Source organism: Macadamia integrifolia, chromosome 11, assembly GCF_013358625.1.
Source record: "Macadamia integrifolia cultivar HAES 741 chromosome 11, SCU_Mint_v3, whole genome shotgun sequence".
In the NCBI taxonomy this organism is placed as follows: Eukaryota; Viridiplantae; Streptophyta; class Magnoliopsida; order Proteales; family Proteaceae; genus Macadamia; species Macadamia integrifolia.
This window is the reverse complement of record NC_056567.1, coordinates 6329327-6401415: the sequence shown is the minus strand read 5'-3', so window position 1 is coordinate 6401415 and position 72089 is coordinate 6329327. Positions and strand designations below refer to the sequence as shown.

Genomic DNA, 72089 nt, shown 5'->3' with positions numbered 1-72089 from the left:
ATGGTGATGACAACTGATTAAGGTGGCCCTACCTTGACACAGTCCCTTTACACTCGAAAATCCTAGAAACCCTAGAAACCCTATGCGGGAGAAAAGAAAGGTCCGATTATGACCTCACATATACGATGGAATCTGGTCCAAAGTGAACATACAGATGGAAACTACTCGGGATTATGATTCCAACGATATGTGGTACGTCAAAATTGTATTGACGGATCTCCCGCAATCATCCCCGAAAGACAAAACCCATCAAAGCCCCATAGCCTCGCGTGCACCACTCGCAGCCCGACGCCCACACCCCGTGGCTGCACCAGTTCATGCACCCATACACCCCTCCCCCACGTGTGCGTAGCCCCGTATAGCCCCACACACCCATGCACCCCAAGCCTCACACACCTATGCACTCCATGCCTTGCACGCCCTTGCCCAACCTACCCGCGGACCTACCCCACCAGCCCACGGCCCCATGTGCACGCCCAGTGGCCCCTCGCCTTGTGCACCCTTGCCTCACCTACCAGTGGCCCCGCATGAAGGCCCAGTGGCCCCTCCCCTTGCAGGCCCCCACCTTACCTGCCCGTGGCCCCACGTGCACACCCCACGGCCTCAAGCCATGTGCAACCCCTGCCTATGTGCCTTGCCCACCAGCCTGTGTACCCTGCACCCCACCAGTTTACCCTGTGCCCCCACACCCCATTGGCTGAAAAATCCCCTTTTTCACCCCATTGGTCACAAAAACCTATAAATACCCCCCTTTCACTTCAAAGACACATGAGAAAGACATCGGAGAGACATTGGAGAGACACTTGAGAGCTCGCTTCTTCCCTCCCTTGGTGGCTCCCCTCTTGCCTTGGTGAGCACACCTTTCCCCTCCTTGCCTAGCATAGGTCCCCACTAGCCCCCTACTAGCCCAACTTAGCACCCCTCTAGCTGCTTCCCTTGGCTTGCCTAGTCCTTCCTTAGCCTTTCCCTAGCCGAAGCTCTGTCAAAGTGCCGCCCAAACCTTAGCCTTCCAGTAGCCTTTCCCTAGCTGAAGCTCTGCCGAAGTGCCACCCAAGCCTTAGCCTTTTAGTGGCCTTTACCTAGCCAAAGCTCTACTGAAGTACCGCCCAAGCCTTAACCTTCCCAATAGCCTTCCCTAGCCGAAGCTCTTCCAACATACTGATTCTAGAACCGGCCTTCCCTAGCTGAATCCCTACCAAAGTTTTGCCAGACTACCAGCTTGGGAATCATACTTCCCTAGCCGAACCCCTATCAAAGTATCTAAAGATTACCAAAGTCAGCATCTCTAAAGAAAGGAAGTTAGAGGTCAAGACCACCTTCCCTTGAGCCGGGAGAATTCACAGGAAAGTTTGTATCCGCACCAATTGGGGGCCCACTCCTTTTGACCTGAAACAGGGTTTAAGCTCAGGTATAATCTCTTACCCGAATTAGCATAATCTAAACTCTTTATTTTCCTTGTGTTAGTGTACATATGTAATTAGTTTTTATTAGTGTGTATATATGTCAAAATTTAGCCATGCATGCAGTATAGAGATATTTATGGAAAATATTCGTTTTTTAAGCATCTAGTCGGAAGACCGATTGAACCGAGTTGATTGAGTGCCGAACACCTTCCCAATTATACAACCTAACACATACCTTATTCTCTAAACTAGACCAACTTCTGGGCCCTTTTCTTAGGAATCAAGCCCACCCCCGGGTCTTAGGGTCATAGTCCTACGTGGCGACTCCAAACCTCTTTTGTATAATCCCAATCTCCCATATTGGACCATCATCAACCTAAGGAATATGTACCTCTAACCTACACTCCTACTTCGAGAGCGAGAGAGAGAGAGAGAGAGAGAGAGAGAGCGAAGCCCTACGAAATAGGCCCCCACATATCTTCGAGCGACGATACGATGGTGCGAGGCCCACGGAGGCACACACAGGAAGATATATACAGAGAGAGATGAGAGAGGGCCAAAAAGGGGAAATCCTCTAGCCGCTACCCTCACAAATTCCCCTACATCCTTATGCGGAACATGGTGAATAAGGTGGAGGATAGGCAAGCAGGTAAATTATGCTATGGGAAGTTGTTGACCATTGTATTTGACACTTCAAGGTGAATTTTAAAAAGAGGAAGATTCTGTTGGGTAGAGTATGGAGAAATATGGCGTTTTCCTCCCTTGAGAAAATGAATGTGAACCCGAAGGATGCTTATGCTGATGATGAGGGGGATGAAGAGGGACAACATCATCAGGAGCTCAGTCGGGATGATATTCCTCCACCACCACCAATGGGTGAGTTTGGGGCTTCCTATTCACAGGAACATGGAGTACATGTGGGGTGATGTGTTGGGTTAGGTAGAGATTATGATCACTTTGCTTTACCAGATGGATGGATGGTCGGCTTCAAAATGTAGATGGACAGGTTGGGTCCAGTGAGAAGATAATGAAGGAGTGGTCTCATTTCTTCAAAACACATACGACACCTTATCAGGAGTAGTGACATCGGATTTCTCTTTATCCCTTAGGACTTTTGCTTTCCTATACAACATGATTTACTTTCTAGTGATTGATATTTTTAGGCTTCTGGATAGTATATTTTTAGTTTATACTTTTCCTTTATTTTTGTTTATTGCTTTTCCCTTTTATTATTTTCATTTAAGAATCAATGTAAAAGCTTATGTGATGACTGTGATAATCAATGGAATGGATTTATACCTATGATAGTCTCCTGATTGTACATTATTTAATTGTTGGCTGTTAAAGCTTTCAAATTTTGTTCCTATCCTAAGAAATCATAAGGTTAAGTCAGATTGTGAGTTAGGCCAGAGCCTCACGTTCTGATACCAAGTTGTCACACCCCAATTCTACTTGGATTCCTATGGTGTAACTAGGGTTCTTACCATCATCCTAGAACAGTGTTAAGACTCTAAAATAGTACCTTTACCATCATAACTCCACAACCAAACCATTCTAAAATTATTGCAGCAGAATGAGGGTATATAATAGCAGATATCAATTGATGGGAATACACAAAATAATAATACTATATTTATAAATTTTTTTTTATCTCAAACTCTATCAAGACATACATAAAATTATCCATAGTATAACATTCAAAATGAACACCAAAATAGTTATGGGAAGCACAACCCTTAGTCATGGTGCATTGTAGGTACAGACATCGTAAGCAGAATCTATGTTGTGCTCCTCCACCTCTAGTATCCAGTAGTCTCTGTCGTAGTTATCCATAAAAGAGGATGTGTCGCTACTCATTAGTACCACAATACCTACATCATTATTTAGAAAGAAATGCGCACATAGTATGAGCTCCAACTAGCTAAGTGAGGGATGGTATTTATACAAACAATCACAAATAAGCCACAATGCGAGATGATGCAGTTCACTTTATTTATTAACCACCTAACATACAACTAAGTCAATTTTATGCTATTATGATATATTAGGTAATGTCCTTGGTCTTGGAATCGCCATTAATCACCCAATGATACAAACACTAATCACAAACAAGAGTCTGTCGATCTCAGAATGTGCTAGTTCACCCAGAAACCCCCTGATAACCCCTTCTTAGAAGCCATGACATTGGAATTACCAATGACCATGCCAGGATAGTTCCCTACCTCCGACAACTATCACATTTTATTGCAGGGGTAGCATACCAAAAAATCTCAATCAACCTACTACAATAGGTTATCCAACACCTCACCCTTGTTGGCAAGGGGTCATAGTATAGGGATATTATACCTAATCACAATCACATATATGCCTTTAATAATGATATCGTTAGTATGGAATATGATAACATAATTCCCATTAGCCATACCACATCCATATCTAAGCCTATCTAGCATATAAACAATTAGTATGCAATATACGATATCGAATTTCATCGGCCATACTGCTTATCCATATCCAATCCTTGCTCTAATGCACACCCAATATGATTCAATCATCCATATGGTGATCAAGGTACTAGAATTTTCCTAAGCCACACTAGATCCTATATATTCAAAACAATCAATCAATAGTATCCACAACTCAAATATAATAGTTTATACAATTCATATAGAGTATACATGATAAGGAATCTTAATAGCACTTTCTTGTAATGGCATACATCATTTCTAATATTAAAATACTCCACAATTAAGGATAGACTATCATTCACCTTTTCTATCGACCAGGTATTATAATTTCCTAAGAAAAGATGCCCATAGTATACTTCACTAGGCCTTACTGAAAGTGATCATCTTTATCCTAGTTACAACGGTAAATGAGGGTTAATATTTATCTAACAGGGTCCTCTAGAAGATCCCTCAATATCCCTACAATCTTCTAAAAGGATAGTACAGTAAGGTTTACTAATAGATGTCACCGGTAGATGTTTGCCCTAACGGTGGGTGCTACTGATGAGATGGACACAAGCCCATCAGGTCTAAGACACCACCTATGCTCCTAGCTATAGTATCAATCGATAACATAGACAATACTTGTTTGAGATCTCAGCCTTCACCAGTAGGTGTCACTTATTGGTAGTGGACCTCCCGGTGGAAAATCCAGGAACTGTTGAACACTTGGGGGCTTCACCACCTCGGGTTTGTTACCGAAATTTGTTCCATGGAGTTTGTAGTGGGTCTTTCCACCTATCATTGAAGCTCGACTAATCAAATTTTCACTGAGCTGTTTGGAGCTATGCCTATTCTTCAATCGAAACCCTATGCCCTCATTTTGGGTAAAATTCTTCCAGAGCTCTGGTAACCTACTTTAAACTGGGCAAATGCATAGGGAAGTGTAATGTACACATTATTGGCCATCTAAAGTTACTGGGGTCGAGGCATACACCTCCAACTCGAAAAAACCCTGATTCTCTAACTACCCAAACCCAAAATAGAAGAGGAAAGAGGTAGGGAAGGTATTTTCTTACCGTTAGAAGTAACTAGCGATGATGAAAACAGGTCGGAGGTCTTCTCCTTCTTCTCCCTTTTCGTTTTCTCTCCCATATATTTCTCAGGTGAAGTAATAAGCTTAAGGCTCATTTTCCACTTATATAGCCAAGACCCATTAGAGTTTGTTTTCTTATCTAGTAAGCCTTGGCCAAACTGGCTTAACCTAGGGGTCGGGCCACTTGGACCCACAATGTGTTTAAGTCAAGAGGGGTAGGTCCCATGTGGCGTGGGGAGAAGGGTAGAGTAGGCTAGTACTCATATAATGGGACCCACGAGCAAAGAATACAATTTAACATAATAAGACCCATCGGTTGATGGTCACTGATAGGTCATTGTCCAACCGGTAAGTGCTATCAATCCAACTATTATACTTAGTTAGTTTTCATCCCTCTTTTCCAACACCTAAGGACTTGTGCTGTCTCACCCCGTTCACACAGAACCAGACCGATGACCGAGTTAACTTCGGTTAACCCAAATCTGCCAGGATCATCTGATATAGTACCCCACCACAGTATACCCACATCTAAGATAAGTATTCAAAAGTTCAGCGGAAGACTTAAATTACCTGTAAATATCCCTAATATACTTGATACCCAAATTGTAGTATATAACTAAGTACATGTGGGCCCGCAGACACGATATTTACATCAAAGAATAACAATTTACGTATCAAGTACACAAAAGGGGAGGTTATCAAAAGAATCAAAAAACAAAATCCTGTACGATGTCATTACTACAGTCCTGCAGCACAACCCTCGCACATAAAATCAACACCGTGCTCATACTCCTCGGGGACCCACCAATCCTTAACAGGAAACTTGACTGTGGGGCCTGACACCTGATCTTTAGGCCAGTGACCTGTAAAATCATATAAAAGAGGTGTGCACGTGGGATGAGCTCATTAGCTCAGTAAGTGAAAAGAAGGACCACATAAACATTCACATCTATATGCACTATATGCCATACAATTCATTTTAATCTTATCCACCTAAATAACATTACTAAGTCTTAGGTTATGTGCTACTCACAACCATAGTGCACTTATACCTTGGGTACGAGTCACGAACTCCATCCCGCGATACGCCCATAGGGTTGTCGAAAAAGGCCCACTGTGAGTACTCAGAAAAGTAAAGCATGTCGACTATCGGCTCTCAACATAGAAGTAAATAACAGAAATGTAAAGGTGCCGACCCCGACAATTTAAAAGCAGTACAATTGGCCCTCTTGAATATACCACTGAGGTTACCGACTATCCTAACGACCAGCCAGGCGTATGTCTAGCCACCACAATGACCCAACAACCGTGACCACTGCTTCCCCCTAAGTGATAACCCAACACCTCAACCCCTGTTAGGAAGGGTCGTAGCATAGGGAATGATAATCCTAAATCGTATACTCTTATATGACAAAGTATGATTGTATAGTGCCACCGCGTCCTATACCACGGGCCACCAATGCACTCGTTTCAAAGCCAGCTACGGTGTCTAGTCTAATAAAGCATCATGCACAGTAATTCAACCATTCATCACATAAGCACATCAATCATTTAGCATTGAGAATGTAAAACACAACACACATATCATAAATCATTTGTTTAGAATGTACAAGCAATGCGTGCGAATGGCATAGGAGGATGACTAATCTACACATAATTTGCATGATGACATGGCTAGTCAAGATACAATTTAATGGTGCAAAAACAAGCCTTTAAAATAAAGTCAGATGTCCTCTCCCCACTTACTTATTGGGTACAAAATCTCATGTTCGGTACGGGTGAGATCCGGCGTGAGAAATATAAATTTTAGTGAAACCTATCATAAGCGAATGAGGTTAGCATTTTACCACCTTGGGGTCAAAACTAACGATGTTTGATGTTTAAATCATGTTTAAAATCATAAAAGAAGGTTGTCCGCCCGTTTTTGGCCCATTCGGGCTCAAAAATCCAATTGGTGGGCCAACAGGTGGGCCAGACAACCCACTTGTCATTGCTTGCCAATCCAACAGGGTAGCTAGATAGCCCGTCGGTTCAACCGATGGGCCCCCTCAGGTGGGCAGGTTCACCCGTCGGTCTTCGCCCTCCTGTTGGAGCTAAGGTGCTACCCCAATAGGCGGGCGGCTTCGCCTGCCAGTCTTCGCCCACCTGTGGGGGCAAAAATCAGTTTTCTCCTTTGAAATGCTCTTCGACCATGGGAAAATCAAATGGGGATATTTCAATCACATTTTCCACAAATCTAAGGTGTTATAAGATGATTCCAACCTAGATCTAAGTTAGATTTAAGGATTGAAAAGCAATCTTACCTTCTTTGCTCAAGAACTCTTCCTAAACCCCAAAATCACTTCTTAACTCAAGATATCACCAATGCTTCTCAAATCTTGTAAACACTTCTTTAAACCTTCAAAATCAACACATAGACCATCTATTAAATCTTAGATTCATCATCTCAAGTGGGATTAACAAGATCTCAAGGAACTCTACCCAAATCAAGGGTTTCACTTGGGGTTTTACGAAAGTTTAAGAAGTATAGCCTTCGCTCACCTCAAATCGTAGGTCTCAAGTTGGGGATCACTTTTCTAGTGATGGAATGAGAAGATCAAACCTCATCGTCGCTTAAAATCATTTCTTCCTCTTTTTCTTTTCCTTTCTTCTTCTTCATTCTCTTTTCTTCCTTTCTTTTCTCTCTCTTCTTTACTCTTCTCACCCACTCTTTAATGCATAAAATGAGAAAAAGAAAATACACAATAAGTACTATTTATACTAGAAAATATCTAGTAACCACATGGGTGGGTCACAGAGGTGGGTGGGTTCGCCTACCTGTGACCGCCCACCTGTTGGTCAAAACTTAGCCAAACAATTGAGATTTCAATGGAATTCGACTCTCGGCACAAGATATATAATACGTATACACTTTAGGATACGGCTACATACCAGCATTACCCGAACATGGCCTTATAATACGTGCATGTACACGGCTTGGGTACATCTATCTCCTTTGGCACTGGCTCGGACTTGTCTGACTAACCTGTGTTCAAAGTCACCCTTGCCATAGAGAACCCGCCTTAACCCTCTCTGGTTCGAGTCTTGCATGGTTAAACCGGGTTAACCATGTAAGTAAACTAGGTTTTAAAAGTAGGGTATCACATTTATCCCCCATTTTTGAAAATTTCATCCTCGAAATTGGCGTACCTGGTTGTTCGAAAAGATGAGGGTACTTGGCTTGGATTTTATCTTCTTTCTTCCAAGATGCTTCTTCAAGTGAATGATTAGCCCATCGCACCTTTACGAAGGAAATGGAGCAGTTGCGAAGGGTTTTCACTTTTCGGTCCAAGATTTCAGCTAGTTGTTCTCTATAGGTCATATCAGCTTCTAGATATTCTGGTTCCACGGGTAACACATGCGATGGATTGTGAACGTATTGCTTCAGCATTGATACATGAAATATATTATGAACATTTCCAAGCGAAGGTGGGAGAGCAAGCATGTAGGCTACTGAGCCAACCCGATTTAAAACCTCAAATGGGCCAATGTATCTCGGGCTCAACTTACCCTTTCTATGGAATCTATGCTACCCTTTAGTAGGAAAAATCTTGAGAAACACTTTTTCTCCTGCTTGAAACTCAATGTCTTTCCTGTGGGTGTCTGCATAACTCTTTTGACGTGACTGAGCTGCCTTAATCCTTTCTCGAATAACATCGACCTTGTCACATGTTATCTGTATCATTTTGGGTCCTAACATTTTGCGCTCGCCTACCTCATTCTAATACAAAGGAGTTCTACACTTTCTACCATATAATACCTTATATGGATCCATCCCAATTGTAGCTTGATAACTGTTATAGGTAAACTCCATAAGGGGCATATATTTTTCCCAACTACCACACATTTCCATTGCACATGCCCTGAGCATGTCTTCTAATCTCTATATGGTTCGCTCTGACTGACCATTAGTCTGTGAGTGGAAAGCAGTACTCAAGTTCACTTGTGACCCCAAAGTATGTTGGAAAATTTTCCAAAATCTAGAAGTGAACCTTGGGTCCCTATCTGACACAATGCTCACTGGCACTCCATGCAAGCACACTATGTTATCCATATAAAGTTGTGCTAACTTGGCTATAGACAATTTGGTCTTGATGGGAATGAAATGAGTAGTCTTAGTAAGTCGATCAACTATCACCCAAATTGCATCCATCCCCTTAGGTATGCATGATAGTCCGGTGACAAAGTCCATCATAATCCTATCCCACTTCTAGTCTGGTATTGGGAGCGGCTGAAGAGTACCATAAGGTCGATGCCTCTCAGCTTTTACTTTTTGGCATGTAAGGTAAGTTGTCACATATAGGGCTATTGTGGTTTTCATGCTTGGCCACCAATAGTTTTGTTTGAGGTCCTTATACATCTTTGTACTTCCTGGGTGGAGTGAGGATTCAAAGCTATGTGTTTCTTGCACTATCTTGTCTTGTATCTCTAAATCATCGGGCACACACAACCTGCCTCAAAACAATAATGCCCCGTCGCTGGCTAAAACGAAGTCAGGATTATTCATTGTTTACTCTTGAATCTTAATTCTGATCCGTTGTAACTCAGGATCCAAAGGTTGTTTCATTATCGCCTCTTGCCTAATAGACAGGTGCACCCGTAGAGTTGTCAGGGATACAGTTAAACATTTAATATTTTTTAGTTGATGTTCAAGCTCTAAGGTTACTCCTTCATATAAGAGGGTTTCATCCATTAGCATCGCTTCTTGTACGAGTTGTGGGCTGACTGCTAAGTGTGAGAGTGACACAATCTGTGTCTTCTGACTCAACGCATCTGCCACTACATTAGCCTTGCCAGTATGATACTGAATGTCACAGTCATAGTCCTTCATAAGCTCGAGTCATCTCCTCTGCCTCATATTCAAATCACTTTGGGTGAAAAAGTACTTAAGGCTTTTGTGATCACTATATATCTCGCACTTCTCCCCATACAAATAATGTTGCCAAATCTTTAGGTAAAAAATGACTGCGGCTAGTTCCAAGTCATGAGTGGGGTAGTTCTTCTTATATTCCTTTAGTTATCGGGATACTATCACCTCAACGCGTTGCATGAGAACACAACCCAACCCGACCTTAGAAGCATCAGTGTAGATTGTCATTCCACCTGTGCCTTCAGGGATGGTCAACACAGGGGCTGACACCAACCTTTTCTTTAATTCCTGAAAACTCTTCTCATATTCCTCTGTCCATTCAAAATTTACCCCCTTTTTGGTTAACTTAGTCATTGGTGCTGAGATCCGAGCAAAATTCTCAATGAAGCATCGGTAGTACCCAGCTATACCCAAGAAACTTTTAATTTCTGCAATATTCTTGGGTTTTCCCACTCTACTACTGCTTTCACCTTATCAGGATTCACCTTGATTCCATCCTTAGACACACTACGTGTCTAAGGAATCCAACTTGCTTAAGCCAAAATTCACACTTATTGTATTTGGAAAACAATTGTTGTTCTCTCAGCCTTTGTAATACCATCCTCAGGTGTTGAGTATGCTCCTCTTCCATCTTAGAGTAGATCAAGATGTCATCAATAAAAATAATTACCCATTTATCCAGGACATCATGAAATACTCAATTCATTAAATCCATAAATGCTACCGGTGCATTGGTTAATCCAAAAGATAACAATAGGAACTCATAGTGACCATACCGAGTCCTGAAAGCTGTCTTGGGTATGTCACCGCTCTTTATCTAGAGCTGATAATAGCCTGACCTAAGGTCTATCTTTGAAAATACATTTGCACCTTGTAGTTGGCTAAACAAATCATCAATGCGTGGCAATGGATATCAGTTCTTAATGGTTAACTTATTCAATTCCTGATAATCGATGCACATACGCAAACTGCCATCCTTCTTCTTGACAAACAATACAGGGGCACCCCAAGGTGAAACACTTGGGCAAATAAACCCCTTCTCCAATAATTCTTGCAACTGCATCTGTAACTCCCTCAATTCGGCTGGTGCCATCCTGTATGGAGCTTTTGACACTGGAGCTGCTCCAGGAATCAAGTCTGTAGTAAATTCTAACTCTCTATCAGGCGGTAGATGCATCAGATCATCTGGAAAGACGTCGAGAAATTCTTTAACCAACTCTACCTCTTCTAGAGGTGTAACCTTTGCATCAACATCAAGTACCGATGCTAAGTAGCCCTGACATCCACTTTCCAATAACTTTACCATTTGAAGAGCGGAGATGAGGACCTTTCTAGCCCGTTTTATTTTATCTGCTTGGTATACCGGTTCTTTCCCTACATCATTTGTCACCCTAATTAATTTTTTGGCACACATCACATTTGCTCGATGGGCCAACAACCAATCCATGCCCAGTATAACGTCAAAATTCTACATGTTGAATTTGATGAGTTGTGCATTCAATTTTCTTTCCATTGATTTCAACTGGGCATGACCCATACACCTCCTTCAACTGTGTAACTTTTCCTGTAGGCATACTAAAAAATCATCTCATGATCTAGTGTCTTGGGTGACATACCATGTTTCTCAGTAAATCTCTTAGATATGAACGAATGTGTAGCTCCTGAATCAAACAAGACATAGGCTGGTATACCCGATATAGGTAGAACACCTAGTGCAACAATGCATATAAGTATAGCAGGTCATCAAAATTCAGCATAAGAAAAATTTTAAATTAAAATGTACCTACTACCACTTCCGTGCTAGCCTCAGCTTCCTCAACTGATAAGGCATACATTCTTCCTTGCGGTTGATTCCTCCGAGTTAAGGGAGGTCTGTACATAGAGGGCTGACTGGATGGTAAGGCTGGTTTGACTCGACAGTATTTAGCAAAATGCTCATAAGAGTGACAATTAAAGCAATGGATCTGTGACTCTGAAACTGGGGCAAGGCCCCTTTGTACTTGACCTGATGTAGATGGGGGATGGGGTGGCCTTATGACTGTAGGCACCGTACTAGTGTTCGGGCGAAAAGATGTAGAGCTCGGACCACCAGCTGGTCGAGGAAGGTAGCCAGATTGCCTATAGGGCTGTCTATATGTAGACCCAGTACTATACAACCCACTGTATACCTTGGATGAGTTGCCCATGTCTGAAAATGGATTAGTCCTCTTCCACAATCCAGGTGTGAGGGATTCCTCTCCCTTCTGCTTATCTTCCATGGTTTTAGCTTTTTGCACAATCTGGCTATAATCTGTCAAATCTAAGACCTCGAGCACTGACCCAATAGATGCCTTTAATCCCTTCAGAAACCTTGTAGCCTTTTCTTCAACTGACCTCATATGCCTAGGGGAAAAAATGGAACAAACTTTCAAATTGCTGCTGATACTCAAGGATAGTCTTATTCCCTTAAGTCAAGGCCATGAATTCCGTCTCTTTACGGTCTCTAAAGCTACGAGGGTAATGGTTTACTAAAAACAACTCCTTAAACTGCTCCCATGTGGGCTCCGGATGTGTGGCAAACAATATAGGCTTAGAGGCTTACCACCAAGAGTTGGCTTCATTCTTGAGTTGCAACCATGCACAAATAAGCTTCTATGCCTCAGTGCACTCAGCTACCTCAAATATCTTTTTCTGCTCTTGGATCCATTGGTCCAGCTCTAGAGGATCACTCCCCACCTTAGAAAATACAGGTGGCAAGTTCCTCTTGAAATATTCCATTACCCTTGTCGTATTATTCGTCGACGGGCAATTGGGTGTATATGCCAAATAATAAGGGTATGGAGGGGGCACCGTATATAGAGGAGTGGTGAGTGGCAGAATTGGAGGTGTACCTCCAGCTTGTGGTCCCATACCAGACCCTACAGGTGGGTCTTGTGGAGTAATTATCCGAGGATGTTGACCGAGTTGAGGAAGGTCTAACTGTTGCTGTATAGCAGCCATAAATGCCTGCTACTGCTGGAGCATTTGTTGCTGGAAGGCTTGCTATGACTGCTGAACTATGGTCGCAACATCACTAGGAGTGATGACAGGTGGAGGATCCGGAAGTGTGGTCAAAGGTGGGTCCCTTTGTGCCACACCCTGGTCAAGGGTTTCTTGAGATTGTGGAAGTGGGGTTTGCCCCACAGAGCGGGACCTTCGAGGATTTGGTGGTCGACCGATAGGACGAGGACCACATAAGGTTCCTCGTACATTGCTACCGGATCTAGTGCGTACCATCGTGTCCTTGCACCTGGATCATACCGTACACAAAACATTGGTTAAGTACCTTAGAATTTACATAAGCACATAATTATTTCCCATTCTATGCCATAGCCCACGAAATCAATTTCACTCTATGGTTCACACACTCTTAGATTGACCTTAAACTTTCAACCTGGCCACATAATCATATGCCAAAACACGGGGTATTGTAGTGTATGATGTCTTGCATCCAGCCACAGCTTAGCCCTGAGAGTACTGTGCTAGCACTTCAACAAGTAGGATGGCGGTCCCACGTGATTTTTTTTTTGCCATCCGGTCCAACCCGAGGCGGACATTAAAGGGGCTTTTAAGCCTCTTTCGATCTTCATTTCTCCCATCTTCTACCTTAGGCTCAACTCAGGGCGATTTTGGAGGGTTACTTGGCGCATCCACTCACGATTTCACTCAACGATTCCACGGATTTTGGAAGATTCAAGCGCCTTTCACTCTTAAGTAAGTCTCTTCTCCATTTCTCTTCTTGGAACATATATTTTGGGTGTTGAATCCATTTATACTTCCCAAAACTTGATTTTTTCATGTTTCTTTCCATAGAATAATCATTCTATGAGAATATGATGCTTCCTTTGTGACTAATTCATAGTTTTGGGCTTTACTACCCAATCTATGAGAGAAAATCCCAAACCGTGCCCTAATTTCTCTAATTTGGGGTTTTCTTCTATTTCTTCCCTTTTCTCCCCAACTAACAACTCAAATGGGATTTCTCATCCTTGATTTGCACTTACATTGTTGGAAATATCATGAAAACTTGTATATGTTTGCAATTCCATCTATTTTCCATAAAAATCCATCTCTTTTGTGGTAGGTTTCTTGAAAAAAAAATTTCTAGGGTTTCTATGATTCTCTTCACTTCATTCCATACTTGTGAACAACTTTGAATCACTTACCATTAATTGTTGGTGCAATGATGTTTGACTTACACTTTGAATCCATACTTGTGAACAACTTTGAATCCCTCTCATTCCTTGCACCTCAATGTCATAATAGAAATTTCTTTGCATATTCTTTGTTGTATAATGATAGGTATTACTATCATTGACATGTAAGCTTCAAGTTCAACACTTTTATGGGATTTTCATTCTCTTGGATTGAACTTGCACATTGAAATTGGGGTTTTCCATCATTTGACACCAATTATCCCACTTGAGGAAATTCTTATGAGACTTTCCATCACTTCTCACTTGCCATGCTTTATACTCCTTTGTCATGCAACATTCTTACTTATCACTATTTCTTCTCTTTCTTATTAGGATGTCTTCCCGCAAGAGCAAGGAACCCACATCCTCTTCCAATAGACGTAGGGCCACAACTTCAAAAAGGAAGGGTGTAGGGACTAGTTCCTCAGCCCTTCGTACAAGGCCACAAGGACATGCCCCCATAGATCCTCAAGACTATGATAAGGGACTCTTCCAGAGTTTGAGGGCAGCAACGAATTGGTAGACCTTTCTAAAGAAGTCTGTAGTGATGGAGAAAACCATGGTAACTTATGATTTCAATAAGATTCAACTACAAGAGAGGTTTACTGCACTGGGTTGGCAGTCCATCCTTAATATTGACTGCCCATGCTATGAACACCTTGTTCGAAGATTTTATTATAATTTGGAGGTCTCTTACTAGTATGGGGAGTACTCAATCACCACCATGGTGAAGGGGATGAACATTCATTTGACTGTGGACACTCATGCTAGTATTTTAGATATGTCATTAGTTGGGCATCAATTCTATAGCCCCCCACAGAGTAAGCCTATGGGCCCATCCTTAAGTTTGGAGATGCAGGACCACATTTACGAGACCTTTAGTGGTAGCAAGGTGTGTTCGGATTTCGAGATGACATTCAACCTGAAGGCTCATGTATTTGCTCGCTTGGTTTAATTTAATTTGCTCCCTATAGGAGGTCATAGGAACTAAGTGGGCTTCAAGGCAACCTACATAGCCTTCTGCATCTACAAGGCCTTGGAGGGAGGTGCTAAGCATTTATGCTTGCCCTACATTATACTTAAGACTATGGAGCATCATACCACACATCCTGAGGATGGAGGCTTTCCATATGGTAGGACCCTCACCAGGGTTTTCGAGTTCTTTGGGGGTGGATTTGAGTGGTGAGGAGGGAAAGACTCCAACGGATAAATTTAGCAGGGAAAACCTACGCAGGATGGGTCTCCAAGCTCTTATGGATGTACCTCAGAGGGTAGGAGCTCAAGGAGGTAGGAATAGGGGGAATGTCCACAAGGAGGATGTCCACATGGAGGAGGAGAAAAATAGTGAGGATAAGGATTATGTTCCTCAATTCGAGGAGGAGGATTTTCTGGACGAGGATATCCTCGAGGAGGAGCTTCTTGATTCAAGAGATGTTGGTCCTGACTTTACAAGGGTTGCAGATCCACAGGATAGAGCCCCACCACTTGAGAGTAGCGTATTTGACTTTGAGAGCATGATGACCAGTATGAGGGCCTTGAAAGATAGGTAAGATCAGCTTTTGAGAAGACTAGATGAGAGTGCTACTAGAGAGGAAAATATCTTAGAAAAGCAGGCTACATTATAGAATTTCTTCTTAAGATTGAGTAAGGATTTGGACACAATGGCCAATGCTATTTCAACGGACTTTACCCGGCTCTAGAGGGATGTGCAACTAGTGAATGCGAGGTTTGATTACTACGATCATCGGCTCAATGTTAAATCAAGGCCTAGAAGGGATGGAGTAGTAGAGCTAGATGATGATGAGGCTCTCTGAGGACTTAGCTTGCCTATTCTAATCAACTTTTTACTTGTCTCTATGTTGTTTATGTGTTTATGGTGGACGATATTTTTTTTTTATACTTTTCTCTATAATTTGGACTTGCTACTGTGGTGTTATGATGTTGTTGGTGACTTTTAGTTAGTTTTGTCTGCTTAACAAACTTATTGTAATTCGGTTGTAACAACATTAGTTAGCCTTTGTTGATTATGCTTATTCATATTAGTTAGCCTTTGTTGGTTATGCTTATTCATATATGTATGTTGTCTATCTGGTGCTTCTATTTGAAAATTTTGAAAAATCTTGTTTTAGCGTTGTTATGCTGCCGAAATTTTGTTAAATCCGTACTTGATGGGTTATGCAATCAAATAACTAATCTTTTAATAATTCCAAGAAAGCTTTCTCTAACGCATGCCATGAAATGCAATAATTAGATGTAACCATTTTTTTTTTTTGGCTTTTAATTCTTTAATATGTTTTATATTTACCCAATCCCATTTCCTATTATAGATTCTATGGGGTCTAAATGGTATGCTGTGAGTGGATAGAGCATTAAGCTCTGATACCACCATTGTCACACCCTGTTTACACAGAACTGGACCGGTGACCGAGTTAACTTCAATTAACCCAAACCTGCCAGGATCATCTGATACAGTACCCAACCACAGCATACCCACATCTAAGATAAGTGTTCAAAAATTCAACGGAAGACTTAAATTACCTGTAAATATCCCCAATATACTTGATATCCAAATTGTAGTATATAGCTAAGTACAGGTGGGCCTGCAGGCATGATATTTACACAAAAATAATAACAATTTACGTATCAAGTACACAAAAGGGAGGTCATCAAAAGAATCAAAAAATAAAATCCTGTACGGTGTCATTACTGCGGTCCCGCAGCATAGCCCTTACACATGCAATCAACACCATGCTCATACTCCTCTGGGACCCACCAATCCTCAACAGGAAACTCGACTGTGGGGCTCGACACCTGATCTTCAGGTGGGTGACCTGTAAAATTATCTAAAAGAGGTGTGCACGTGAGATGAGCTCACTAGCTCAGTAAGGAAAAAGAAGGACCACACAAACATTCACATCTATATGCACTATATGCCATGTAATTCATTTTAATCTTATCCACCTAAATAATATTATTAAGTCTTAGGTTATGTGCTATTCACAATTACAGTGCGTGTATGCCCTGGGTAAAAGTCACGAATTCCATCCCACGATACACCCGTAGGGTTGTAGGAGAAGGCCCACCGTGAGTACTCAGAAAAGTAAAGCATGCCGACTACAGGCTCTAAACATAAAAGTAAATGACAGAAATGTAAAGGTGCCAATCCTGGTAATTTAAAAGCAGTACGATTGGCCCTCTTGAATATACCACTGAGGTTACCAACTGTCCTAATGACCAACCGGACATATTTCTAGCAGCCACAATGACCCGACAACCACGACCACTGCTTCCCCCCAAGTGAAAACCCAACACCTCAACCCCTGTTGAGAAGGGTCATAGCACAGGGAATGATAATCCTAAACCACATGCTCCTATATGACAAAGTACGATTGCATAGTGCTACCGCGTCCCATACCACGGGCCACTAATGCACTCATTTCCAAGCTGGCTACAGCGTCTAGTCTAATAATGCATCATGCATAGTAATCCAACCATTCATCACATAAGCACATCAATCATTTAGCATTGAGAGTGTAAAACACAACACACATATCATAAATCATTTATTTAGAATACACAAGTAATGTGTGCGAATGGCACAGGAGGATGGCTAATCTACACATAATTTGCATGATGACATGGCTAGTCTAGATACAATTTAATGGTGTAAAAATAAGCCTTAAAATAAAGTCAAATGTCCTCTCCCCACTTACTTATTGGGTACAAAAGCTCACGGTCGGTACAGGTGAGATCCGGCGTGAGAAATGTAAATTCTAGTGGAACCTATAGGTTAGCATTTCACCACTTTGGGGTCAAAACTAATGATGTTTCATGTTTAAATCATGTTTAAAATCATAAAAGAAGGTTGCCCGCCTGTTTTGGTCCCATTCGAGCTCAAATATCCAATTGGTGGGTCAACAGGTGGGCCAGACAGCCCACCTATCATTGCCCGTCGGTCCAACAGGTGGGCCAGATAGCCCGCCAGTTCAACTGATGGCCCCCTCAGGCAGGCAAGTTCGCCCGCTTGTTGGAGAAAAGGTGCTACCCCAACAGGCAGGCGGCTTCACCCGTCAGTCTTCACCCACCTGTGGGGGCAAAAATCAGTTTTCTCCTTTGAAATGCTCCTCGATTGGAAAAACCAAATGGGGCTGTTCCAATCACATTTTCGCATCTAAGGTCTTATAAGATGATTTCAACCTAGATCTAAGTTAGATTTAAGGATTGAAAAGCAATCTTACCTTCTTTGCTCAAGAACTCTTCCAAAACCCCAAAATCACCTCTTAACTCAAGAAATCACCAATGCTTCTCAAATCTTGTAAACACTTCTTTAAACCTTCAAAATCAACACATAGACCATCTATTAAACGTTAGATTCATCATCTCAAGTGGGATTAACATGATCTCAAGGAACTCTACCCAAATCAAGGGTTTCGCTTGGGGTTTTGCAAAAGTTTAAGAAGTATAGCCTTTGCTCACATCAAATCGTAGGTCTCGAGTTGGGGATCACTTTTTTGGTGTCGGAATGAGAAGATCAAACCTCGGCGTCGCTTAAAATCATTTCTTCTTCTTTTTCTTTTCCTTTCTTCTTCTTCGTTCTCTTTTCTTCCTTTCTTTTCTCTCTTCTTTACTCTTCTCACCCACTCTTTAATGCATTAAATGAGAAAAAGGAAAAACACAATAAGTACTATTAATACTAGAAAATATCTAGTAACCACATGGGTGGGTCACACAGGTGGGCGGATTCGTCCGCCTGTGACCGCCCACCTATTGGTTAAAACTTAGCCAAACAATTGAGATTTCGATGGAATTCAACTCTTAGAATGTATCTCACTCTCGGCACAAGATATATAATACGTATACACTTTAGGATACGGCTACATACCAGCATTACCTGTACATGGCCTTATGATACGTGTATGTACACGGCTTGGGTACACCTGTCTCCTTTGGCACTGGCTCAGACTTGTTTGGCCAACCTGTGTTCAAAGTCGCCCTTGCCATCATGGTCTATATGGAATCTGCCTTAACCCTCTCTGGTTCGAGTCCTGCATGATTAAATTGGGTCAACCATGTAAGTAAACTAGGTTTTAAAAGTAGGGTATCATATGTGCATAGTCATATGGAGAGTGTTTACCATATATCACATATGAGAGGGTTGTTTAGGTCACTTACCACCAAGGCTTGGGAGGTCTGAAACCTTTCCAAGAGTTTCGACAAAGTCTGTATTGGGAAGAAGGACCATTTCTTCCTTCCATACAGTAAACTGTTACTATCCACAAGTCTCCAGTGCTGATGCTCTTCGATGCATCACTTATTATCAAAGTTCAAATTTGATCGGATCAGGGGCATGGGTGTAACACATCATAACATGAAATGTACCCACATCATCTCATACATACACTTTATGCTTGTTTATTGTATAAACACCTTCCCTACACTCTCAAACCATATGCCCTGGTTTACTTCACCCTGATTAGAGTTTCCAGGATCTAGTGTATTACAACAAGTATATATATATATATTTATAATATTTATAAATACAATCAGGAATCGTTTAAGATAAATATTTAGTTATTAAATAATAGTTCATACTAATAGCTTATTTAAGGGTTATCTTGTAATTATTAAAAAAGGGGGGTTATATTTCTTTTATAACCGACTCTTACTAGTTTTTTTTTTCACTAGAAATTCGTGTATATTAATTATAAAAGAAAAAATAAATAATGTACAGAAAAAGAGGGAGGGAAGGAACCCACACCTCTCACATGGTCAAAAAGGGATTGCACGAGTTCCACCTTCGGCATTGCCATCAGCAGAACAAGGCAAACACACTTAACAACCACAAAAGACACTTAAGACTTGACAGGGCAGCTAAGGCTGACTAACCCAACCCACCTTCGGCATTGCCATCACCAGGAAGAGAAAACCAGCAAAAGCGCTCACAGAAAGAGGAAAAAAAATTAGCAAACATAATCAAAATATTCTGAATCTTGGCCGACGAGTAGCATCCATTTCCAACTCCATCCTGACCAGGGACGACCAAGACGTCACTAGGGAAGAGACTTCTAGATGCGCGGTGGTTTTTAAAAGAAAATCTGCTACCAAATTTACTTCCCGAAAGCAATGAGAAATTTTCCACTCAATTGAGCTCAGATACTGGGAACAATTTAACCATCTTTGCCAAACAATCCACGGGACTTTCTTCTTAAGCAACAGGGTAACCATGGCCACCGAGTCACATTCAATCCATAACTTTGGGATCTCAAGGGACTTGGCAAGCTCGATACCGGACATGACCGCCAAGAACTTAGCCTCAAAATTTGTAAGAACCCCTAGGAAGAATCTAAAGTTTCCCGCCACTTCAGCTTTATCATTGCAAAGCACTCCACCAGCCCCAACCTTCCATGGGTTTCCAAGGGAGCACCCATCTGTATTAACCTTCCACCAACCAGAAAGAGGCAGACACCAAAAAATTTCATAAATCTGCCCAGGGCGGCACTTGATACCAGAGATACCCAATCTTTTATAGCAAAGCAGATCTGAGATGGAGATTGAAAAGCCATGATGAACATAAGATTGGGCGCTTATTTCACCTCTTACCAATTCAAAGCACCAGTCTACCGATTTTTTTTTTCATTTTCATACCTTGTAGAATTTCTCTCCAACCAGATGAAGAAGGGAATTAAGACGAACCCTTTTTTCCAGATAACCTTGAAAAAACCTTCTTTCGCCCTGGCCTTCCACCAATTTAGAGCTGCTTCCAACTCGACATGATCAAGCCATTGCATGTTAAAGCAGTTGCAAAATTTCTGCCACATATATTTTGCAAAACCGCAAGAAAGGAAAATGATTTTTGGATTCCATCTGCATACCACATAAATCACACTTAGAGGTCATTGTAATTCCATGAGCCTGCACAAGATCACTTGTTGAAAGTCTATTTTTGAACATCCGCCAGCCAAAAGTCACTTGATGCGGCTGAATGTGGGACTGCCATGAAATGGAGTACCATCCCACCTTAGGGGCGAGGCATCTCACAGAATCTCAAGCTGATTTAATTGTGAAAATCCCTGAAGAGGTGGGGCGCCATTGGCAAACATCCTCCATGTTAGTAATAACAATTTTTTGTGCCATCTCAAAAATTCTAGTCATGGCATCGGAGTCGACATTTGGGAAGACCAATCTATTAAGAGTGATGAAATCAGAAACCTTTGTTTTTAGAGAAACTAGAGTTTTCATCCTCACCCAACATCTTCTCTATTGACATCTTATCCAACCAACAATCAGACCAAAACCTAACGTCTTGGCCATTCCCTATTGTCCATTGTTCCTGGAACGAGATAAAATTCCAGACCTTTTTAAGACCAGTCCAGATAGAGGAGGAGATCTGACCTGATTTCAGAGAGCCATCATCCTTGAGAAAGTGAGCTCGAAAGAATTTACTCGTACAAGATCCCTCATGCTTTATTTGTCATGCATGTTTACGTAAGCACGCAAATTTACATCCCTCACCCTTCTAATCCCCAGACCTCCCTCACGCTTGGGCTTGCAAACATCATCCCATTTCACCACTATTTTTTTTCCCGTTTCCAAATCGCCGGACCAGATAAACTTTTGCATCCATTTTTCTACCAACTTGATAGAGTATTGAGGCCACTAGTAAATAGCGAAATTATGGATGGGAATGCAAGAGATCACTGATCGAACTAGCTCCAGCCTACCTGCCATTGACAAGAGTCTCCCCTTCCACCCTACTAACCTGCCATTTTTTTTTATCTAATAAAGGCAAAATATAGTCCTTCTTAACCTTTCCCTTGAATATCTCCACTCCCAGATATTTAGTTGGCAGTCTGGCAGAATGAACCCCCAAAAACTCAAAGATAAACTATTTCCTGTGAGGGGCTACTTTACCAAAGAAAAGCCTACTCTTGTCAAGGTTAAATTTCGGACCTGAAAAAGCTTGTATTTAACCAGGAACGACTAAAGATTTCTCATATAATTCGTAGACGCATTCATAAAGATAAAAATGTCATCTGCAAAAAGAAGATGAAAAGGGGTAAAAATACCTCTGGGACCCGGAAGAGACTTCATCTGCCTGCCGTGCACTAAGGCCTTTAAGCCTCTACATAAGACCTCTTCAGCCAAGATGAAAAGAATAGGAGAGATAGGGTCTCTCTGCCTCAATCCTACCGACTCTTACTAGTTATAACTTGGTGAAATTTTTTTTACACGATGGCACATAAGACCTTTGGATGGGGACAAAAGCCCCATCCAAATACCAAAAACTACCCTCCATGAATCTTGGCACCATATTAACTTATATAAGGGTAATATGTCTTTTTACTTAATTTTTATTACTAACAAGGAATCTATTTAATTATTTTTACTTACAAATTTTAGAAATTATTGAGTGTTTGAGATTTGAATGCCTAAAACCATTAAGGAACCGGAACTAGATTTTCCCATTCTTAAATAAGACCGGATACTAGTTATGGGACCATTTAGTAAATATGATAGTTCTAAGATAGACTCTCTCGTGGCATGAACCAATAATAAGGAATCGTCCCCATTACTTAGAGCCATCTCGTTTTATTCCCTTATAAATAATCTTTAATTCAAGCTAAGTTTGGCTGTCAAGAAATATAAATATATATATATATATATAAAGGAAAAAAAAAAAAGATTTGAGGAGAGAGATAGGCATATAAAAGCAATCATTGCATCATCATGATTTTCATTTCTTGAAAACCAACATAGTTTCAAGGAGAACATTTTTTTTTTTCATTTCTTGAAGACACTTTGTAATTTTGAGATTATTTTTTCTTTAGCCATATTTTTATGGATATTTCCCCATTACCAAAAATAAAAATTACATTACCTCTTTGATGTTTTTGTGTTTAAAATGAGGAATCACTATAAGTAACTATGTGCATGTTCGAGTAGATGATCTAGAATTCTAACTTATAAGGTCAATGTGAGAAAATTTTAGGCTTTCCATTTTTACTATATCATGCTCTGCCCTTGCTTAGGTGTCTGACATATGATTAGGATGCTTACCCGTCCTACAACACTGCTAGGATCTCTGAAGTAGTACCTTAAATATCACAATCCATAGCTATAACCAATCTAAAATCAGATGCAACGGAAATAAGATAGTATATAAAGATGATTCTTGCATTGGGGAAATTCTAGAATTGATAATGTTATTACAATAATTGTGTTTTATCTAAAAGATGTAAGTATCATGAAATATATTATAAATATCCATAGTAATAACATCCAAAAATACAAAATAGATAATGACAAACGACAACAACCCCTTAGTCACAATGCACTATATGCAAAGTTATCACATATACAGTCTATGTAATGCTCCTCATACTCTAGCATCTGCCAGTCCCCATCATACTCAGCCACGGACGAGAATGTATCACTAACCATCGGTACCATAATACCTGCATCATCATCTAGAAAGAAACACGCATGTGGTGTGAGCTTCACTAAGCCCAATGAGTGATAGTTTTCATGTGAGTATGGTACAATTCATTTTATTATTATCCACCTAACATACAACTAAGTTGGGTATAATACTATTGCAACACATTAGATAGTATCTTTGGTCCCAAAAATCACACATTGGTCATCCATCGATACAAACTCTAATCGCGATTAGGAGCCTTCTAGTCCTAGAATGTGCCCTCGGTCACCCAACAAACTCTTGATAACCCCATCCTAGCAGCCACGATACCACACTCACCATCGGCCACTCTAAGCTAGTTTTCATATCCTACAACATCACATCGTATTGGGGAAAGACATCCCAAAAAGTGTCATCAAACCTACCACAATGGGTTATCCAACACCTCACCTATTATTAAGGGGCCATAGCATAGGGTAGTTATTCCTAACCACAATAACATACTTACCTTTCATAATGATACAGTTTATAGTTAGTATGGCTATTGTGGCACCTGTAGACACCCGATTTTGTTACCTATCCTCGACAATGATGATTTATAGGATATGCATGCAATCTACGCTTTCGATTAGAGGAGTATTTGGGCTTCCAAATCAACACAAACTCAACATGAAAACCCTAGCTCAACCCAAAAACCTAATCTATACAAGGCCAATCCATGCCTGATCTTGTGGCACTCGATGATAACACATTATACATTTAGGATTTGGATTTGAGAATTTTTCAACAATGTTGGAACGACATGAAAATGATTGTCGAATGTCTCTTGGGTACAATAGGGTAAGAGCCCTTCCTTGCAAATCCCTAATGATTTTGAGCCAAAAGAAAAGGCTCGACAACCATACTGATGTTTAGTACTCGGAAAGACGATTCCAACAATGTATGGTGCATGCAAATTGAACCACCAAATCTCCCAGAGTCACACCCAAAATCTAGAGGCCCTACGGAGGGTAGGATCAACATATATTTGATTAGGGGAATATTCTTTTCCTGCGACCATGCAAAAATTTGGTGGCCCTATGAGAATTTAAAATGGGGTGCGACCCAAATATGTGCAGCCCACGCTATTTTTTGCTATTTTTTGCATCCCCACGAATATTCACCATTTTGGGTCTGAATCTCTATACAAAGGGGACTATTCATCGATCTCAAGACACAGAAGGTTCTACCCTTTCACCTGCCACTTTCCTGCTGAGCTGCCTACCCTCCTGAGTGTCCTAAAGTGTGGAGAAAACCCTTCATCCTTCACTTTCCTCATCCTAACTTACCGTAGTCAAAATTCTGCCAAAAAACTCTCCAATCCCATTACCTCGGTTTGTGTGCCAAAACAAACAAATCAAAAAATACACAAAAAAATGTAGAAAAATCCCCAACCTTTAGGAATGCCTTGGAAAGTCTTTCTTAGCCCCATCTTCCCCAAATTCTTCTGATCCCATCAGTATCATGCCTGAACCTTAGAACTTTGCCAAAAATTCCTATAGATCTCTAGAGGATGAGAAGGGTTGTAGGAAGTCTGAAATCTCCAAGAAAAGAAAGTAGATAGCCAAATCCACTTCCACTTGAGCCAGGGAACATCTCTCAAAGTCTGTGACTGAATCATCAGGGGCCTACCTCTCTCGACTCAAAATAGGGGTTAAGCACAAGTATAAACTCTCAACTTAACTAGTCATAATGTAAACTCTTTTAACTTATATGTTGTATTGTACATAGTATTGTAGTAATAACTTAACCATGCATGCGGTGTAGGACTAATTATAGGAAAATATTCATTCTTCAGCATCTAGTAGGAAGACTGGTTCAGCCGGGAGGAGTGGGTGCCCAACACCTTCCCAACTCTGTAATATGACACTTAGCATCACCTCTGGACCTGACCAATTTCTGGTCATTTCCTTATAGATCGGGCCAACCCATTGGGTCCTAGGCCTTAACTCTAGGTGGTTGTTCCAAATTATATGTTTCCCAATCCCCAATATTTTCCAATTGTTTAATGTTCGTTCCGATAAAATCCCTAAGGGTTAAGAGAGAGAGGGAGAGAGAGTCATCTATGAAATCGGCCTCCATGTGTCTTAGAGCGGGGATGTAGTGGTGCAAGGCTTGTGGATGCACACTCGAAAGAGAAAGGGGCCCCGACGATGAGGAGACTCATCCCTAAAGTCTCGGCTGTTACCCTCATAGTACCAAAATCACCATCGACCACACCATATCCCATCTCCGAGCCTAGATCTAAGATACATGTTGTTAGTATAGCTTACACGGTACTGGAATTACCATCGGTCACACCGCTTATCCATGTTTAATCCTATCTAATAATGTGCACATAATATATGATGCATCAGTCAACTTGGTGATCATGGTACAAAAATTCCCCTCGGCCACACTGGATCCCACTTATTCATAGTAACCAATAACAATAATTTTTATATAACAATTGATATAATTAAAAGAAAATCATACATGATGTTATAAATTTAAAGGAACAAGTATGATATGGCATTCAATAGTTCTATAAAATTAAAATAATCCATAAAGGTAGTCAGACCACCACTCACTTTGCCTGCTGACTAAGTGAAAGAAAACCCAAATTTCAACACCCAAAAAGTACCCCAATAGGCCTAGCCGAAATCTTGGTTATGACCTAATAATATGGAGTAAATTAAGTGTTAATGAAGCTGTTAAATTCCCCAAGAAGATTCCATAAAATTTGTTAAACTATTTTTCAGAATAATACAACACAACCCATCGGAAGATGCAGTCGATCAGGTCCCACTGGTGGATCAATGGTCTACCGATGGCAGTTTGAAAGCTGCATTTGAACTCAAATCCCAATCACTTAACTACCTAAGGCTATTTTTTATCCAGAGAGATTATAGAGGGTCACTCCACCTTTCATTTGAACCTATCAGATCACATTTTTTCACCCAAATCAACTATCCTAAGCTTGTCAAGCATGGTTCTTGGTGAATGGAATGCATTGGGGTTTCACAAACACAAGGAAGTGTGTCCGTTCAAACCTCAAGCCCTGACACTTGATTTTAGTCCCAAACCCAACCAAAAACCCAAAACCAAACTACTTAAAGACATAAAAATGAAGAGGGAGAAGTGGAGGTGAACCACGTACCTTGATTGAGCAAATGCGGAAGGCAAGAGGTAAGCCTGACCTTGGTTTCCCTTCTTCTTCTTCCTTTCTCTTTTCTTTTTCCTCTTTCTCTCCCTCCCATGTCTTTAGGTTTGTAAACAAAGCCTTACGTAGGCAAAGGTAACTTAGACCTATTTGCCTTAGCCCCTAACAAAAGCTGAAACTCAATAATTCCTTTATTGGACCACTTAGACCCACCGTTTTGACTCCATGTGTTATTAACTGATTGCTAGGAGTGGTGTTCCATATATGAGAATAGATACTGGAAAGTACGATCGTGATATGCGGGGTCCCACAACTAATATACCAAATGAGACAGTACAAATCCACCAGGAGGTCTAACCGCTAGACCTTGTTGTACTTCTCTTGACTTGATTTCTTCAGTGCCTTTATCCATTTGGAGAGGGGGTTTCCCACAAGGGTTTGTGCAGATAAATGAGGTACATCTATCATGGTTTGAAGGTCTAAAATCCTTTCAATTGTCTTGGTAGTAGCTGCACTAACACGAGGGGTCATCTCGTCCATCCAAACAGTACACCACAGCTATCCATAGGTCACCGGTGCTGACACTTTCTAGTACATCAATTATTAATAAAAGTTTATATTATACCAGATTAGGGCACAAATGTAACACAATATTAACATAGAAGATCAAGTGTCCTTTCACCCATCGATACCATTATATTTCCAAGGGAAGGATAGTTGAACTTCGTCAATAGGACTGGAAGGGTAATGATGACCTAAAATTTCAATCATTGGATCACTTCACTTTTGGTTATTCTTTCTTTGATGATCGAATAAAACTTTTGCCTTTAATAAACCAGGGTTATGTTCTCCTTCACCCTGGCAAAAGAGAGAATCTCCTCTCCATTAATTATGTGATCATGTAATTAGACTCATGTGTCATCATTGACTTCTAATCCATGTACATTATGCATATTCCAAAAGGTAATAACTTCCTCCATCAAAGGTTCAGAACTCCATGGTGAGGAGATTTTTCGAGGGTCCAATAAACTAGCTTAAAAAAAAAAAAAAAAAAAAGAAGAGGAGGCTCAAAAGCCAAAAAGCACTAAACATACCTACAAATGAGGTAATCAACAATGAAACTTGTTTTATTACTTATCAACTATTATTTAGGTCAAAGTCGAACAGTTGACAACATGGAGAAGTAACTCTAATCAAATGACATGATGAGATGGGAACATAGTGAAACAATCAAGCCACAAAAGATTAATACATCAATTTACTTCTTGCAAACAATGCCACGGCCAATCACGCCACTCCTACACTCCATACTAGCATATTCAGAAGTAGTTCCAGTGATCGGAAGCCGACCTTGGTGGAAGCGGGCGACAGAGCAATCAATGGAGAATAGATCTGATGAGGAGAACTCACGAACCCCACCCATCACAGGCATTTCCGCCGATATCTTAACCCTACTGGTGTAGTCATTCCTATATGTCTGACCCAACACCCCATGAACATCCTCGCTCAACATATAGAATTTGAAGCCCAACTCTAGATGAGCGAAGCAGTCATCCTTAGTTATGCCATAGTTGTGAACCCGAGACTCTTTCTCTGTGATGGGGACCACCGTGGCCATAATCCTGAAGTTATCTTCAACTTCGAAGGTGACAGAGTTGGTGGAGCGTGTTCTAGCGATGGACACAGCAGGGGTGGAGGTGGATTTCCAAGTGGCACCTTCAGATTGAGGGAGGAAGATGGGTTCGTCGTCAAAAGTGAGGGCGAGGCGATCGACAGACTGGTCCCAAGTGGAAGTCTTGAGAGCACCGACGTAGAAGCGGTGAGAGTCGAAGAGGACTCCCAAGGATTGGACCCAGGTGAAGTCCCTGTGCATGTCCTTGTTGCGACGGCCAACGAAGTGGGCATTAATGTGGACGTTGGAGTCGGAGATGAGACAGAAGTCGCGGTCTTTCTTACCGTGGAAATAGAAAGTGATGCCATCACCACCTATGAATCTTGGGTCTTGGCAAACTGCGCCTGGCATGTCACACTCTGTTGTATATAAAAGAGTGAAATTACTTAGTTAAGAATTCTAGTTAAGATAAAGGATCCATTTAGGAACCCCATTTAGTTGGGATAAGGCATGTTGAGTTTAAATATAAATTTCTACTCAATGCAAAAATATATATATATATATATATATATATGTGTGTGTCCTTTATAGCATGGATGGCTATTTTCACCAAATGATAAGTTGTGAAAAATAGCTTTTGATAGATCACGCGCACTCAAAGCCCAAGATACAGAGAGAAAGGCATAATTATGTTTAAAATTATAAGAAAAATGGGCTTACTACAAACGGGCTTGCAAGATTCGCAATCTACCACACAATCTCCCCCTTGACAACTTGAAGGGCAACTGAACTCCTGACCATAACAACTCTTGTACTTCTTCACTTTGCACTTGGCCTTGTTCTCATTCTGGGGAGAAGGTGGAGGGTTCTCTCCTCTCTGTTGAGGAGGTGGAGGAGGATTCTGAACTTCCTCTGGAGGAGGTGGAGGAGAATTCCCTCCTTCCTGTTGAGCTGGTGGCGGATTCCCTGCTTCCTGTTTAGGAGGTGGAGGATTCCCTAGTTCCTGTTGAAGAGGTGGAGGAGGATTCCCTACTTCTTGTTGAGGTGGAGGAGGATTTTGTACTTTCTCTGGGGAAGGTGGTGGAGGATTCTCTGAAGGTGGAGGAGAATTCTCTACCTTTTGTGGAGGAGGATTTCCTCCTTCTTGTTGAGGAGGTGGAGGAGGATTCTCTAATTTTTGTTGAGGAGGTGGAGGATTCTCTGTTTTTTGTGGAGGAGGATTTCCTACTTCTTGTTGAGGAGGTGGAGGAGGATTCTCTACTTTTTGTTGAGGAGGTGGAGGATTCTCTGTTTTTTGTGGAGGAGGTGGAGGAGGATTCCCTAATTCTTGTTGAGGAGGTGGAGGATTTCCTACATTTTGTGGAGAAGGTGGAGGAGGATTCCCTAATTCCTGTTGAGGAGGTGGGGGAAGATTTGGTACTTTTTGTGGAGGAGGTGGAGGAGGATTTCCTACATTTTGTGGAGAAGGTGGAGGAGGGTTCCCTATTTTTTGTGGAGGAGGTGGAGGAGGATTTTGAACTAGAGGAGGCGGAGGAGGATTCTTTACTGGAGGAGGATTCCCTACTTTTTGCGGAGGAGGTGGAGGAGAATTTTGTACTGGAGGAGGCGGAGGAGGATTCCCTATTTTTTGTGGAGGAGGAGGAGGATTCCCTACATTTTTTGGTGGAGGTGGAGGAGGACTTTTTACTTTCTCTGGGGGAGGTGGAGGAGGATTTTGTACTTTCTGTGGAGGAGGTGGAGGATGGTGCGTTTTTCCTTCATCTTCTGGAGGAGGTGGAGGATTGTGATCTTTTCCATCTTTGGAAGGAGGACTATCGTGATCTTTTCCATCCTCTTGTTTGTTGTTGTCGTCGTCATTGTTGTTGTTGTCATCGTCATTGTTGTTGTTGTTTCCTTCATTCTTATCATCTGCAGCAACCAATAGAAGCATGGTCAGAAGAGCAAGGCACACAACTAGGCGCACCACAGCTCTACCCATTTTGTTTTCTGCAACTACCTTCTATATGTATTGAAATTGCATTAACTTTGAATGATTGGTTGTAAACCCAGATTCTCCTTTTAGACAAGTCTTTCTTGGGCTAACAACTCTCTCCATGGAGTGAAAAGGTGCTATTACTCACGCGGTACAACTACAAAGCCATAACTGCACGCAGCGTTTACTGTTGCTTTGCATAGTATCCTTAATAGCCTCTTTACGTGGATGTGTTAGAACTTATGGACAGGGGAAGATGGTGAGCCAATGGTACTTGGTAATTAGCCTTACTTAAATATATCATTCAAATTGTGGATATTTGAAATGATAATGCTTCTAGGTACTTGGTGGTCTTTAGAGATCACCAAGTTGGCCCTGATAATCTAATTATTTCTCAAGTTGGCCCTCACACTCTTGTCTTTCTTTCCATCAGAATCTCCGACAAATAATAAATTATTCTAATTGAGTCCCAAAGGCATAAATGACAACAATTGTAATCTAATTAACATAATTCTAGGGAAGCAATGATAATAGACAAGCAATGCTATCTCTACCAAATTAACTAAAAGTTCATTTAGATGGTCAGTCTACCATGATAAGCTTCACATGATGGTTCATCATTTTGAGCTTTGTGGCGTTGTTTAATCAACTAATTGTTGATTAGTTGTACAACCTATGGATTTGTCAACTCACAAATTTCAGACCCAAAGTATCTCATTTATTTATTTATTTATTTATTTATATCTTTTCATGTATGTTCGTTCATGTGTACTCTCTTAGTCTTAGATTTTTAAGGCTTTATTTTACCACTTGACAAACTCACTTAGTATGAAACTTGATGTTTAGGCAAGGAATCAAGCTTGTGCATGAAATTTAATGTCCATTTAGTCTGCCATTTTGTAGATATTTTGGACACCATGAGAAGCTTTTATCCATATGGACATCTTGTATAACTTTACCCAATTAATAATACATCTCAGGCCTTGTACAACTTTAATGGATATGGACGTCTTGTATAACTTTAATCTCCATTTAATCTCTTTTTTTTTTTTTCTCAAATAACGGAAATGATTTCTACATGCCAATGATATTAGCCTATTGGCACATACCCACAATTCTTTGCCATGTGGGCAATTGATATGGCTATATTATCCACATGTACGCCAAATATATGTTATACTCAACTTCAATCAATTACCCTCCTATCTATATTAATATATGTTTAACGTATTTCAAGCACTACTGTGTATTTAAAATGTTGATTTAATTATTTCAACTGTTATTTATGAAAGTTGATTTTTTTTTTTTTTTTTTGGCAGGGTTATGTGTTGACCCTTTTCCAATTGCCAACTACGCTGCAAATTGCCTTAAAAGGTGCCACTCAATGAAGCTTGACTAGGTGGGCCTCCTTGGTGTTGGACATCTTAAAACGTGAACGTATTATTATTTTCGTCGATGATTTTACACATAGTTTAATAGGGCTGAAAGTGTTGACAGAGTACTACTACCAAGGAAAAACAAATAAGAACTAATTCAGGACCACGTAAAAGACACGCGAACTCCTAACAGGATGCCAGTACCCAAAGAAGAAACAAAGGACTCGCACAAGCTCGTGGGGAAAAAAAAAAAGAAGATTTACAATCACTAAAACCAGAGCAAGAGAAAGAAGTTGCACATAATAACCATCGCCTCTTTTATTTTATATAAGAGGTTAATAAGTAGAGATCAAGAGTCAATTTTTAATATTTTTTTATTTAAAAAAAAAGAGATTCCTTTCCATATTAAGTGAGAGGAATCCAATAATCTTCCCCTCCAACTCATGGGGAGGGATTTTCTAAAGTCAGTCTTACCATGCTTTTACAAAAATCAGGCTTCACCTTCAGGAGACTCGAATTCTACTTTCTTCCATTGTTCTTTGAAAGCTAGGCAAAGCTTCAATTTTATTCTCAGGGTCACTACCTCTGATGGTTCTTTCTTGTTAGACTCAATAAACATGAAATCCTATCTCATTTTTAAAATCAGTTCAAGCCCTCTTTTGGTTCAGTTAGTGCTATTCTTTATTTATTTATTTCTAATTAAGAATTAGCAACTAAATTTGTATTAATCAACTATAAAAACCAACAATGAGAGAAGACACTATTAAGCTGCTACTACTCCACTTTCAGCATGGCTATCAGCAGAATAGAGATTCAAACTCGGAGAAGAAATAAGTTAACTGAACCAATATCTAGGTCTCAACTGAACATCCCAATAAACATCAGCTAAAATATAAGATGGGGTAACATCTCAAGCTGCAGAAGACATAGTGAGTCATATATCATATTGACTTATCAAAATAGCACTTTAGAAACCACCAATCTTGCTGAAACATCTATAGAATTTTTTTATTCTTGAAGCACAGCACCACAAACTGTGAATCACCCTTGACCTGGAGCTTCTGAACATTCATTGACCTTGTATGGTTTGTGCTATTCCTTTTCACCTCCACTTTGGGAAGATATCTTGCTTGCTTCCATTCATTCTGAGGAAGAGATTACTATTGCTATTTTCTTCCATAAAACGTAGAAGGCTGCCTGCCCAAATGGCTTCAACATGGGTTTCTTCAATGCTTCACGGGATCCCATTAAGGATGATTTAGTTCATGCCATTAGAAGTTTTTTCTTCAATCTTAATCAGATTAAGTATGAATCATTCTTATATCAGCCTTATTCCCAAGTTTGATGGAGCTTCAAAGGCCGGTAATTTTAGGCCAATTTCTCTTAATAATATTATTTGTAAGTTTCTTGCAAAGATTCTGAAAAATAGGTTGAAACTGTTGTTGGAGATATTGTGAGTCTCAGAAAATATATTACTGTGCAATGAGATTGCTTGGGGTTTTGGTAGAGCTCACTCTACCCCCTTTGCCATTTTAAAGATTGATATTAAAAATGATTTTGACTTGGTGAGATGGGGCCGGCTATATTATTTGGATCCTTGGCTGTATGAATTCCCAACCCCAACCACCCACACCCCAAAAAAAAAAAACTCATAAATTAGGCTCACCTTTTCCTTTCCTCAGTGCATATGTCAGTGTTGGTTAACGATACTCCAATTGGTTTATTTGCTCCTCTATTGGGAATTAGCCAAGGGTGCCTCCTCCTTTACTATTATGTCTGGTATTGGAAGGTCTCTCCGGTTGCCTTATGTATACAATTCTTTTTTTTTTTGGGTAGAAGCCTTATGTATAAAGTTGATTAGAATTGAAGTAGCTTGATCCTATACCTAAATGTATGGAGATGCAGTTGACACACTTGGCAAATGTGGATAATTTTCCATCTTCTCTAGAGCCTTTGTTATATACATATATATATATATATATATATTGTATTTATAGATGCTTTGAAGCCTTTTGCAGATTTATATGATTTTGTTCTTAATGGTGTCTGCAAAACAAGATCATTCCTTGGAAGTTTAGACAAAAATGGTTCTCCTTGCTGAGTTATTTAAATGGTACTAGATAGAATATTATTCACTGCTTCAGAGAGGTGAATATGGTAGCTGATAGCCTTGCTAAGCATGTAGCAGCAACAAGATCATCAACAATTTGGAATAAAGCTCCTAGATTTACTGTTTATAATGTTGATTGGGATGCCACAGAGAGACCCCGATATAGATTCAAGTGATTCGTTGGATGTTAGGCTTTAGATAGAATTCGTTTGCTTAGTATTGTTCTCTGCTGATGGCAATGCCAAAGGTGGAATTGGAGATTAGGTTTTGATCTATCCTAGTCCAGGTCTCTTTCTATTGATGGCAATGCCAAAGATGGAGTTGAGATCTGGTTTTATGTTTCAACTATGCCCAATTGGGTTTCTCTTTATTTTATTTTTTCTTTTTTAATAAAATCTTGCTGACCTTTAGCAAAAAAAAAGGCGGGCTGGTAGAGTTTTACGCTGAGGGAAGAGGCCTCAGATAGGGTGACCCATTTTCGCCAATTCTTTTTATTATTTCAGAGGAGGTTCTTCGTAGAAGCTTGAAAGAGCTGGAGAATCAGAACAAAATCAAAGCCTTGGGAGATCCTAGAGGAGTGGAGGTGAATAGTCATTTATTCTTTGTGGACGATATCTTTATATTCATGAATGCGTCGCACAAGTATTTCAAGAATTTGAAGTTTTTTTTATCTAAATATCAAAAGTATTCAGGTAAGGAAATTAATTTAGAAAAGAGTAAATTGTTCCTAGGAAGGTTATCCCCTTTGATGAAACAAAGAATTGCTGACAAGATGGGCATTCTTATTTGTAATTTCCCCACAAAATATTTGGGAGTAGAGATATTCATAGGCAGGGTGAAAAGTGAGCCTCTTCTCTCGGTGATGGATAGAGTTAAGGTTAGGCTGGAAAATTGGAAAGGTAAGTTATTATCTATGGTAGGAAGAGTGGAGTCGATTCGTTTAGTAATTTCTGGAATGCCACTTCATAGTTTATCGGTGTATTGGTGGCCACGATCTTTGATTCGGTGTCTCAAGAAATGGATGAGGAATTTTATATGGAAAGGTGATGTGGAGGCTGTTAAGGGAATCACTATCAAATGGGAGACATTATGTTAGCCAAAAGAGGAGGGAGGGTTGGGTATCAAGAAGCTTAGGGATGTTAATAAGGCCTTAATCTCCAAGATGGTGTAGAAGATAAAGTATGATAATCAGACATGAGTAGACTCCTCATAGCTAGATTTCTTTCCAGGCAAGATCATTTGAAAGTGTTACAAAAACTCTTCGATATGGCCAAGTGTGAGAAGGATGTGGGGGTTTGTCTCTAAGAATGAAAGGTGGGTGATTGGAAATGGGGGAAAAATTGACTTCTGGAAGGACAGGTGGCTGGGACCAAACTCCATCAAGAGTTGTCAGGATTGAATGAAAATATTTTTCAGAGTACAAAGTTGTGAGTGGGCGAGCTGATAGATAATGGTGCGTGGAAGTTCCCAAAGGTGCATTCTATAGTTCCAGCCATAATGATCGACGAGTGGCTCTAAAACAACTAGCATAGACGATCGAGATTACCATTTTTTGCTGTTGCCACTCCACTTCAAGAGATATCTGCTGATCAGAGGAAGAAATAATGCGAGGTTTTTTTAGACCTCGCCTCTAAAGGAACCAAAGATTTGGAACCTTATCCACTCTGAAATTGTGATGAAATAGCAAGGCTGTTCTAGCGGCACCCTTCTTGAAACCCCATACGTTCCAGAAAAGGACACGCATGGGGTTACTGTTTGTTTAGAGCAATACGATCAAACCACCGAGTATGATCCTTAGCAGTTTGCTTATCCTTCTTTCACCTAACAACATCCATTCCTACAGAAATTTCCGACGACTTGGCCAATTGATCAAAGTGTGTGATCTTAGAGTGGTGTACAACAATAGCACCATCACTAACCATGCTGTTGGAGATAATAGAAACCACGTGTTGTCGACCGTGAGGTGGAGCGGTAGGCTGCACTGCATTAACGGTCCTAACCGGTTCCAATTGGGTGTTATCATTGGAGTGACATAACCCACTCCTCTCCTTACCCGATTCATCAGATTGGCACCCACGATTTAATGAGAGGCACGCATTGGTCGAGTTTCCTTGGTTTGATTCCATAAGGTTGTTTCCTTGCTCCTTAATTATAAGGATCACTATCTCTAGTCTATTGTACGAAGGATTTCACTTTTATTCCTCAGCCACTTGTCCTTCTATAATTGGAGCTTTTGGAAAGAAAGGAAATCGACTCCTAGAAAGAAAGTGGGATTGCTCTTGCTTTGGCACTGCCATCTTCACCCAACAGCATGTTGCCATAATTTTCAGCCCCGCCTCCGACTTCATCAACATACACAGCAATGGGAACACCCTACTCGTGGCGCATCTCTCCTTTCCATAATTTTTTGCTGCTCTGATTCTGTATTCAGAGACGGCATGACTGGACCTCTTACAATAGCCACATCGGTTTAGGGCATCTTCATATATGATGGATTGCCTGAACCAGAATAAATCTCATATATTAGGCTGCTTCCTCTCAACCTGAATCTCCTTGATTCTCTTGCCATTGATTTTCATCTCTATTAAGACTCTTGCAAAATTCCCCATAGACGATGCATGAGTCTTTTTATCCAGGGCAATCAGTCCACCCGCCGCCTTTGCCATGTTTAATAACATCTTCTCATGCCAGTATTCCAAAGGTAGGTTTGGAAAATGGATCCAGACTAGCTTCTTTGCAATATACTTCTTATGAATATTGAAGTCCGGTCTCCACATCTGGAACCGAATGATTTGGTCACAAACGTTGATTGAGTTTCTCTTCCAGGTTGCTGCCATATCGCTCTCAAGCTCGAATTGAAGCAATATGTATCCCTTTCCTGTTCGGGCAAGGTTTGTTGGATTTATGGGCTAAATTAATTATTCGGGTTGATTAAATGGGTGAGAGTCAAATTGCATGAACCGGTTCGGTCCACTCTCAAGCTTAGGGATATGCTGGCTCAACCCATTGTGGTTTAGGGTTTTGAGTGCAGGACAGTATTATAAATACTAGGTTTTGGGTCCCTACAGCCATTATTCACTCTTCCCACTTTACCACTAAAGTGAGAGAATCAAGGAGGTTTAAGGGGCTGTAGAAGATCCATAGCCAAGCCAAGAGAGCGAAAGTGGGAGTGACCAACATCAATCATCTTCAGCATACTAGGTGAAAGGTACAAATCGATCCTCCATAATTTTATTGGATTCGTGTTCTTGTTTTTCCTGTGTGGTTTCCTCAATAGGGTTTCAAACTCAAACCCATAGGGAGTTCTAACAAGTGGTATCAGAGCAGACCACATGGGACAAAAATCGATTGAATTTTTCTTGTACATGAAGATTTTGATTATTACTTAAAACCTGATTTGATTAAAAATCATGAAAATCATAAAAATCGTAATTTTACCATCATTTAAAAATTCTGTATGGGAAAACGTTCTTCACGAAAGTTGTAGATCACGAGAAGACGGTCACGGCGGTATACCGCAGGTCACCGGAAACCTCCGGACGCGCCGGCACGCGCCGCCGGAAACCGGCTGCCGGAGGAGAGAGAAAAAAAAAATTTCCAAAAAAAAACTGATTTGGTTGTGGAGGTATGCTGTTTCATAGAGGAGCAGCTTTATAAACCTCAGTGATGTATTAATTCTTATGCATGATGCATAGTATATGCACATGGGATCTAAGAGGGACAAGGAGGATGTGGCCATGTGGGTTTGTGGTTATTAAAGCTGGATTGTTTAATGCTATTGGGATGCCGTACCAATCAGTGGTAGAAACAAATACAAAATTCACTTCCTCGTCCAACATCATCATGCTTATAGGAGTTGCGCTCAGGATTTGTGGATTTTGGTGGTACTCCATGGGAAATATGTCTTTCTCTTATTCTTTAATATCTTAATATCTTAAAGTGCTTTTATTTGTTGCTTTTATGAGGTCCATTTTTTTTTATCGGGTCATCTAGGTCTACTGTGACCTGCGGCACCTGCCGGGTGATGAACCTTTTGTATTATTATTGGCTGGGAATTAAATTCAATACTATCTGTTGAGTTGTGCTAAAAGTTTTATGGGTGGCTTTTTTCTTTTTTGTCGTTTTAAATATGGTAACTCTGACGTGGAAGAGGCGTCGAGGCTTATGGATCAACGGAACGTTGTGGATATTAAATAATGGGTTGAACCCATGATTGTTTGATATTCAGTTTAAAGCCCATGTAAATTAAATAATGGGCTGAACCCATGATTGTTTGACACTAGACCTAAAGCCCATGTCTTGCTTAAATGAGTTAAGTTGGGTAGGAGTTTTAAATCAAATCAAAATACATTTAATGATCTAATTTTTAATGATATGTTTATTTAAAATTGTATGTTGTATTTATTTTTAATCATTGAAACAAGAGAGTATAAATCAATGCTTTGAAAAATGTATATGTTATTGGTTACCATGAAATTGGGAAAGGTTTTTAAATTGAAATATGTTAATCTGGAAAAGGGTGTAAGCTTCCGCTCATTCTTAGTTGCGAAGTAATTTTGCTTTAGGAAACCATGAAATGATGAGGTGGAATCCACCAAAGTGGTACATCTTATTATTTCATGATTTTCCACAAGGTAGCAATGTAGGTGACATTTGCCCAAAGGTGATGTCACCAAAGTTAAGAAAATGACAGTAACCTAGAGGTTCCTAAGCCCAAAGGTGAGGGGATTTCAAAAGTTATTGTTCTTTTCACAGTAAATATGAATTTACAAGAGGACCAGTGCATTCTTAGCCCAAAGGATAGGAATGTAGTTGCGGTTGTAACTCTTGTATAGTTATTGTTGTCCTAGTGACATATTTATATGTATGTTTTGAACATAAAGATATATATCTCCAATGGGAAAGATATGATAGAACTGAGTGAAACCCACCAAAGTGGTACATTCAATTCGATTGTATCTTCCCCAACAGTAAAGATGATACTTTCCCAAAGGTTATGTCATCAAGGTTTGAGGATAATTATCCATATTTCAGAAAGGGACATTAAATTTGGAGTTCTTTTGCCCAAAGGTGATTGAATTCCGAAGTTAGTGTTGTTTTCACAGTTAAAAGAAGAATATAAGAGCATCAGCTAATTCCTGTCCCAAAGGATAGGGATACATTTTTAGTTGTAACTCTTATTTAAAATATATTGATAGTATTACATGCTTTTATATTATGATTTATATTTTGATATTTGGCATGTATTGTGTTCTTGTTACTGCTGTAGTAAGATGGCCATTCCCTCAAGTTATGTGTCTTCCATCCCAATGCTCACTGGTAACAACTATCAAAAGTGGGTGGAAGAATTAGAATTGCATTTAGGTCTTCTTGACTTAGACTTGGCACTTAGGGAGCCTAAACCTGAGCCTCTCACAGACTCGAGCAGAAGTGCTGAAAGGACCAAGTTTAAGAAATGGACTGAAGCAAACAGAAAGTGCATACTGGTTTTAAAAAAAGGCAGTTCCTAAAATTATACGTGGGAACATAGAGATCAAAGACACTGCAAAAGAATTCCTGGATGCTATTAAAGGTAGATTTCAACACAACAAGAAAGCTGAGAAAACCACATTGATGACCAGGTTAATGAATACAAGGTATGATGGATGTGGGAGTGTTAGAGAATACATTTTGGGTGTAGCTACTGATGCTGGTAAACTTAAGGATCTTGGAATATAGATCGATGAAGAATATATTGTACATATTGCACTGAATACCCTCCCTAGTCAGTATAAGGTTATCCAATCTACCTACATTGCACTGAAGGACGATTGGAGCCTAAATGAGCTAATTTCCATTTGCACTCAAGAGGAAGAAAAATTGAAACAAACTAGGTTTGAGAGTGCACATGCAACTTTCCACAAGGGATCTTCTGGTGGACTAAGCAGAAGGAACAAAAATTTTTCCAACAGAGGAAGCGCCAAGCCATATGACAGGAATAATAGCTCTCAAGAACTTGACACATCTCAAAAGGCTCAGGATGAAGAGAATACCAACAACGTAGAGTGTTTCTGGTGCCATAAGAAAGGACATGTGAAGAAGGACTGTTTTATTTTCAAGAAATGGTTAGAGAAGAGGAAGAATTCTGGGGTTGATAAGCAGGATGATACCAAGAAAGGGTGAGGTAGAATGATCACCAGTAATTGAGAGCAAGTAAAATTTGGTCCCATCAAGTAGTTAGGATTTCTTTACATACAGTTATTTGAAATGCTTGATTAGTGGGAGCTTTGATTTTGTTTAGTATTTGTTTATGTTTTGAACCTTAGCCCGTATGTTTTGGGGCACAGTTTGATGAATTATGGTTAAGTTTTAGCATTTACATTATGCACAGTTATTTATTGAAATATTTGGTTTATGATTTCATTTAAGAATGTTTTTATAGGCAGTAATTGTCTTGGTTATAGGTAATATTTTGCCACAGTTCAAAAGGTAATGTTTGCCACATTTTAAGACAGTATTTGTCACAGTTCATAGGCAATATTTGCCACAGTTTATAGGCGGAAGGCCACAGTTAGATATTAACCACAGATCAAAGGCGATTTGCCACAGTGAAGGTTAATATCACAGTTAAGGACCTACATGGAATGACAACAGTGTAATTTGAGGATATGTCAATATTTCTGTGATGGTATCCCACATAGATTCGTGTTAAGAAACTTACTTATGTTTGTAATAACAGAAAGTTGTATGCCGTATATTGAGGTGTATCTTCTGCTGTTATTCGATGTGAGTGGTTTTTCAACTGAATCACAGTAAGAGTGGTTAATGTAATAAGATTCTATGGCCACACCAATTTAAAAGATATCCTTATAATTAATGTAGCCCAAGTGGGATTGTTGGATTTATGGGCTAAATTAATTATTCGGGTTGATTAAATGGGTGAGAGTCAAATTGCATGAACCGGTTCGGTCCACTCTCAAGCTTAGGGATATGCTGGCTCAACCCATTGTGGTTTAGGATTTTGAGTGCAGGACAGTATTATAAATACTAGGTTTTGGGTCCCTACAGCCATTATTCACTCTTCCCACTTTACCACTAAAGTGAGAGAATCAAGGAGGTTTAAGGGGCTGTAGAAGATCCATAGCCAAGCCAAGAGAGCGAAAGTGGGAGTGACCAACATCAATCATCTTCAGCATACTAGGTGAAAGGTACAAATCGATCCTCCATAATTTTATTAGATTCGTGTTCTTGTTTTTCCTGTGTGGTTTCCTCAATAGGGTTTCAAACTCAAACCCATAGGGAGTTCTAACAAGGTTAACCCTTCTTTTCAAATTCCAAGCTTCCTTAGAGTGTTTTCTGATCTCATCTAAGGAGATGAACCTAAAGTTCGTCCTCCCTATAAGAGAAAAACGGAAAGTCTCTAACCATTCCTCATATACATCTTTGGGGATCACAATCTTCATTTAGAGACTCTGCATGAATAGGATCCGGTAAGGTACCAACATCCGGGAGGATTCGTCTAACATCCCTCTCATAGGAAATAGGTAGAGTAGGTCTCAAGTTGTCCAAGGGTGGAGGATTCCGGCCAGGATCTGGTGGAATCGAGTCCTAAGTTCCAACCCCAACATCATACACACATCCCTCCATCCGATCTAGTTGTTGTTCTTTTTTTTTTCTCTAGGTTAGGTCAACATAAAGCAAAATATGTATAAATATCATATTTTATTCCTCTGATTCCCCTACAAAAATCCCCAATTAGAGCCCAATTCATAGGTCAAACCAATTGTGACGGGATGATGGGACTGGATGATGGTTGTAACCGGTTGGAGCTAACCGGATGATGAACCTAAAGGTGTTCAGAACTGAGTAAAATCCACCGGATGATGCCTTTGGCTGATGGGCTCATGTTGACCGGTTGGTTTAGTCGGTTGGCCCAATACTGGGATTTTCTTCCTATTTCGATTCCCAATCGTGGCCCTTCCTTCCTACGGCCATCCTATTCATTCTAAGGCATGAAACCTTAGTTTCTATGGTGAGGATTTCGATTCTCCCCTTCCTCAGTTCGTCTTGGTGTTTTTCCACAACCTAGGGCACCCACTCTCAAGGCTCTCATACCCACATGCTATAGTGAGTCAAGTTAGGTCATGTAGGTATAAGCTCCATCTTCCTAAGGTTCTCATTTAGTGTACAAAAAATAAGGGGTTCTTTCCTTAGCCTAGGTTATGATTCAATAGAGGGAAAAGAGAGAAAATACTTGACAAGAGAAGGAAGAACCTACCTTAGTAATGGGGAAGGACAACCTTCACAAGAAATGCTTGGGGAAGCTCCTTCCTCAACTTCTTCTTCCTTCTTCTTCTTCCCCTTCCTCTCCTTCTTTTCTCCCCTTTTTTACTTTCACAATGAGTAAATGAGCAATGAAAGGGTAGTTGGATTTAAATAGGCTAATAAATGACTAAAGCCTGTATGGCTGAAAAATGAGTTTTGGCCCTAGACCCTCTCCAAGGGGTGTCCACACCTCCATAGTAATGGATTAATGGAATGTGCCCCATGGAGATGGACCCACATTGTTCCACGAGCAATTAGCCCACTTAGCTATGGGTAGGTAGTCATGGGCCCCACCTCAAAATAACCTTATTTGGGCAGTATTTGCTGTCTCGAGGGGATGCAATCAGTCAACTGATTAGACCATCCAATTTCCCTATGGCATTTTTGCTGGGCTGATCTCCCAAAACTTTGCCCCACTTACCCAGGGACTTATGTGAAAGTCTTATAGCCTTAATGCCCAACATATTAATGAGAAGGTCTCAAGTGTTGGTTACCCGAGTCTCATGGGATGTTTGAATCCCTTCCAATGTTTTAAGCACGGCCAGCAGTGATACGAGGGATCATTCTTTCCCTCTTGATAGTAGATTGTTGTTAGCTAGAAGCCATTAGTGCTAGTTAGATCTGGCTTTTCATCTGTCACCATGAAATTGATGGTTAGGTTAAGGTTCGGGTGTAACATTCTCCCTCCTTACAAAAATTTTCGTCCTTGAAAATTGACATATCTGATAGGCCAAACATTTTTGGGTACCTCTTCTTTATCTCATCTTCTCGTTCCCAAGATGTTTCTTGCTCCGAGTGGTTCCTCTACTTGACTAGGACATAGGAAACAGTCCAGTCCAGGTGCGGAGAATGTGGTGTCTCTGGTCAATGATCTCTTCTGGCTGCTTCACATACCTCCAATCATTGTCAAGTTCCAGAGTTACATGTGTCAAAACATGAATTGGATCGAGAATGTACCTCTGAAGCATGGAAATATAAAATAAATTGTGAGCTCTATGCTACTGCTCCAACTCAGTTTAAAATTTTATAAGGTCCCATATATCGAGGACTTAGTTTTCCTTTCTTGCCAAATCTACTCACGTCTCTCATTGGTACTTTCAAAAATATTTTATCAATAACTTCAAATTCTAGGTTCTTCTGTCTGTCATCAACATAGCTTTTCGGCCTGGATTGAGTTGTTGTAGAGCCCTGCTCCCTATACTCGGTTTATTGACCGATTGGTTCTATTTGGTCGTGCAGGGTTCGAACCGGCAAGGGTTGATGCAAGTACCCTATGGTATATGACAGTAAGGGTGACATCAAATTCAGGGTGGTCGAACGATATTGAACCACTGCCCGATATAGTTCGTACGCCTAAGTCGTGCCCTTGCACGTATTATAAGGCCATGTACGTGTAGGGAAGGTATGTTATCGTATTGGATAATGAGAACTTGGTCTACGACGAGTGGTGTGAGTGAAATAAGTGTTAAGAACCCATTTATCACAAAAATATAGCAAGGTTGGCCTTGTTTTGGCCAACTGGTGGGTAGTCACTGGTGGGTGCGACCCCCTAGTGTGATCCACCTGTGAGGAAATGTGGGCCCCAGCAAGCCCAACTTGGGTAAGCATGGGAATTTCGGGTTCCCCCTCGTAATGAAGTCACGTGTGCCCGATAATGCCATCTATTTCACCCAGTATCGCGATTTAATGTGTTTTGGACCATAGGAGGGCAAAACCAAACAAATCTTAGTAGATATTTATAACCCAAGGTAATAGCATTTACTCCTCTTTCTCCCCCCCCCCCTCCATTTATTATTTCAGCAAGGGTTTGGTGGAGAAGAATAAAGAAGAGGGAGAAAAGAGGGAAGAGAAGGGAAGGAAGTGTTTCCCCTTGATTTAAGGGGCCGTATCTTGCTTTTTTGTCGTCGGAATAGTGAACGCGCCTTGAGATCTGCGTGTTAAGGTAAGTAATGCCATAAACCCTTAGAATATGATGAAAGCCTCTTGTGTGTGGTCAAATCAAGGAGTTAATAGAAACCTTATGTGATTTCTTTGAAGGTTTAAGGAAGGAAACTAAGATTTGAAAGTATTTTGGTGACATTTTGAGTTGGGAAAGAGGATCCTAAGTTTTGGGGGTTTCTTGAGCTAAGGTATGATTTTGTTCCCAAAAACCTTGATTTAACTTAGAGGTATGGTATAATCAGTTGGATGAAGCCTAAAATATGTGATAAATGAAGTTGGACCAACCCTCTTGGATTCCCAAGAGATGGGATGAAGAAGAGAAGAAGTTCAGCAGAACCCACTGAACACTGGTGGGTAGCACCGGTGGATAGCCAGACACACCAGTGTGACCCTCCAGTCTTACCTGGGCTTCGGATGCCTACAAGAGGGTAAGACCGGTAGGTATAGGTACCCACCGATATAACCCACCGGTCTTGCCTAGGCTCTGGGGTCTTGCCCAGTGGGTACCAAGACCAGCCAATATCACCCTCCGATTTTGGGTTTGCCCCCGGGTCCTACCGACGGGTAGGATCGACGAGTACCCAGACCCACTGGTAGCACCCATCAGTGTGTGTTTGCGTGTTGTCTGCCTGGGCAATTTGCACAGGTGGGTCCCCCTATTCACCTGTATGACCCATCTGTAGTCCAAATGAGCTCCGTTGGAACTCAAACACATCGACAACCTTCTTTGCGTTATTAAACACGTCATGACCATACTGATGAGCACATTTATATGTGAAATTTAGGGTAGTAAAACATGCATTTTATATATTTAGAATGGAGCTACCTTGGGTTTTACTCTCTTTTTACAGGTTTTATATTTTCAAGGCCTTAAGGACTATCGGACACTATATCTCTAATTTTACACATAAAGAGGTCCTGTTTCTTTTCATGGTTGCGAAGAAGACAAAATTCTGAGCAAGATGGTCATATTCAATTAAAAATACACATTCGTTTGGTCGACCGTACAAGTGATTATTCTTTTTGGGATAGAAAAAGAATAATGGATTAGAACTTAATCGAGATGCAGAACTAGCCCTTTTGCCATTGTCCCAAAGGTACAAAAAATATTTCAAATGCCAACAAGGATCGATAAACCACACCCTTAAGTGATTGAAGATTCGTTTTTGGTAACAACAACTACCTAGCATAGTTGGTGAGTTGTGGTGTGCAAAATCCTTCTTTATTAGGAGGTCTCAAGTTCGAACCTCTTGGCTACCATTTTTTAGAGATATTTTTAAAAGATTTTCTCTCTCCTACTCATCACTTAAAGCAAGGAGGTCGGCCAAGAGGTTTCTTGTGTAAGAAGAGAAAGAAATAAAGAAATAAGAGAGAAAAATAGAAAAAAATAAAAGAAGAAAAAATCGTTCAAGAGACTACCCACGTTTTGAAGAAGAGAAAAAAAAATAAGAAAGAAAAAAAAAAGGGAAAAAGGAAGAAAAATCGTTGGAGATTCCCTACTTCTAACTTGGACATCCTCCTCTACTCCCTTCCTATTCCCTATAAAAGGGAGTCCACAAAACCCTAAAGGGTGATCCCTCTCTTCCTCTCTACTTCTCTTCTTAGGTTATTTTTAGTTGCTCTCTCTTTTTTCTCTAGTTTTCTCTTTCTCTAGCTCTAGTTCTAGGTTTTTGCTTTAAAAAATTTTGTAAGTTCTTTTTATTCAATTAATGCAAACACTTTTGTTTTTGACTCAGTTTTTTATTTTTATTGTTTAAGAAATTGAAGTTGTAATTTTCAAGTTCTAGTTTTAGGCTTAGTTCTAGGTGACAAGAACAAGCAAGGGAGCATGTCTTTCAAGTTCAATTTTCTCTTCAGATTTGTTTTCTCTAGAACTAGAAATTTTAGATTTGGTTTATTCCAGATCTGGTTTTTAGTATTGATAGTATCTCAAATCGATCAAGTTTTCAGTTTAAGGATTGAAGTTCAAGTAAGTAGGCTCCTTCAGTAGTCTTCTCACCCCCCCTCTCATTCCCATTTCTTACTACCCCTTCATTCTTAAAGTAGGATTTAAATTTCAGTTTTTACTTTGATGCTTTCCCTTTCCCCCAAGGTCCTTGGCTAGATGCATGTGTTGGCTTTGCCCCTCTCTAGTTATGGAACCATCCTTTCATTTTGATTATTTACTTTTCAGCCTTTCCCCTAAAGCCAAGTAGAAAAACCCTTGTAAGAGTACTCTCTGGTCAAGTAGGGAAGCTCATATTATTTATGGTGCATCCCTCGGGCTAAGTAGAGATACCTACTTGTGTGCCTCTCTCTAACTTTTATCCCTTTTATTTTATTTATTTACTTTTCAGCGCTTTTCATTTCAATGCTTTTACTTTCATTTATTTGCTTTTTAATTGCACGGTTTGATTACTTAAATTCCTAGATGTGAATGGTTAGGTCATTTTTAGATGCATTTGTGTTAAGTCGGTAGTTAGAATTTGATCACCATAATGAATCTGTGCACTTTCACATTACTAGAAGAATCCTAAAATAAATTGGCTGCTCTCCTTGTGTTAGACCCGTTAGCTACACTGAACCGTATGCTTGTGGTTACATTTTAAATCCTAACAGCCATATCTTACGTCGTTTTATAGTTCCGAAATGGACATATTCTAAGTTTCTTATCCTTGTTAGGTTTTGAGACATTTGTCTTCACATGCTGGATCTTACCCGTACCGTGTACGCATATTCTCGTACAAGAATAGTTAAGTGGGGAGAGGACATTGATTTTATTTTGGGAGTGTTTATGGCATCATCTTCATTGCATATATGTTATTTTGACATTATGAATGCCATTCTCATGCATATGCTTGACCACTGCTGGATGCATATATGAATTGTTATGTTGAATCATTACATTCATAAATACTTGCTTCTTGCTTTGAATCATGAGCATGGATATATCAATTGTTGGATTATGATGATGATTAGTCAAGCATGTATTGAATGGCTAGATTAGATGCCATAGTCGGCCTGAAAACGAATGCATTGGTATACCGTAGAATGGGACACGAAAGTACTATGTAGTCGTACTATCTCATCTAGAAGCATGTGGTTAGGATTTAGTATTCCCTCATGCTACGACCCTTCCCAACAGGGATTTAGATGTTGGGTTATCACTGGGGGGAAGCATCGATCACGGACTATCGTGGTGGTTAGAAGTACGCCTGGCTGATCGTTAGGATAGTTGAAAACCTTGGTGATACATTCAAAGGGCCAATCATATTGCATTTATTTTCTACTATGGTTCAACCACGATTTACTTTTCTACTGTGGTTCGGCCATGATTTACTTTTTCAAGTGCTCATGGCTGGCCTTCTCCGACAACCCTATGGGCATATCGCGGGATGGAGAACGTATCTCGAACCTAGGGCATACGCGCACTGTGGTTGTGAGTAGCACGTAACCTATGACCTAGTAATATTGCATAGGTGGATAGGACTACAATGAATCTTATGCATATAGTGTCATTTGAATTGCAATTGCTTATGTGAGTCTTTCTTTCTATTTACTGAGCTAGTGAGCTCACCCCTCCTGTATAGACCTTTTTATATGATTTTACTGGATTCCCAGTAGATGAACAAGTGCTGGGGTCTACCAACGAACCTCCAGTGGGGGATTGGTGGGTCCCAGAAGGATTTGATCACGGTGGTTGCTCGTGTGAAAGTTGTGTTGTAAGGCAACAATAGTTATCACCAAACGCAGTTCTTCATTTTTATTCTTTTGGTATATTCCCTCTTTTTGTGCTTTTGATAGTTAAATTGTTATTTCTTATATAATTATCATGACTACGGGCCCACATGTAAATATACTATGCATAACAATTTGGGTATCAAGAGTATATGGGGATTTACAGGTATTTATATATGAAAAGACTTCTGCTGAATTGCATAATTATATTTCTATGATTATATGTGACATGTTGTGCTATGGTTACTATATCAAATGATCCTGGTGGTTTTGGGTTACTCAGAGGGAACTCGGTCATCAATTCGGTTCTATGTGAATGGAGCGTCACAGCTGCCTTGATCCTTTCTCTGATCACATCCACTTTTTCACAAGTGGCTTGAATTAGTTCAGGACCTGAAATTCTTCTCTCTCCAACTTCATTCCAATACAAGGGTGTCCTGCATTTCTTGCCATATTGAGCTTCACAAAGTGCCATACCTATAGTAGCCTGATAAATGTTGTTGTACTCTATAAGTAATACGTGTTCAACCTAACTATAGCTTATGTCCAACACAGAAACCCATAGCATATCTTCTATAGTTTGTATGGTTCTCTCTGACTGTCCGTCTATCTATGGATGGAAGGTTGTGCTAAACTCCAGGTCTTTCCCCTTTGCTTTTTGTAAACACTTCCAGAATTTAGAGGTAAATCTGGAATCAGGGATGGAGACAATACTAGCTGGTACACCGTGCAATCTAACAATATTGTCAACATACAGTTGAGCTAACTTCTTAATGGAATAAGTGATCTTTATAGGGATGAAATGGGCTACTTTGTTCAGCCGATATACAATTACCCAGATTGTGTCATTCTCTTTCTGAGTATGTGGTAGCCCTGTGACAAAATTCATGGTGATATGTTCCCATTTCGATTTTGGTATTGATATGGACTACAATAAACCATGTGGCCTTTGTCTCTCAGCCTTGATCTGTTGGAAATTTAGGCATTTGGCTACATGAGTGGCTACATCAGCCTTCATACCACTCCACCAATAGATTTTTTTCAAATCCTTATACATCTTTGTACCACCCGGATGAATTAAGTATGGTGATTTATGTGCTTCCTTAAGTATCATACCCCTCATTTCTTCATCCTTTGGTACACAAATCTTGTATTTGAACTCGAGACTCCTTTCTTGGTTAACTTGAAATCCAAGTCCTTCTATTTTTCTTCTTTTATGTCATTTGCTATCCTATTTTTCCCCACCAATAGTTGTTCGATAGTCCAATCATCAGGCTTCCGTCTAATCCTGAGCTCTCAACAGGCCTAGCTAGTTGTCTTAAATAAGAACAAGAAATGAACCTGATTCTAAAGTCTAGAAAAGAACGTTTGACGGCGGTTCATTTGTAGTTTTTCATTTGATAATTGGGAAGCTTGAATTTCCTCTATAAAAGACGGTTGTATCATTAATGATGCCAAGGTTACTTGCTTCATTCATCAATAGTTTCAAACCCATTCTCCTAGCTTCCTCAATTAACTTCTCATTCATATTCAATGTTGCTGGTGACAAAGTCGGTGATTTCTTGCTCAAGCTTCGGCCACCAAATTGGCCTTCCCACGGTGATAATGGATAGTGCAGTCATAATCTTTCATCAACTCCAACCATCTTCTCTGTCTTATGTTCAAATCCTTTTAGGTGAAAAATTAATTCAGATTTTTATGATCACTATAGATCTCACTTTTACCATATAAATAGTGAAGGCAAATCTTTAATCATCTTATTGATATTGATAAAGACTGTGACAAGAATTGCGCTTGGGGTCTCCTGATCTGGCTTCTATAAGTAGTTTGTAATTTTCTTTTGTTTTATATCTAGTTTTCCTCTTCTTGTCATCCCTTTGGGTTTTGTTTTTGGTAATTCATTTTTCTCTTAAAAAATCATATATGCATTATTCTTATAATTATGGATCTTTTAAGTTGTATAAGCTTATGTCCCAAAACATCCTGAATCCAATAATATGTGACATCAATATACATGGTCTTGAAATGCAAACTAAGGTCTTTACTCAATGGATAGCACTTTGACTATCATAATGCAAGGTACTCATCTTCCTTCAAAGTTAGTTCTTGAATGAATTACTTAATCATACTGTGAAGTGCTCCTGGAATGAGGATATCAGTGGCTCTCCCATGGTTGTGTTTGTGCAAAAGCTAAAAAGACTAAAAGGAGTGTTGTGTGCATGGGGGAAGAGTATTTTTCCTAACTTCAATGTCGAATTGGAGGATGCCAAGAAAGGTTTGGAGGATGTGCGGCGGGAGATTGAGGATTATGGAATGACCGACGCCCTCTTTGCTCGGAAAGCAGATGCAAAAACAAGACAACTGAAGGCATTGGAAAAATTTTATACTTTAAAAAGAAATGTTTATAATCATTATCCCCTATGATTTTATAAACTACTTAATTTTTTTAACTATATTTAGTAATGATATTTAACATGTAATTTTTATTTTCTATATTATAGAAAAGGGTTTTGGATGCAAAGTAAAGTGAAATTTTATAACCAAATATGGAATGATTTGAAGTGAATGTTAAAGTCACATGGGTAATGATTACATATATTTCTTTTTTAAGTATGAAAATTTCACTTCCATTCCCTTTAATACCCCTTACAACAAAACATAGCCAAAAAAGTCATAATGTCCTTCAAATGGACAATTAAAATCAGAAGTAAGGGACCTTGTTACTATACCTACATTTGGCTCAACGAGGCTGAGCCGAGCCCGAGTCCACCATGAGCCAGACAGTATGGGTCAGGGCTGAGATTTCCAGGCCCAGGCTTAGGCTAAGGTCTTCCTAAGGTATTTCTTATTGTGACAAATGTGGTGAACTAAGAAGCCGTAACCTTCTTTCAATTACTTCTTATTTATTTTTAGAAGTTCTTTAATCATGGTTAAGAACATATTTTTCCTATTATATTACTATCACAAGCTATCATTATTTTGCATGTTTTTTTAGTTGACATGTGAAATGATGGGACTTGGACACGATGGCTTATCCTGATAACTTCTAGAATATCAATCCACCTAAATGATGGAACGATGGGCTATTTTGGGGTGAAGAGAGGATTGTGGAGAGGGAATTCTATTTCGCCAATGCTATTTATTTTGGCTGAAGAGGTTAGTTGCAGGGGTTGAAGCTTTTACTGATGGAGGGGAATCTATGGACATTTTTTGGCCCTAGAGGAGCAGTTGTTATGAGTCACTTGTTTTTTGCAAAAAACATTTTTATCTTCATCAATGCCTCTATCAGGTATATTAAGAATTTAAAGTATTTCTTTACAAAACATCAAGAATTTTCTGGGCAGAAATTCATTTAGGAGAAAAGCAAGATCTTCTTCGGTAAGGTGGCCCTTCACATAAAGAGATTTATCTCAAGTGAGCTCGGTATTCCTACTTGTTCTCTTTCAAAGAAATCCCTTGGGGTGGATATTTTTAAAGGTCGGATATATAAAGATAGAATGTCGTTGATGGACAAAATTAAGTCTCGCTTTTTTTTTTTTTTTTTTTTTTGCTGAAAAAAATGAAGTTCCGCTTGCGAAGGTAGCATGGTAAGTTGCTCTCTATGGAAGGGCATGTACATCTTATTCAATTTTTAATTTCTTTTATTAACATTTGCATTTAATATAATTATGTAGAATTCCTATAATTCCTATAAAATATGTACTACATAATTATGTGGAATTACATCATATATAGAGATTAATACATTCATATAGGGTCAACCTGGCCCAACTCAACCCAACCAGAATCAATCAAGGGCAGGCCAAACTGGGCTAGCCTAAGCCCAACATGGCTAGGCTTGTGCCTCATTAGGGGAGGTAGGGTTGGGCTGAGGTTGGGCTGAGGTTTTAAAAACTTGATCCAACCTGCCCTAATTGCACCCTTATCGTTACATCCATTATGAATGAGTTCTCTTTTGCATTTATTGCTTTCTCTATTAGAATAGGAAGGGAGGGCTTCCCCAAAAGATTTGTTTTGTGCTTTTCTATTCTTTTTGAAGTAAATAGGGTAGTCATCCATGGGATGATTTTGGGAAATTATTTATGGAAAAATGTATCTTATAAAAAGGTAGGACAGAGCTGAAAAATATTCTCGCATACATCTTCCAAATAAAACATATACTTTAACCTGAAAAAAATTATGAGCATTAGAAGCCGTAAGAAGTTGAGTTCACATCCTTAGTAGCAAGCGGTGAAGTGCAATAAGCATCAGACGACTACAAGCATCTGGGCACCTTTCCCAAAGAGCTCCTAGCCACCCAACGCTCACTACACTGGTGCAGCCGTTGCAGACGATTTTCACACTAAGAAGTTTGGTAAGTATCTCTAATCCTACCTGAATATAGAAGTACAACTCCTCTCCAATGATTAGAGATTTCATAAAGAAAGAGAGGACCTGCAATCCTCCGGTGGAACCACACCCCTTGTCTCTTCGACCCCTCACCTTCCCAATAATTGGAGATGAATCTTACATACATTGTTAGGCCTCCACTATTTCTGGTTATGTAAAAGTTTTGGAGAAATTTTTCATGCACCATGTGTGCCGGAAAGTACAGTTTTTAGTGGCTATAAATGTCAACCCCCTACTATATATGTCTATAATACTGTTATACTATTCCCCTATACCCTCATAAAGCCATCTGAAGGCCTTGGTTGACCGTGACTTAAGAAAATCCATCCCCTTAAGATTTTGTTAAAACTCGAAAGAAATTTTGCCGAAAAGAATGAATTACTCTTTCCTAATGTAGCTCTATAGAGTTTAGACCATTGAAATAGAGAAAGATTTTCTAGATTGACATCTCTAAGTTCTTTTATTTACCACATGGATATCTTGTTGGTCTTCAAATTTGTAGATGGTTATCCTCATAGCCTTCAAGTCATGTGTTTAATGTCAACTCAAAAGTGATATCCATGTGCCAGATCAAGTAGTCAATTTTTTTTTTATCATTATATGGGTGAGTTTAAAATTTGATAAATGGTCAAGCAACATGATTTCCTCTCTAATGGACAACTATTATTGCCACATCAAGCTGTTAGGCATTTAGGCATTTGGGCTCTAGCGCAAGCCTAGGGACACTGGTTTGACTTTTCTAACAGTCACTTCTTGAAAAATAGTAGTAATTAGTAGTCGTACTATCAAAATAAGTGTGATCCAATGGACCCCCCTTCTTGTCCATTCAATAGACTTATGTCTAGCTAGCCCTTTTACGGGTCTTTATGTGGCCCCTCAGTGAGTCTTGCATAGCTTAGTAACCCTTGAACTAGCCCAAATAATAATAATAATAATAATAAAAATAAATAAATAAATAAATAAAATAAAATTATTGTGAACTCTTATTTTCTTTTGATTTACATCAGATCCGCTATATATTTACCCTTTCCTTCCTGTTTTTGCAATTGGGGCTAGAATCCAACACACTATTGGGGCAAGAATTATATGTTATTGTTTATCCAAAGTTGATTGGTGGGCCAAGATACATATGGCCAACACCATTTGGATGAGATAAGATTGAATCGTTGTAAAATAAGGAAAAAGAAAAATAAAATCGCGGGCCACAGATTTAAGACTGAAACACAAAATTTAACATATGGAGAGTCTAAAAGGTCTTCTAACTATCCAATAGTTGGTTAGGGCACATCAGTTTAGAAAAAAAATTTCTAATGAGTGGAAGAAAATTATGTGCGTAATGAAGATACAGAGCCAATTATATATCTAGAGGTCTTTAATTCCATTTCAGTCCTCTAAGTGGCCCAAATTGAGTATTCTGTTTTGCTAATAATTAACCAAATTGAGTGGCTGTCCGGATGTGTATCGTATCTTTCATTCCTTTAATAGAAATAAATCCTCCCTCTTACATAAACTACTTAATTTATTTTCTAATTTTTAGGTATGAAACATGTTTCTTACCTCCTGGAACCTTAACTTGGGCCGCTTAATTATTGCTCTTAAAATTTTAGGGAACGATGTGATACGAACTTTGTCAATTATCAATAACCTTAATCCCTTCATTTCACCAAAACTGTGATGACAATTTGAGTAACTATATGATTTTTTATGGTTCTAGAAGCTGGGTTTTTTTTTTAACCAGGGGAATGTCCAGCCTAAATGTGTAAAACAACCAAAAGAGGAGGATACATCAAAATCCAAGAGGGACACAATATCACCAAAAGAGAAAGGGATTCAACAACTAGGGGGAAGAAACAAAACGAAAGATGATACATCAAAATTAAGGGAGGGTGGAGGGAACAATGAGGGGAAAATCCTAAGAGAGGGCATGATGCCTATTCCAATTTGAGTAAAAGCATATAATACAATTATAAAGGATTTTATTCCAAATCTCAAATGTAGTACTTTCCCAGATTTTTTCAATAGTGCGTGATGCTGTTGTTCATCTCTTTCTATTCTTTTCCCACTAGATATGATGAATTACTGCAAAGAAAACCAACTTAATTAGAGTATCTTAAGATAATTTTCAATTGAAGGTTTTCTAATGCCACTTCCAAAGAAAAGCATTTAAAGTACAATCTTCTATTACATTACATTATGAGGGTTCTATTCTTTTACATTTTGTTACTTTTGGTTCTGGATGATCAAGGCCTAAGCTAGAGTAGTTGTGGTTAGCCAACATCCCCCCCCCCCCCCTCTCTCTTTTGTCCCCCTTTTTGTGGTGCAAGGTCCACACGGGGGCAAATATTGTGCCCCATAAGGGATCCATGAGTGACTAGTATAGGGGGCCATTGGGCCACACTTACTACTAACTACTAACATACTCACTATTATATCAAGAGAGATAGGGGTAAGGGATTCAAATTAATCTTCTTACCTTCCATAGACTTACATCAGAACCCAACTACCTTTTTCGCTAGAAGATAATTAAAAATATATAAAAATAATATAAAAAAATGTAGTACAAAAAACGATTGTTCATACCCAGATGATTACAAGAAACAAGGCGGAAAATAGCCCACATTCAGCATGGCCATCAGCAGAAACCCCCTAGCCCCAATTCAATAATACAAGGTATTTCTACTGAAAAAAAAAAAAAAAAAATGAAGAAGAAGAAGAAAGAAAGTTATCTATAACAACAATATCTCGGTCTATCCTGAGCATCCCAAAAATTCAACAACTGAGATGGCACCGAATCATACACAAATGAATATCTTGATTTGGTGGCATCTTTTGTCAAAGAATCCGCAATTGGATTGGTACCCAGTTTTCCTCCTATGTTTTTCCTTCAAGATTGTTTTTTTCTTCTAAATTTCATATCCATTCTTCTGTTACCATTGATCTGATCCTCAGATATAGATGGGCATCTCCCTAATATCATTATCTAAATAGATCCCTGCACTTTTTTCAATTCTTCCTTATCTGTCCAATCATTTCTTCTAGAATCTTAGTGATTAAGATTTTCCTGCATAATTTAATAAGTTAGATCATCAGGAGAAATAAACCGTAATAATTTGGTCTCAAAATCATTGGCTTTAGCTGCTTCAATCTGAATCCGATCACTCCTTCTTACTTGGAAACTTTTGAATTATGTAGTTCTGTTAGATGATCACTGGGTCATCGACTGAAATATGGGTTGATAAAAAAATATACTTATTGTGCAGATTTTTCATTTCTTATTATTTTTTGTGCTTAGCAGGGTTGTCAAGAATTCTTTATCTCATTCTTCCTTTCATAAAAGTAGATTGGGTGATGAATTGTCTTGGTGGTGGACGTAATGCATGTAGGATGCTTTGACTTGACTGATCTATATGATACGTCAGGTAGACAACTGGTACCTTATTATAATTTATTTGTTATAAGCTTGAGGCTGATTTGTAATGGTGCGTCAGGTTGACAGCCGGCACTTATTATAATTAATCATAACTCATCAATCTTTTTGTTTGGATCCTCGTGCTTGTTCTAAATTGGAATCCTCATGTAGCCGACCCCATTAAGTTCGATAAGGTTTTGGATAATGTTGTTGTAGCAGTGAGTATTCTTCCAAATAATTGAGGAGAAAAATGAAGATAGCCCTCCAATCATGATAAACCAAGGAATCCTTCCCTGTTGAACACATAGCACTACTACCATAGAATCTGGCTCGATCCACAAGCGCTGCTCCCCATTAGCTTTTGCCATATAAATTCCTGGAATAAGGGCAATAAATTCTACTTGGAAATTTGTTTTGATGCCAAGATATTCTTTAAAAACCATCATCACCCTTCCACATGATTTCTGAGAATTCCTCCTATTCCCACCCTACCGATGTTATCTTACAAATGGTCAAGAAAACAATGGTTGAGGCTAAGGACACTCTTGGAGAAATTTTGTCAATCCATGGCAATTTATCATCATCTTCAATCAAATCTCCATTGCTCATATGCAACAAACCATTGCTTCCACCCTTTCTTTGGCCTACAACCAGTCACTCTTTAAACCCTGTATAAATACCAGGTAAGTATGAGCGAGCTTGGATCAGGTCCTTGTACGAGAATGGTTATTGTACTGGTCTGATCCACACATGGAATCCACTCAATGTGAAAGCTTGTTATAAGGAGAGAGAGAACAAGTGGATTCATGTGTGGATCAGACATCACACGTGAATGGTTCTCATAGGAAGACCTGGTCTGGACTCACTACGAGCTAGGTCTATCAAATGAATAAGGGAACCTACAAAAAAGTCTTAATGGGCCAAGAAGCCTCTTCTATATATTAGCATGCCCTTGGTTATTTCCTCTTCTTTACCATGGGAACCATTTCCATTCTTAACCCCATGATTCTTGTGGTTTGAAGGAAAAGCAAGATGGGAACTCTATTGATAACCAACATGATGAATGTTCTTCTTTGAAAGCAATGGCAGATGTAGGTAACCACCACCAATATTCACCTAAACAGTTCAAGGCAAATGCTACTACATCTATAGACACCAGCACCCCACCAACTAACAACTGCCCTGAATCTTCACTTGGGTTCCCAACCGAAGCTCAGTGCATAAGACCTCATCCTCAGTGATGTTCCTTACACTTTTTTTTTTAATGATAAGTATGTTCCTTACACTTGTCCCCCTTAGATCAATCAAACCCTCTTTTAACGTGAAGTTTGAGGATGAGTTCCAAACATATTCTATATCCTATGTGGAGGTTATCTCTTGTGTAGATCATATTGCAAGTCCTTTGCATGAAGAGGTCCAGGGAGTTACCATGAACACAAACAAGAAAATTGTGGATCCTTCTTCTGCAGCTGAGGCTAGAAAGAGGACGAAGGAGTTGAAGAAGTTGAAAAACCTCCATGGTCGCTGATTTCGACAACATTGTTGAGCTCTGAGAAATTTTTGTGAAATCAATTTACAAAAAATTGGTTTTTGATGTTTAGTTCCCTATTGATTCCAGTTCTATGGGATATCTAGGTATTGGTTCATGTTGCATTGTAATTTCATAAAGATCACAAACGGTTCTTGAAGCTATGCTTAGCTACAACTTTTCTGATCTCTATGTTGAAGCTTTTTTTGACATCTGATAACCTTGATTACTGGATAAACTAACATGATTGTAGTTTTTTGGTCACTTAAGGTTTCTTTCATGGAATATTCTCTTCTAGATTATTGACTGGCACATTTCTATCCAAGGTAGAAGACATAGCCCCGGGAACAGACTCACGAACCATCGGTCTCCAGACCTGACATCGACGAACTGCAGGCCACTCCGCCTCAGCTCACCAGCCATCGCACGAAACTCCGCCAAGCATGAATCCACCCTATGACCATATCGACGACAAACAAAACATCTCGAGGAAGGGTTCTCAAACACCACTTATTGTTTGAAGACAAAAGGCTCCAACGAACCTTGCTTCTCTTGCTCCACATAAAGCTCCTCCACCCTTGGGATCGAGTCATCAATGTTTATGCATACACGAGCAAAATGGCCAAACATTGAATCACGAGTTTTTTGATCAATAGCAATAGGACGACCTACCGCCTTTGCCATTGAGAGAATAATTTCCTCGTCCCAATACTCCTGAGGAAGATCCGGGAACCAAATCCATGTGAGTCTATGAGTAATATCCTATTGTGTGACGGCGAAATCTTGATGCCAACGTTGAAAGCGAATAAGATTTCCATCCATATGCATCAGTCCCCACTTCCAAATCATAGTCATATCTACCTTGCTCTGGAATCGAAACATGATGTTCCCTTTTCCAAGCGATCGAACCTCAACATCTTTCTCTAAGACCCAATTCTCATTGATAAATCTCCATAAGACCTCCATAGGCAACACGCGATAGCTAGCCCTTCCCAACAAGGCATACCGCAACTTGTCCAACTGTTGATCATACACATGTTGAGGGATTTTGAGACGGGTCAAATCTCTAACCTTAACCGCTAAAGGCATATTATCGATAATAGCTAGCACAGGCTGACCTACCACTGATGCAAAAGACCTCCCCATTTGCACAGGAGCAGAAGGGATAGGTGCTGCAGGGATTCTCATCGGAGGATCTGGTTCACGATCCTCCCCTACTGATGAAAAAATATGAGGAGCACTCTCAACCAGATGCGTTTCACCCAACATGAACGGATTTGAGATTGATCGTTCTCGACTGAAGTCGCACCCACCACCATTCGCCTCCACCAGGTGAGAATCGACGTCACCGAAAACCTACAGATTCCCCCCAGGGGAAACCCTAAGCCCTAGCTCACTCATGCTCTTCTAAAATGACGAATTTCGTGATCTTCCATGTAGACCTCCATATCCTCAAACCACTTTTAAAGACATATAGTTCAATGGTTCACACAAGGAAAGATAATTGATTCAACACATAACTAAGACATGTATACATCCTAAGCATGTAATATCAATGAAATTAAAACTAATATTACATCACTAACCATAAAACGTAACCAAAGTGCCAATTGTAACTATATTCCTAACCTTTGGGCTTGAAATGTACTGGTCCATTCAAAAATTGTAATGGCTGCGAGAGCTCTTCTACTTTCTAAAACTACCACTACCTTTGGGTGAATAGCGACTTCTAGGTCAAAGTCTGCCTATAGTACGCTTGCATTTATGCTTATCTTTGATAATGTCACCTTTGGGAGAGCATTGCTTTATTCTTTACCAATAATTTTATTTGTCTTCGAAAATAAGACATAATATTTGAATTGTAGACCCATTGCAATGATCTTGGATATACCACTTTTGTGGATTTCATCCATTCCACTGCAATGGCTTACAACCACACTTGGGAGATTAAATTTTTGGATTAAATTCAATACACAATATATAAGCATTGTCAATCTAAACAATTAAAAATAAAATTAAGGATTTATTCCATACATCAACTACATTTTACTGCTAGTATGCAAGCCATGACACACTAAAGTTTTTTACAAATTCACTTATTTAACAACGGTTTAATAGAATAGGTCAAAAGTGTCCACTTATACAATTTTTCTCCAAACTGGGTCCCTATGATCACCAAACATAGTCATATTGCATATCAAATTAAAGAGCATAGAAAAATGAATCCAAAGCAAAAAAAAAAATGCATCCAAAAATTCATTTGTACAAGCCTGTATGGGAAGTTTAAAGTATGATATGCCAGGAAAAAGATTTTTAATCAAATCAAATCAGACCAAACCATATCCGATTGAACTAGATAGGTCATGGGTAAACATTTCAGATAAAAGATGGGTTAATGTGTCAAGTTAAAAATCAACGATCAAACTTTGACCGATTTGATCAACCTTTGATTGGGTTAGTCATAGGACCGTTGGGTCAATGGGTTAACCTAGTGGAGCCAACTAGTCAACAGAGTCAACTCGGTCCAACTCGAAAACCCTAACCGAGTTGATCTGGCGATGACCCGCCACACTGTGATATCACTCTCTAGACTCCAACGGAGAGTGAGGGAGTGTCGAGATGATCCATGGGACGTACCACCTATCACCACGAGCGTGACAACGAGCCCTACATTTTCATGTAAAAATATTTTGGTTTTGACGGCTGGAAATTTTGGACAGAAACCATTTTTGATTAAACCCTTCCCAAAATCTTGCTTTTAACCCGAGAAGGGTGGCTTTGAAATCACTTTTTTGGTAAAATAAATCTGAATGATCGTCCCCTCATGGATCTTAGAACACACAAACATATAGATTGACCGTAGTTATGATAATCAGTTGGACACCTTATCACATGAACCATAAATGGGAGTAGAATAATACCTGTGTCTAGGTTAAGAAGCCCCCACGAGTATTGATCACGAACCTCTGTCTCCTGTGCTTGAAGATTGGTCCCATGAAATGACAATGAAGAACTACACAATAGAGTTCCATCTGTTAAGATTTCTACAGCCTTTCACCATGGAATTCTCTCACATAAGAACTACTCCTGTGAGGAGCATTTGTGTTTCCAAAATTATGAAGGTATTAAGTGACGGCTGTAGGAACCATTAACTTCTATTTATAATAGATTTTTTAAAACCCTATTCCACTCCCACAATGGATTGGGTTAGGAGTTTTCTAATTACTGCTTGGGCCTAATATATCAGTTAAGCCCAAATAAAAGTCCTAACACTGGGCTCCCTCACCCTATTCAGATCTATTGTGCTCTCATCTTGAGTTCCTTCCCTTTGATTGATGGTACTAATGGGATTGTAATTGGTGTTGAAATCCAGAGAACCAGTAATTCAAAACAAAGCCTATCGGATTAAACAGTAAGAAGAAAATGAAACTGTTGATTCAAATGTCAAGTTGATTTCTCTAGTAAACATTGAAGAGCACAACTTAGTGATCCATATTTGATATATGAAACTTACGTGGACAGAACTTTAAGGAGAGCAGACGTGCAATTTCAACCCATTACTGGTTCTCAAGGATTTTCACAAGCAGTTCTGGACTAGGATTCGTTGTAAAGGGGGGACCCAGGGCAGAGGAAAGTGGGGTGGGGGGTGAGAGGGGTTGAGAGATGAAGACTACAGCACAGTGTGACAGGCCTGAACCGTGGAGAAGAAGACGCCACACCGACCATAACTTTGTATAGCTTGGATTCATCTCTCTCTCTCTCTCTCCCGTATGGGGAAATTACTTGAATAGAACTTTTATTATATTTCCAAGTCATTAAATGGAGGGTAGAAAAGTCCGGATACAAAGTCTAATATGGAATTTATTCATTTATTTTCACATAGAAAATTTAGAAATAATTGAGGGTATGAGATTTTAAGTGCCCCAGAACCATGAAGGAATCAGACCGAGATTGTCCCAATATTAAACGAGACTTATACTATTTTTGGGACAAATTAGTAAATATGATAGTTTTGTTATTCGCACTCTTGGAGCCGGAACTAATAAGCAACCATCCCCATTATCCAGAGCCATTTCATTTCCCTGACAAATGAAGACAATTGGTAATTTGGAGATTATGTTTTCTCCAATTATATTTTTTTTTTTGGATATTTCCCCATTATCAAATATAAAACTTTCAGTACGTCTTTGACATTTTTGTGTTTGAAATGAGGAATTGCAAAGAGTTGCAATGTGCACATACGTGCAGATGATCTAGATTTCTAATTTATGAGGTGAAATATGAGAAAATTTTAAATTTTCCATTTTTGCTGTCACATGGAAGATGTAGTTTCTTTCACCCATCGGTACCATCAGATTTTCGAGGGAAAATAGGATACCATCAGATTTTCGAGAGAGAGGAGGGTTGAGAGCGTAAGTATGACCTAAAAGTCTAATCATGGGGTCACTTCACCACGTGGTTCCTCCTTCTCTACCAGTGGAAGAAATTTTTTGTTTTACAATGTACTAGGGTTATGTTCTCATTCACTAATAGCAGAAAAGAGAATCACCTCTCCATTAATTATATGATCACATAATCGGACTCCTATATCATCGTTAACTTCTAATCCATGTACATTATACATGTTCCAAAACCTTCACTCCATGAAAGGTTCAAACATCCATGGTCAGGATATTCTCTCGAGGGTCCAAGAAACAAGCTTTAAAAAAATAAAAATAAAAAAACTCAAAATCCAATAGCATTAAACATACTCACAAATGAGTTAATCTGTAACAGAACTTATTTTATTTCTTATCAACCCATATCAAGTCATAGTCAAAAGTTGACAACGTAGAGAAACAAATATGATCAAATGACATGATGTGACAGAGAAATATAGAGAAACAGTGAAACCACAGAGATTAACGCATCAATCTACTTCTTGCAAACGATTCCACGGCCACTCACGCCACTCCTACACTCAATATCGTCATATTCAGAAGCAGCTCCCATGATCGGAAGCCCACCGTGGTGGAAGCGGGAGACAGAGCAGTCAGTGGAGAAAAGATTCGACGAGGAAAACTCGCGAACCCCACCCATCACAGGCATTGCCGCGGATATCTTGACCCTACTGGTATAGCCGTTCCTGTATGTCTGACCCAACACCCCATGCACGTCCTCGCTCAACGCATAGAATTTGAAGCCTAACTCCAGATGAGCGAAGCAGTCATCCTTAGTTATGCCATAGTTGTGAACTCGAGACTCTTCTTCTGTGATGGGGACCACTGTGGCCGTGATTTTGAAGTTACCTTCAACTTCAACGGTGATGGAGTTGGTGTAGCGTGTTCTGGTGATGGACACAGCTGGGGTCGTGGTGGATTTCCAGGTGGCACCTTCTGATTGAGGGAGGAAGATGGATTCACCGTCAAAAGTGAGGGCGAGGCGGTCGACCGACTGGTCCCAGGTGGAGGTCTTGAGAGCGCCGACGTAGAAACGGTGGGAATCGAAGAGGACTCCCAAGGATTGGACCCAGGTGAAGTCCCTGTGCATGTCCTGGTTTCGGCGGCCGATGAAGTGAGCATTAATGTGGACGTTGGAGTCGGAGATGAGGCAGAAATCGTGATCCTTCTTGCCGTGGAAGTAGAAAGTGATGCCGTCACCACCTATGAATCTTGGGTCTTGGCACACTGCACCCGGCATGTCGCACTCTGTTGTATATAGAAGAGTGAAATTATTTCGTTAAGAATTCTAGAAAATTAGCTGATTTGGAGAAAAATGATCAATGTAGCAATCTTATTTAGTTGGGATAAAGCACGCTGAGTTTAAATAGAAATTTCTTCCTAATCTACTATACTGATCGAAGATTGTTTTTTAAATTTTTTTTTTTTTTCTTTTTTGGGTAAGGGAAGAAGAGGAGCGCAACTTAGCTGCTGCTAGGTTATAGGCAAGTAGCTACAAACCTTGGTACTAGCCAGGGGAATGAAATCTTAGGGGTACTAGTGAAAAAATTCACCCTAGGTGGGTATTTTCAAATCTGCACCTAGGATTCCATTCCCTTGACTATTACCATGAGGTTGCAGCTACTTGGTTGCAATTCAGGCAACAGTGAAATTTTTTTTGATGACGAGAGCGAAACTTGTCTACTGCATACCAGCCAGGGGAATGGAATCTTAGGGTTACGATTAGAAAAATTTACCTTAGGTGAGAATTTTCAAACCTAACCTAAGATTCCATTCCCTTGACTGTTACCATAGGGTTGAAGCTACTTAGGTCCTATATATATGTCCTTATTTCCTTTATAACAAGAATGCACGTGTCCACGAAATGGTACGTGGTAAAAATTATTTTTTAGCGTGTCACACTCACTCAAGGCCCACAAGCACCGAGAGAAAGTCATTAATGGGCTTAAAATTATGAGAGAAATGGACTTACTACAAACGGGCTTGCAAGATTCGCAATCCACGACACAATCTCCCCCTTGGCAATTCGAAGGACAGCTAAACTCTTGATCGTAACAACTCTTGTACTTCTTATCTTTGCACTTGGCCTTCTTCTCATTCTGGGGAGGAGGTGGAGGTGATGGAGGAGGATTCCCACTTTCCTGTTGAGGAGGTGGAGGTGATGGAGGAGGATTCCCACCTTCCTGTTGAGGAGGTGGAGGATTATTTTGTACTTTCTCTGGGGGAGGTGGAGGAGGATTCCCTACTTCCTGTTGAGGAGGTGGAGGAGGATTCCCTACTTTCTCTGGGGGAGGTGGAGGAGGACTTTGTACTTTTTGTGGAGGAGGTGGAGGACTCTGTACATTTTTGGGGGGAGGTGGAGGATGATGTCCTTTTCCTTCATCTTCTGGAGGTGGAGGAGGATTTCCTCCTTTTGGTGGAGGTGGAGTATGATGCCCTTTTCCTCCATCTTCTGGAGGTGGAGGAGGATTTCCTCCTTTTGGTGGAGGTGGAGGATGGTGCCCTTTTCCTTCACTTTCCGGAGGTGGAGGACTGTGATCTTTTCCATCTTCTTCCGGGGGACTATTGTGATCTTTGTCGTTGTTGTCGTTGTTGTCGTTGTCGTTGTCGTTGTTGTCGTTGTTGTCGTTGTCATTGTTGTTGTTGTCATTATTGTTGTTGTTGCTGTTTCCTTCGTTATTATCAGCTGCAACAACCAATACAACCATGGCCAGGAGAAGAAGGCACGCAACTAGGCGCACCTTAGCTCTACCCATTTTGTTTTCTGCAGCTCCCTTCTATATGTATTGAAGTTGCTTTAACTTTGAATGTAGTTGTGAACCCAGGGCCTCCTTTTATACAAGTCTTTGATGGGCTAATGATTCTCGATGGAGTGAAAAAGGTGCTATTACTCACGTGGTACAACTACAAAGCCTTGAATGCACGTAGCGTTTGCTGTTGCTTTGCCTAGGATCCTTAATGGCCTCTTTACGTGCATGTGTTAGTAACTTAATTATGGATCCGGGTAATATGGTGATCCAATGGTAACTGGTAAATTAGCGTTACTCGTATATATCATTTGAATTATGAACTTAATTATGCTTCTAGCTACTTGGCGGTCTTAGAGATAATTAAATCAGTTCCAAATCCTGACCATTTAATTGTTTCCCAACTTGGCCTTCATAATCTTCACTAGCTTTCCATCAGAAACTCCTATAAATAATAAAATATTCCAACTGAGTTCCCAAACATTGCATGTAACAACTCTCTTCCTATAAACAAACGGCATAAATGACAACAATTGTAATCTAATTTACATAATTCTAGGGAAGCAATGAGTATAAACAAGCAAAGCTATCTCTACCAAATTAAAAAGCAATGGCTTATTTAGATGATCAGTCTACCATGATAAGCTTCTAATGAGGGTTCACCATTTTGAGCCACGTTTTATTGGTTTCGTCAAATGATCGTTGATTAGTTGTACAACTACGGATTTGTCACCTTGCAAATTTCAGACCCATATTGAATGAAAAATTTGTGCATGTCTAAGATTTTCGAGGTTTTATTTTTTCACTTGGCAAACTCATTTTAGTGTGAAACTTGATGTATAGGGTAGCGATCGGGGTATCTATCCATCATGTCTGCCACATTGCAGATATTTTGAACACCATGAGAAGCTTATCTAGATAGGCATCTTGGATAACTTTTACCGAATTAATAATACTTTTAAGGTCATTTAAAAAAAAAAAATTGGTTTGTACACTCGAGTGGTATGACCCTAGCGAAGTCATGGCCATGTGAGGAACTAACGTGGCTATTCCAACCTAGCAAGGTCATGGCCTATGGCCCTATATTGCCACATGTAAGTCAAATTTCATGCTCAAATTCAGTCAATTACCTTTCCGTGTATGTTAATGCATGTCTATGGTAAAAATCCCTTCAACAACTACTTTGTATTTAAATTGTTGACTTAATTATTTTAATTTTTATTTATGAAAGTTGACTCTTTTTTTTTAACCTCCACAATAGCTATGTGTGGGGGCCCTTTTCCAATTGCCAATTAGCCAAAAAGGGTGCCACTCAATGATTCTTGACTAGGCAAGACTCCTTATTGGTATTGTCATCTTAAACATAAATTATTATCTTGGTCGATGATCTTACACATAGATATTGGTAGATCTAATGAAGCTGAAAGTGTGTTGACAGAGTTGATCGATTCACAAATTAAAGTATTAATTGAGCAATTCAGGACCACTTGTACCAATAATAAACAAAAGGGGGGGGGGGGGGGGGGGGGTGGCAATTGAGGACCATGTATAAGGCGCACGAACTCCAAACAGGGTGCAAGGCATCAGTACCCAAAGAAGCCCACGTTGGATCAGCGTAGGCAAGGGAGAACGGCTATCCTCTTCTCCGGATCTTGCCGAATTGCACAACATCCCATTGTTCCGTACCCCACCTCTCCTAATCTTATATGGGGAGGGTAGGGAAAGAAAGAGGCTTTCTGTTTTTGAGCTTTGATTTCTTTAGCTTTGCGTCGTTTCAGTCCAACTTCAGATTCTATGAAGTTATCTAAAGATGTTGTTTGCTACAAATGGTCCATGGTGAAAGAAGAATTCATTTATCCTGAACTTCAATACTACTGTTGGGTGTCTAAGGGGAGGAGGGGTACTTTCGACCTAAAAAATGGGGGGTGGGAGTTTGTGATGGGACTTTTGTTGCATGGTCTCATAACCAATGGTGAGGGGATTAATATTCTTCCTCCCTCTTGTGAAGGAAAACTTTCGCCTTCAAATTATCACCTTATTGTCAACTATTCTACAAATGCAGTTTTGGCTTAAATTCTCTTGGTTGAAAGGTTATTATTCAAATATTCATAAGTGGGAGTTAATCAGATTTAAGTAACAATCTTGCATAACATTGTTTTATTTTTTATTTTTTATTCATTTTTTCTGTTGGGGAAACAAATCCTACGCAAACTAATACTGTAGATAAATCAAGTAAAACCAATAACAAATGTACACACTAATTTTTTACGTGGAAAATTCTTCCAAGATGAAAAGAAATATAGAACCTAAAACTAAAGAACCTAGGCCATTTGTATCTTTCACTATAAGAAATAAGGAGGTTAACATACTCTCTCGTCAAACTAAAGACTATCGCAAACATAAAGAGGTATAACTCACTCTTGGATAACAAAATAACTCATCAAAATCATAGATGGATTCACAGTAATACAATATTCACACCTCATTACCGACTGACAAATTACAAGAAAACTTAAAATTCCTTCCTTTCAATCTTTTTTTTTTTTTCTGCTAAAAGATCAAATATTATTAAAACAAAGAATGAACCAGAAGCAAAAGAGCAAACAACATCGAACTGAAAAATATAAAAAACCAGAGAAAGATGCTACCCACCTTCGACATTGCCACCAACAGGGAACATCAATCCTGGAATTAAAAAAATCTAAATCTTGCCTTTCCATTGCATCTTTTGCTAATTCTGCAGTTACATAATATTGTAGAGTAACTGGGGGGCTCAATCCTTGGACTAATTCCATCCAATTTGCGTGGCGAACTTCTTCGTGAAAACTCTATCAAAAGTGATGGCGATGCGTCTATCTCCTTTGCTTTCTCGATTGGTGTCTGAAGAACAAGGGTCGTTCCAGTATTAGCTTAGCTTCAGAGCTAGGTAACTTGATTCATTCTTCTGTTTGGGGTGGCGTTATGGGAATCAAGTTGGATATGCAAAAGATTATGACACCTTGTCTTGGGATTTCCATTTTTGCTGTTTTGTAGTCGTTTGGATTTTCAGCGATTTTTGGCTTCACCAAATTCTTCTTTCACCTAGAATATCGATTTTTCTAAATGGAGGACGAGTTGGTTTCTTTGGGGGTGGAGAGAGGGCTTCGTCAAGGTGATCCTATCTGCCAGATGCTATTCATCTTAGTTAAATAAGTGTTGTGTAAAGGATTGCCTCGATTAAAGAAGGAGAGAAAAATTAAATCTCTGTCAGGTCCACGGGAAGCACAAGTGCCATGTAACCTTCTTTTTGTTGATGATATTTTCATATTCATGAATGCCTCGAGCAAGTATGTTAGAACCTTTAATTCTTTTCTTTTTTTTTTTTTTGGAAGGTGCCTTCCCAACGTAAACAGTGGACTTCAAAATCTTTAGGCATTCCAATTTGTTCCCTACCAACTTGATATTTGGGCGTGGAAACTTTTGAAGGTCAGGTTAAGAAGGAGAGGCTGCTCCCATGCCGGATAAAATAAAATCTTGATTTCAGGGAATGAAGGGAAAGTTGCTTTCAATGGTTGGCAGGGTGGAGCTTGTTAAGTCAATAATCTCAGGAATTTCAATCCACAACATTGCCATCTACAAGTGGCTGGATTCTATAGTTAAAATGATTGAGAGGTGGATGTGCAATTTTACCTGGATCTGTGATATTAATATGGTGAAAAAAATATGTGTGAAATGGGTGGATGTCTATAGACCCAAACCTAAAGGGGACCTTTGGATTTGAAGAATAAGGGATGTTAACAAGGTGTGTCTTTCTAAATTTTTTGGAAAATTAAGCAGGAAGATTCCGTAATGAGCAAGTTCTTTCGAACGAGATTGGTGAACATGTATGGTTCTCTTAAAAAAAATTATAAAACATCCTTGGTGTTGCCTGATGTGCGGTGGATGTGGGAATTTGTCTCATTGAAAGAGTGTTGGACGATGGGGAACTGTGAGTCAATGAATTTCTGGTTAGATAGGTGGGTCGGTGACTTCTCTATCAAGGAGTTCTTGAATCTGGATGCTTCAATGTTTAAGGCTTGTATGGCGCAAGTCTCGAATTTCATTTCAGACCATCAATAGAATTTCCCTCTTGTGGAGTCGACCTTGATGAAGGAGGTCTTCGTCATGGCTTTGATTATAAATATGCCCTCCTACCAAGTGGGTGATCTCTGTTTTTTGGACTTTGATATCGTAGGGAGGTTTCTCAGAGAAGTCAGCAATAAGGAAGGAGAGGCCAAAGTTGTCTTGGTGTTCTTCACTTTGGGGAATGGGTCATTAGCCTCATCAATCTACTAATAAGAAAGTGAAAGGTAAGGGGGCGCGTCTCCTGTTTAAGTGTGACCTATGCTAAAAAGGAAGAGGAGTCTTTGACTAATATTTTTCTGAAATGTGCGTTTATGAAACAGACGTGATCATTTTTCCTTCATCTTTTGTTGTTATTTGGTACCAACATAGTTGTTGGTATACAATGTCTTGTATTCTGTCACAGTTTAACCCAATGAGTATTGCTGCAAAAGCTGCGAGAGAACAGAACAGTGGTTCCCTTACATAGCGGGGGTGTAAGAGGGTGCAACCCGCCACTCAAATTTTTTATTTCAGGGCAGTTTTGTACTTTTGGGATTAGGGTTTTTCACTATATATTTGTAACAAGGTTTACTTTCTCTATAAGCAATTCTGAGAGGTGTGAGGATGAGCACTGTAACCCTATTCTCTATTGATAGTGAAGCAGAATCTCATCTCACCAAGGATGTAGGCAATCTTGCCGAACCTTGTAAACTTGTGTGCCTTGTTTGTTCTTTTTTTTCATTGTCGTTTGTATCGTTTTTAGGGCTACATTTCTATAAACTGGTATCCGAGCTCTAGGCTTCCGTTTTCTAGGGTTTGCTACATGATGGCAGTGAAGGGATCGAATATCAAGTATGACATCAAACGGTTCAATGGGGAGAACAACTTCACCCTCTGGCGTCAAAGGGTGAAGGTTCTTCTAATACTGTAACTCCCCATTCCCCATTTCCGACTTACATGTTTGTAGTAATACTACTATATAGTGTTTATATATGTAATTATATACATTAATGCTATCAATGGAAACAATCAAGATGGTTGTTGGGATGGTTTGACAATTGGAGGAAAGGGACAAAAGGAAAATAATGTGAGAGACTTTTGGGATGGGTTGATCATATCCGTGGAGCTTGTTTGCTAGGGGATCATGCCAGGCCAAACATGCATTTTTTTTTGCTAAGAGATCCTGTCTTTATTAAAATGAAAGAGGAAAAATATTGTACAAAAGATAGGAAAAAAAAAACAAAAAGCGAAGATTAACTCAGAGCTATACTCCCACCTTCGGCATTGCCATCAACAGGAGAATAACCCCAAGAAAATCAACCCCAAAAAATTATAAGAATCTATAGCGAGTATGCAAATTTGATCATGCTCAAGAGCCATACGAATCAAGGGTGGCCAAGATGTCACCGGGTCTAAAGTATTCAACTTAGCTGCTAATTTTGCAATGAAATCAGTGATGGTGTTACCTTCACGATAGCAATAAGAGATATTCCAAACAGATGAGTGTAAATAGGTCTGAAGCCCTCTCTATCTTTGGAAGACATACCACGGGATTAGACCTCGAGAAAGAAGAAGCTAGCACCACTGCCACTGAATCAACTTCAATCCAAAGATGTTGGATCCCATAATCTCTTGCTTTTTCTATACCTGAAATAATAGCATAAATTTCAGCTGCAAAAATTGTTTTGACTCCAATTGCTTCCCTAAAATTGGATATGACCTCAGCCTTATTGTTCCTGAGAACGCCACCTATACCCACCCTGCCCGGATTCCCCAGGGAGCATCCGTCAGTATTAAGTTTAACCTAGCCATCTTAGGGGGGGGCACTAAAATTCTTCCATTGGATAACTTTGCTTACCAAAGGGGATGGTAACACCAATGTGCCTCGCGCATAAGAGATCTGAAACAGAGAATGATTTCCCAGTTAAGGTCCAAGAAAGAGATCTCATCTCACGTAGGATAATGGAGAAGCTATCCTGAGGGTGATGGTGCAAACCATCATTTCTTCTTGTATTTCTTTCCATCCACAGGTAGTAAGGCAGGAGTATGACTCCCACAGTTCTATACTTCTTTAAAGGTGACATGCTTGGCTTTGTGCTTCCACCACTGGAAAAGCTCCTCAATAGAGGAGAAAGAAGGCCAGGGAGTACCAAATAAATCACATAGTTTGTGCCAGAGGGAAGAAGCATAAGTGCACCCAAAAAATATGTGAGAAAAGGATTCTTCTGAAGAACCAAAAAGATCGCATCTTGAAGGTAAAGAGATTCCATACTTCCGAACCTTGTCATCCATTGGAAGCTTTTGATTAACAAATCTCCAACCAAAGACCGATTGGCCAAACATGCATATACATATAAAGAATAATAATAATAATAATAATAATAATATATATTTCTTTTCACAAAAGGTGGGGTGGGCTTGTTTATTGTTTCGGTGGAGAAAAGAGTTAAGAGAGAGATAGACTATGGAGTTGGCTGTGACTTCCTCAAATTCAGGTAAAGAAAGTGGAGGAAAGGAGGAGGAGTGAAGGACTCCAACGATTTTGATAGAGGAAGAGCCTTACAATTGAAATTTCAAAAAAAAAAAGGAAGTGGAGGTGAGGTTTTTAGCTTTCCAAAACTTAATTCTTCCATGGTTGCATAAGTTTTAAAAGAAAGAGATAGAAAAGAGAGAAGTGAGTTGAGAGAGAGAGCTGCTGCCAAGGCTAGGTTGCAGCCCAACCTCACGCCCTGCTACTGCCCAACTGAGCTCCTGGCTCCTCTGCCCCTATTTTGAAAATTTAAAGTCAACTTTGTTTAGCATATTTATAGAAAAGAGTTGCAGCAGCTATAATTAGAATCCCAATATTATTTGAATTTTTAAAAGACATTGTCTGGTTGGATTCAAAAGAGGAACCTACTTTAGAGAAATTGAAATATACATGGAACCTAGGATACTAAAGCTGATTTGGTAATATTGGAAGTCTTCCAAGAGATCAACTTTGATGGAGAGCTTATGGGGGCTGATCCCACATCGGTTTCCTATGGGAATTGATGTGGGTTGACATAGCCTTGGGTCCCCTCACCTTATAAGCCAGTTTATGAGGTTGAGTTCTTCTAGGACCTTAATAGTGGTATTAGAGCAGCCAATCCTGGGCCTAACCTGCGCACAAAAGGGGTGACCTAGTGCCTGAGTGAGAGCCACTAGGAAAGGGCTACCTGCCACTAGGCAGAAATTCTGGAGCAGAATGAGAGCCACCTAGAAAGGGCTACCTGATTCCGAGTGGGCTGCCATGGACATTGGGTTCAGAAATGTGGTGGTATGTTACGATCCCATATCAATTTATGGGGGTTGATCCCACATCAGTTTCCTATGGGAATTGATGTGGGTTGATATGGTCTTGGGTCCCCTCACCTTGTAAGTCGGTTTATGAGGTTGAGTTCTTCCAGAACAGTAACAATGTCCCTCGAATCTTTGACTTGTTCGAATTAGAGCATTGCAATAATTTTTTGAGGAAAGACACTAAATTTTATTCGATTCCACATACTGTTACGGGTATACAAGTGATTAGAAGCTATGGACGTCTCCAGCATTGATTTTTGTACTTAAAAGTAAGAAGTAATTAGTTAATTTATGCAAACAATGGCTTCAAGTGGGATCTGGATTTGCGAAGGACTTGTATACTCTATGGTTTTGTGTTCTCTAATTTGGTTCACTGGTTCATCAGTTCATGTCATCCCAATTCATATCTATATTAGATAAGATTTTTTCTAATGTGAAAGACAAACCTTTTCTCAAATGACTGTGGAGCCTGA

At 39.7% G+C, this 72089-nt stretch overlaps 2 protein-coding genes across 2 annotated transcripts; both read right to left on the bottom strand.

The window, feature by feature from the left end:
* Positions 1-27832: 27832 nt before the first annotated feature.
* LOC122092875 (basic salivary proline-rich protein 1-like) lies at positions 27833-30258 on the bottom strand. Its single transcript, XM_042663181.1, has 2 exons — positions 29001-30258; positions 27833-28699 (listed from the first exon to the last, which is right to left on the bottom strand). Exons 1-2 carry the CDS (start codon positions 30256-30258, stop codon positions 27927-27929), a joined length of 2031 nt encoding a protein of 676 aa, XP_042519115.1. The 3' UTR covers positions 27833-27926.
* Positions 30259-61743: 31485 nt separating this feature from the next.
* Positions 61744-64303, bottom strand: LOC122092649. The gene is made up of 2 exons (XM_042662878.1): positions 63438-64303; positions 61744-62713 (listed from the first exon to the last, which is right to left on the bottom strand). The coding sequence occupies exons 1-2, from the start codon at positions 64219-64221 to the stop codon at positions 61941-61943; spliced, it is 1557 nt and encodes a 518-aa protein (XP_042518812.1). The 5' UTR covers positions 64222-64303; the 3' UTR covers positions 61744-61940.
* Positions 64304-72089: the final 7786 nt, after the last annotated feature.

Bases quoted from the DNA above. Each gene is read 5' to 3' on its own strand.
- LOC122092649 (XM_042662878.1), bottom strand. From the start codon at position 64,221: ATGGGTAGAGCTAAGGTGCGCCTAGTTGCGTGCCTTCTTCTCCTGGCC. The intron at 62,714-63,437 runs GTAAGTCCATTT...TATATACAACAG, and splicing joins ATCTTGCAAGCCCGTTTGTA to AGTGCGACATGCCGGGTGCA.
- LOC122092875 (XM_042663181.1), bottom strand. From the start codon at position 30,258: ATGGGTAGAGCTGTGGTGCGCCTAGTTGTGTGCCTTGCTCTTCTGACC. The intron at 28,700-29,000 runs GTAAGCCCATTT...TATATACAACAG, and splicing joins ATCTTGCAAGCCCGTTTGTA to AGTGTGACATGCCAGGCGCA.